Source organism: Nicotiana tabacum, chromosome 13 (assembly GCF_000715075.1).
Source record: "Nicotiana tabacum cultivar K326 chromosome 13, ASM71507v2, whole genome shotgun sequence".
Taxonomy (NCBI): Eukaryota; Viridiplantae; Streptophyta; class Magnoliopsida; order Solanales; family Solanaceae; genus Nicotiana; species Nicotiana tabacum.
This window is the reverse complement of record NC_134092.1, coordinates 48,840,851-48,912,939: the sequence shown is the minus strand read 5'-3', so window position 1 is coordinate 48,912,939 and position 72,089 is coordinate 48,840,851. Positions and strand designations below refer to the sequence as shown.

General features: G+C 37.5%; 1 protein-coding gene and 1 long non-coding RNA gene across 2 annotated transcripts; both read left to right on the top strand.

The window, feature by feature from the left end:
- Positions 1-21,293: 21,293 nt before the first annotated feature.
- On the top strand, positions 21,294-22,766 carry LOC142168115 (uncharacterized). The gene is made up of 2 exons (XM_075228775.1): positions 21,294-21,368; positions 22,341-22,766. The coding sequence occupies exons 1-2, from the start codon at positions 21,294-21,296 to the stop codon at positions 22,764-22,766; spliced, it is 501 nt and encodes a 166-aa protein (XP_075084876.1).
- Positions 22,767-36,168: 13,402 nt separating this feature from the next.
- LOC107797471 (uncharacterized) lies at positions 36,169-50,857 on the top strand. The gene is made up of 3 exons (XR_001650697.2): positions 36,169-38,060; positions 44,526-44,587; positions 50,593-50,857. It is a non-coding gene; the product is annotated as an uncharacterized LOC107797471 (long non-coding RNA).
- The last annotated feature ends 21,232 nt before the right edge of the window (positions 50,858-72,089 follow it).

Sequence of the window (72,089 nt, the reverse complement as noted above, 5' to 3'; positions counted from 1 at the left end):
GGATTTGGAGGTTCCTAGGTCGATTTGGTGAATGTTGGAAATTGGAAGGTTTGAAGGGTTCATAGGGTTGACCGAGAGTTGACTTTGAAGCTATCGGGTTCGGATTGTTATTTCAGAAGTTGGAATAGGTTGGTTATGTCATTTGGAACTGGTGTGCAAAATTTTGGGATATTCCACATTGGTTAGACATAGTTTGGCATGTGTTTTGAAAGTTGGAAGTTGATTAGTTCATTAAGCTTGAATTGAGGTGCAATTTGTAGCTTAGATATTTATATGTGTGATTTGAGACCTCGAGTAGGACCGTGAGGTTGAAGAATATTACACCAGCAGATACTCAGTGGAGAGGTCAAGCGAAGAAGGAAGCAACTGGGGAGATCAAGCATGATATTGTGAGCAGATATCCTCACCTTTTTATATCTCAGGCATAATTCTAAACTCGCTCGGGGATGAAGATTTATTTAAAAGGGGGAGAATGTAATGACTCAACCGATTATTTTGTGTATCTGAGCCAGGTTCCCCTATTTGATGCTTCTTGTGTGTGTATTTGTTATTATGTAACTTGTGGGAATAGTTGGTTTGGTTTTGGAATGGTTTTTGAATGAATTGGAACACTTTGTTCCATGGTTGAAACCTTAAATTACAAGAGTTGACTAAGGTTTATCTTTTGTGTAAACAGATTCAGATTCGTGTTTTGACGGTTTCAATTGGTTCGTGTGGTAATTTTGGACTTAGGCGTATGTACGGATTTGGAGGTTCCTAGGTCGATTTGGCGAATGTTGGAAATTGGAAGGTTTGAAGGGTTCATAGGGTTGACCGAGAGTTGACGTTGAAGCTATCGGGGTCGGATTATTGTTTCAGAAGTTGGAATAGGTTGGTTATGTCATTTGGAACTGGTGTGCAAAATTTTGGGATATTCCACATTGGTTAGACATAGTTTGGCATGTGTTTTGAAAGTTGGAAGTTGATTAGTTCATTAAGCTTGAATTGAGGTGCGATTTATTGCTTTGATATTTATATGTGTGATTTGAGACCTCGAGTAGGTCTGTGTCATGTTATGGGACTGCTTCTTATGATTAGATGGGGTCGCAAGGGGCTCGAGAGTGTTTCAGATAGATTTCGGGTCATTTGAATTTTGTTGGACTATTGAAGATTTACTTGTGTCTAGTGTGCTTCGGGATAGCGGAGCAGGTCTCGCAATCGTGAAGCCTTATTTTGGGGTAGTTGTATTTTTCACTTCGAGTTTGCGATACGAGTATCGCGTTCACGAAACTTTGTGAGCAGTGGCCTTCGTGTTCGCGGCCAAGGCATCGCGTTCGCGTAGAAAGAACGCAGGCTGGGGTTGTCAGGCATTTTGCTTTCGCATTCGTGGGAGGGTGACATCATTCGCGTAGGCTGGTAGAGCTTTATTTGTCGCGTTCGTGGATAAGGCACCGCGTTCGCGAAGGGTTTTTTCAGGTTAGGGCACATTGTGCTTTGCTAGCGCATTCGCAAAGGGTATAACTGGGCCGATATTATACGTTGTCATTTTCAGGACTTTGAGCTCATTTTATCATATTTTGACATTGGTAGTTCGAATTAGGGCGATATTTGAGGCGATTTTCAACCACTTGGATTGGGTAAGTGTTCTTGACTCGGATTTTATTATTATTCATGATTCTATCTTTGATTTTTGCATTTGATTGGTGAATCTAAGAGAGAAAATTTGGAGTTTTGGTAAAACATTTCTAAAGTGAAAAATTGAGATTTTGAACTCCGATTTGGAGTCGGTTTAGATGAAACTTGTATATTTGGACTAGTATTCAAAATGGTAGTCGGGATTTGTTACTTTTGTCGGGTTCTGAGAAGTGGGCCCGGGTTGAATTTTCAGAATTCGTTTAAGATTGGAGCTTTATTACTTGGAATTGATTTCTACAATCGTGTTTGATGTTATTTAGTTGTTTTTACTAGATTCAAGTCGTTTGGGGGTCAATTCATGTGTGAAGGGCTTTTTGGAGTATTGATTCACGCACATTTAGGTAAGTAACATGTCTAGATTTGGTGTGAGGGTATTTTTCCCGATGGCTATGATATTTGAGATACATTGGTGGTGACGCACGTGCTAGGTGACATGCATATGAGCATACACCGAGGTTATTCATGATCCAGTTAGACCTTAGGTTTTTATGTGGCTTGTTTTGCTATCATGTCTTTTTATATATGTGTTTTCTTTACTTGCATGAATACTTTATCTATTATTCATGCTAGAAATCATGTCTAGACTATGTGCTTATCTATTGAGACAAAGTAGGCTATTCTTGCTATTTTGAGCTATTTGCTTTAATTGTATTTGTACTCTTAGTCATGATGCTATATTCGTGTATTATATAACTGTCTATGTGCCTTCTTTATATGCTATCTCAGATGCTATTGATGCCTTTATATGTGTGACTTGGCTTAAGTTGGGTACTATGAGATGTGAATATTTGAAAATTGAGCGGTTGATGACTGAGCTTGGGGCTATAGAGCGGAAGTGGTATTAATTATGAGGTGATGTGTATGTCAGGCCCCACATTGGGCTAAGTGGTATTGATTATGAAGGGATGCATGCGCCAGGCCCTATGTTAGGCTATGTGATATTGATCGTTGACTTAGATCCAATCAGCGATTGGGCAAGGAGCCACCCTTCCAGAGTGGGGAATTAACCGTGGGCGCAGGCACAAGGTCATATATGTGCTTGGGTGAGGGACTTGTGTCATACACCCGTACAATGCTGAGTGTTGTTGTTATTAAGTGTGAGGGACAAAAGGCATTATTCCAGGCACTACACATGTGATGTGATATGACATACTTAATGATTTAACTGTGATATGGTTGATTCTAGCATACATACTTGTCATGCAGGCGCCAGGATATATTAATTGCCTCATGCATATTGCTATTGTATGTCCCTTTTTAATGTGTTTGACATGAAATCACATGTTAAGTTAACGAAACCATGCTTAGATGACTTCTGTGAAAGAATTTATGCCTTAACTTCTATTCTTGAAAAGCATGCCTATATTCCTTCTATTTGTGAAAAGGTTGAATTTCATATTGCTTGAGCTTCTTGTCTTTACCGTTATCATTCTGTTATTTTTGAAAATCTTTTCTGAGCTCGTCATTGTATTTAAACCGAGATTAGTCTTGTTACTTATTGAGTACATTGGGTCAGTTGTTCTCATACTACACTCAGCACTTCAATTGCAGATCCAGGTACATCCGAGAGAGGTGATAGCTAGTGAGTTGCATCAATACCGGTTTCTTGGAGATTTTGAGGTACTTGTTGATTCTATTCGAAGGCCTTGAAGTTCCCTCTCCCTTTGTTTATGCTACAATTGTTCTATCTTTTAGATAGTTATGTATTTTGGATCAGATTATGTACCTAAAAATTCTATAGCGCCCATGTACTCAGCGACACCAGGTCGTGGTATGGTTTTAGTTGTATTATTGCTATTGGCTTCCATTATTTATGGTTATTCAGATGTTGAGACTATTTAGTTCTGTCATTTGAGTTTATTTCTATTATCTGAATGTCGGCTTACCTATCAAGTAGTGTAAGGCGTCGTTACGACTTTGGTGGGATTTGGGGTCGTGACAATTAATCCATAGTCATACACTTATTTTATTTGCTCCATGATTTTTAGTTATATGGCTTAATTGACTCATGTTTAATAATATGATTACACCGTGAATGCTTAAGTAGTTTAATGAACCATTTTGACAAATTGATTTACATTACTTGCCATAGTCATCTTCTAGCCGTATGAGTCTTTATCTATATTCTTGTTATTATTGTCCGGTGCTTCCTTATTATATTGTTTTATACACACATGCATGAGTAGAGAGTTTTTTATTGAGAATTGTTTATGATTTTGGCACTACTGACAGTTTGAGCAGAAATTGATTATTTGTTATTTATCATTAATGTAAACTGATCAACGCTTGGATATGGATCTGTCCTTTCAGAGTTAGGTAATTACCTATGTTACCTTGGTCCTTGTGAGCGTAGGCACCTGATATTTTGGTACTTGTTTTGACCTAAGTCAGGCACATGGACTTGTGTTGTGCGTTGTTGAGAAAGGCATCATGAGCAAGCATATATATTTTTGACGATTACAGTGATTTGACATAAATGTTATTTTGTTGCTACCATGCTGGACTCTGTATATTATTATGCTTTCACCTAATTATTGGACTATTAGTGAGTGTTGATGTCGACCCTTCGCCACTACTTCTTCGAGGTTAAACTTGATACTTACTAGGTATCGTGGTTGTTTACTCATACTACACTTTTATACATTTTTTTGCAGGTTCTGAGGTTGATATTTGTGGTGTACATCCGGTTGAGCAGGAGATCTAGAGGAGACTTCATGGTGAGATGATCTACTTGACTGATCTACAACACATTGAGTCCCCCTCCCTACTTATCTATTCAATCTATCTACTTTGTTCAGACATACATTATTGTCCAGTTTACATTCTCACTCTTGTTAGATGCTTGTGATAGTTGTGACATCGGGTTTTGGGTGTTGTACACAGTTGTGGTCGTGTTTATACCTTATCTCCGATATTTATTTCTATGACATTAGTTTTTAGATTATTTTCTATTTTTTATGATATCGCCATTTTGTTAAGATTTGAATAGTCTGCTTTAATTATGATTGATTGAGTGTTGGCTTGCCTAGTGAACGAGTTAGGTACGCTCATGAACTTTTGTTTGATTTTGTATCATGATAAGTTGGTGTCATAGAACTAGGGTCTAATGGTCTCATAAATCACAAGCAGGCCTAGTAGAGTCTTGTGGATCTGTACAGAGACGTCAGTATCTATCTGTGAGAGGCTATAGGGCTTTAAGAAAAATTTTCCTTCTTGATTCCTCATCATGTGATGATTGTTATGTTGAATCTAAATCATTCTCTTCTATTCTATCACAAATAGTGAGAACGCGCACATCTACATCAGCAGGTATTGGAGAGGCAGCAACACCGGCCATAGTCGGGAGAGGTAGGACCCAGGGTAGGGCCAAGGCTCTAGCTAGGGACCGTATGGTCACTGCTAGAGGTCGAGCAACTACCGAAGCCCTTTACCAAACCAGGGCAGTTGCAGGGGACCCACGTGTGGATCAGGTGGAGGATTAGATCTTGTATGAGCATATTGAGGCTCCATTGTATGCCCAGCATCCAGAGAGTTTTTTTGCAACACCAGTATTTCATGAGGTCGTGGATAAGATGGTCAACTTCATAGATGCATTGACTCAGGATGGAATGGTTTTAGTGGTCCCAGCCACATCTAAGCCTAGGGGGAGCTCAAACCCTTATCACTTGTACTCCGGAGCAGCCTATTGGAGCTAGACACGAGATTTTGCCTGTCATGTCTGCTGATAAGCATAAGACATTAGAGAGGTTTTAGAGGTTGTTTCCACCATATTTCGAATGCGGTTCTTTAGTGGATGCCCAATACTTTCTAGACAGATATCAACAGATGCTTTGCAACATGGGCTTGGTATAGTCTAACGAATTGGACTTCAATACTTTTCAGTTTAGGGAAGTCACTAGGAGATAGTGGCATACATATGAGCTGGGCAGGCTAGCAGGTTCAACTCCCATCACTTGGACTTAGTTTTCTCATCGATTTCTTGAGAGGTACATCCCACTTACCAGGAGGGATGAGTTGAGGGGCCTGTTTGAGCATCTTTAACAAGATCGTATGAGGCGAGATTCAGAGAATTGTCTCGTCATGCAACTTTCTTGATCCCCCTAGAGGCAGAGAAGGTCAGGCAGTTTATTGAGGGATTGACCTATGTCCTTAAGGTTACTATGGCTCAAGATTCAGAGATGGGGACTACTTTCAACTAGGACGTAGAGATAGCTCAGAGGATTAAGCATATACGCAGTCAGGGAAGAAAGGGCATGATAGGCACAAAAGGCCTCGTCGTTTCTGGTAGTTTCAGTGGATACCTCATTTGGGGGTAGAGGTCAGATTAGTAGAGGCCGCCATGGTAGGCCAGCTTATTTTACACAGTATGGACCTCGTGGTGCAGTGCTTCGATCATCTTTCATCAATGCAGTTCCATCATATTTCATTGCTCTTCCAGCGAGTTCATACCATGTTCTGTCTGTTGATATTCAGTCAAAAAATACATATATTTAACCATTATTGCCTCAAATTCTAGTACTTTTAATCATCTTTTGAGAATTAATTATATTATTTTATGTTTTATATTATATTTTAATTATGTAGGAATAAAGCGGTGTAAATATGAAGAAATTTGGAGAAAAATTAAATTAAACACGGAAGAAAAAAGAAGGAAACTAAAGAATAAAAGTAAGAAGACAAAGGGGGGACACCCTTTGTTGTTTGTCCCCACAAGCGGAAAACAAGAAGAAAAAAGGAATATAATCCAAAACAAAATAATTGAAAGAGACCGGATTTGAGCGTAAAAAGTTCATTTCCTCCAGCGCTAGGCCAGCGCATCGCGCTAGTCTGGACGCGTCGTCGCGGAATTTTTTCTATTTTAACCGGTACAAGATTATTTCGGCCCTATGTGGTCTCAACTCATATAAAAGGAGTCATAAACCTAATTTGAAAGGGATCTAACATATTTTTAAGAGGAGAACACGTCACTTTGGAGGTAAGAACATAAATCACGCTTGGAGGAGGCTTCTAACTAGTTTTTCTTCTCTTCTCTTCCTTTAACTTTATAGTTTATTAGTATTAGAGTTGTGGGTGCTACATGAACTTTCTAGTTTGAAACTTGAATTACTCTTATTATTTTATCATATTGGTTTATTTATTCAATCTTGCGCTTAATTATTTGATTCCTTGATCACCAATTGAATACTATCTATAAATCTAGGATTGAACTCGGGGGAGGGAATTCTAGATTGCATATAAGATTGAGTAGATCAATATCTTGAACTCGAGCATAGGGAACGAATTTGCGGTTCGGATAGGGATATACCTAATCGCCTTGCTTGGTTATTATACGAGAAATATTAATGCATTTTTTTAATCCAAATTTCATAGGAATATAGGCGTTAGGCTAGCTTTAATAGGCGAGTAGTATTTCAGGAGAATTCTACGAGTAATTTAACATTGTCACTCAATAAATCAGATAAATTAATCAAACAATTTAAGTGAAAGACTCAACGGGATTGCTAGCTAGCCCATAGCTCCGGAACGTTTTCTCCCATTGAATTCATCCCTAAGATTGCAGACTTGTTTCCGTTAATTTCTTAGTTTACTACTCTAGGTTAGTTGTAGTTAAATAATCTCACATTAGAAAATCGCTTGAATAGATTAATTGTCTTAGTTTAATTTATTAAATAGTTAATCACAAGTCCATGTGGGTACGATATCTGGACTTATAATCCTATATTACTTGTACGACCATGTACTCTTGTGTGTGCATTTGGGAGAAACAAGTTTTCGGCGACGTTGCTAGGGACCTAGAAATTAACTATTTTACTAGATTAGATTTTACTTTTTTCTATTCAAGTTTTTAATTTTAGTTGAGTCTAGTTAGTATTACATTTTTTACATGGCATCTTTCAACAAAAAGTGGTGGAATGGTAAGTATTCATATTTTTTTTATCCTTGTCCTTATTATAAAGGACCCCACTTGAGGCAACAGTGTAAAAATATTTCCAGGACTGAGTTGTGTGCACCATCTCAATCCTGTACTATTTGTGGTGAAAATTGGAATAATTGTCCCAAGTGTTGTTATCCTACTCCAATCTTTTCTTATGCTAATTCTAACTGTGCTTGTGAGTTTGACAAGAGTAAAGAATTGGATGATGTGAAATATGATGTTCGCATTCTTGATATGTATGGAAATTTATTAGAGGAATATGGAGGTCTCCGTGAAAAATTTACTAATGAGATGAGACACTTTATTGACGGAAGAGCTGAACTTAGACAAGAGGTCGACCAATTTGTCCTTTCTATTCGCGACTTTGATGCAGATTTAAGTGCAAAAATTGATATATGTAATGCCCAACAATTTAGTGATAAGTTGTGTGAAGCTGAAAAAGATTTTCAAGGCCATATTGAGGGGCTAAAATGAGAATACCAAGAATTAGACCATGATCTTGTTGCTGATGTCGAGGTTGAAGGAGTATATATTATTAAGGATATAAAAAATAACGTAGTTTTGAAGTTGGGGCGTGTTGGTCCTCATTCTAAATATTTTCTACATTATGTTTGGATGGAGACATGAAAATTGAGATTTTTGGAAAGATGTACAGATGAAGAACAAGACCCTTACATTCTAAAATTTGCCACATCAAAAAGACAAAACAACATACCTCACTTAAGAGCCAAGAAGTGCAAGATATGATATCTATTGCTTGAATCTTTTATTTTCACACCACCGCCCCAGTAACGTGAAAGAAAAATTAATGCAAAATTGGGGACGCAATTCATATCCTCAAAGTGAAAGGGAAAAGTGGTGAAGTCGGGGTAAGTCGTGCCACGACTATAAATAAGGTGTTTGTTGGGAGGCAACTCAATTCTATTATTTTTTGTTTTTGTTATTTTTATTTAATTATTTTATTGTGTTATCTTTGTAGTGTTGTTTTTGTATTTTTGTAGGAGTAGGAGCATGGAGTCAAAGCTAACAGGAAGTATGCAAAAACGAGCAGGTGGTTGGAACTAAGTGTGAGGTACCCACACAAAGACCCATCCTTGGGAGAAGTTTACGTATCCCGTGACCAGCTAATGCTTCAGCCTTTGGCCTATCAGAGAGTTTCTTTTACCCTCTTTTTATTTATTGGATGTACTGAGGGCGATGCATAATTTTAAGTATCGGGTGAGGAGATTGTCTAGGTAATGTTTTGTGCTATCTTAGCTTAGTTGTAGTACTTTGTTTTAGTGCAGTGGATTTCCTAATTTATAATAAAAAAAATTAACGAAAAAGATAAGAAATTTTAGAAATTTAGACTTTTCCCGACGATCGATATTGTGGACAACTTTCTTGAGTGATTAAAGTCCAATGAGAACAAAATAAAAAAATAAAAGATTTTCTTTTTCTTTCTAGTTAGTTTTAGTTAGGTAATAATCCCCCTTGATTTTTCTTTGTGCATCGGTTCTTTTCCAGGAGATAGAACTTGAACCGAGTAAACTTTTTTCATTTTTAGGATTGGATTATTTTTTTTAGCAGTAGTAAAAGTGGGAGAAGAAAAATCTCTGTGAGTTATTTGATACTAGCACATTTAGGCTTGAGCTTGAGTAGTATTTTTATGTGAGTGCTTGAGTTAGTTTAGAATAGCAGACTTTCTGACACCTAAGATCAGGGTTGTGACTCTGTATATAGTAGGGGTGGGCATTCGGTACTTCGGTTCAGTATTTAAAAATTTCGGTCCGGTATTTCGGTATTCGGTTTATCAATTGTGTATATCAAATACCGTACCAAAGTAGTTCAGTACGGTTCGGTATTTCTTACTTTGGTTTGGTACAGTTTCGATTTGATACATCAACAGAATAGATGATATAGATGGAATGGACAATGGACTGGACACTTGGACACCATGTGCTAAGCTAGTTGCTTCGTGCTAAAAGAATTTATGTTTGATATGATATTTGGAAGAAATAGAGTAACAACAAAAGTGCAAAACCAATATTCCAAGCATCGGCCATCTATGATCTAACAAGCATCAACAAAAATCAGCCAACTAACGAAAGTAACAGAGCATACAAGACAGTGCATCTTCCTCATCTCCTTCCCTCAATTATGATAAAATACTACAAATCCCATCTTCCTATGGTAAAAGTAAGGAAGAGTTAGGGCGAAGGACCTTAAACCTCAGACCATGTGCAAACAAGCAGTCGTCGAGGAGAGGAGTCGTCGTCGCCGAGGTCGTGAAGCTATTGTAGTCGTGACTCATGAATCAGCAATAGCCAAGCAAAGTTGAAATTTTTTAGAGAAGTCTAGGTTAGAAAATAGAAAGGGAAAGGGGGTAAGAGCAGATATTGCCCGTAAGTCTGTCTCTGAGGAATTAGGGAATTAGGGGTCTTAGGGTGTGGGCTTAGTCTTATTGGGTTGGACAATAAAAATAGTTGGGCTTGGACTAAAATATTTCGGTATTTCGGTATATCGAAATACCAAAATATCAAAAATCCAATACCGTATATTGTACCGAACTACCGCAATTTCTATACCGAAATACCGAAAAAGTCGAAACAAAAATACCAAATTAATTAAGTTCGGAATTCGGTTTTTCGGATTTTATGCCCACTCCTAGTATATAGCTTATTCTCATCCTGTCGTTTGCTATGATCTTGTCTGTCTTAAAGTGGGGTGAGGATTTATTAGATATATTCTTGGGTCTTAGGGTGTGGGCTTAGTCTTATTGGGCTGGACAATACAAATAAAGTTCGGCTTGGACTAAAATATTTCGGTATTTCGGTATACCGAAATATCAAAAATTCAATATCGTATATTATACCGAACTACTGAAATACAATAATTTCTGTACCGAAATATACTGAAATACCGAAAAAATCGAAGCCGAAATATCAAATTAAATTGGTTCGAAATTCGGTTTTTCAGATTTATGCCCACCCCTAGTATATAGCTTATTCTTATCCTGTCGTTCGCTATGATCTTATCTGTCATAAATTGAAATTTATCCATCTTGATTGATGCTTGTGCCATGTGGGGTGAGGATTTCTTACATTTATTCCATATTTTGCATCTAGTCTAGAACTTGCCCTACATGTTATTGAAGCGAAATAAAATTGTTGCTCTGTTTAGAAGATGATAATAGGCTTTCTTTGATATGTCTTATGAATTTTAGCCTTTTCAGATATTATACCACTAGTTAGACCTTTGAACCTGTAGCCTTTTGTTTGGAAGCCGTATTTTTGCCTTGATTCTTTTGTTGAATCCCTAGTTTTGCACCCTGCTTCCTTGAGCACAGTTTCTTACACCGTGATATTAATTGATAAATTTGAAAAAATAGATGATTAAGTAAAAAATGGTGACTAGCGATAGCTGAAAGTGATGAACAGGCCCTCTTGAAAAGAATGTGATAGAAAAAAAAAGAGAATGAAAATAAATTTCTTTGAAAAAAATAAGATGAAATGGTCTTGATATCAGGGAAATACTTGTGAAACAATTGATGAAGAGAGGGGTGAATATTAAAATTAAGAGATGTAAATAATGGGTGATGAAGTCTAAAAGTACAAAATGCCTAGGGAAATGCATTTCACTATTATATAGTTCTCCTAGCCATCCCCTAGCAAACATTACAACCCGTTAAAGTCCTATTTGATTCTATTCGAGCATACGTAATTAGTAGAGATGTACATAATGGGCAAGCTTATGGTTCTTTGTGCATACATGTGAATTAGTTTTTGAGTGCGAGAGTTGTTCTTTGATTCTAAATCCTTAAATTATATTCATTCTTTGATTTGAGTGTATGGACTATTTATTCTTCTGAGGACACTTGTTTCATGATAGATAAGTGATGTTATTAGTTGTAACGATCCGACCGTTTGTTTTGAGAATTAATGTCTCGTTCGACGGCATAAGGTCTCGAGAAGCTTCGTATTTGTTATGACTTACGTGTGTGGTCGAGTTCGGTTTTCATATGATTTGGGATCAATTTGGAAGAAGGATTCTTGTTTTAGAAGCTTAAGCGGTAAGAGTTGACCGGAGTTTTGACTTTTGTGTAGACGACACCGAAACGGTGTTTTGATAATTCCAATAGCTTCGTATGGTTATTTTGGACTTAGGCATGTGTCCGTATTTGGATTTCGAGGTCCGCATGGTAATTTGAAGCATTTCGTCAAAAATTGGAAAGTTGAAGTTTTGGAAGGTTGAGAGGTTTGATCGAGAGTTGACTTTGGGAATATCGGGGTTGAAATGCAATTTTGAGAGTTGGATTAGATCCGTTATGTCATTTGAAACTTGCATGCAAAATTTGACGTCATTTCGGATTGATTTAGTGTGTTTCGACACGAGTTTTGGAAGTTGGAAGATTTGAAAGTTCATAAATTCAATTCGTGGTGCGATTTGTAGTTTCGGCATTGTTTGATGTGATTAGAGGCTTCGACTAATTTTGTATCATGTTTTAGGAGGTGTTAGTGTATTTGGTTGAGGTCCCAGGGGACCTCGGGTGTGTTTCGGATGGTTTACGGGCTATTTCTTCATGCTTTAGAGTTGTTGGTTTCTGGTGTGGCTGTTGCTCTTCGCGATCGCGAAGATGAAGCTGCAATCGCGAAGTGATTCTACTAGTCTTTGATTTTTGTTTTCCTTAGCATACTACTAATTGTTTTCCTATACGATGCATGTTTTGCTCAGTTCTATGTAGCTAATCTTGTTGTGTTGGTCGTTTTCAAACTTTATTGTTGCTTTTATTACACTGTACATTTCGTGGTGATCGTTTCTTATGTGTCATTCATTGTCTCTACTCCTATTTGTTGGCTGGAATTATGGTAGAACACTTGCACAAGCATACATGTAGTTAAATCACCCATATCGATTTTAAAAGGTGAATCTTGACGTCATTAACCATTATATGTACTCTTGTCTACTTGCCTTCTGTGTGAGGAATGTTCTATTGGCATGTGAGTTGTCCGTGCGGATATGAGTTATAATGTGGGCACAAGATGCCAAGTGATTAGGGTTCAAGAATTGGGGCCCGTGAGCTATGATTATGAGGTTCGGTACTTCGTGGAAATGCTTGAACAAATCTTGTGTGACAGCAGTTGTTCTTATTGAGTTGTTGCTGGTTTTTCCTTTATTTTGATTTTACCGGACTTATACTGTGTCCAGCTTACTCTACGGCATTATTACCTGACTTCTCCCTGTTAAATATTGTTGTTATTGGTGTCTCGTTGCAAGTATTGTTTGGTATTCATTATACTGCTTACTTGTATATTAAGATTGGTTTTCCCTGTTAGTTCACCTTCACACTTGTTCGGGTTATTTAGTCCGGTAGTTGTCTTGACTGTCCCTCGTCACTACTCTACCGAGGTTAGTCTTGATACTTACTGGGTACCGCTGTGATGTACTCATACTATGCTTCTGAATATTTTTGTGCAGATCCAGGTGCCACGATTGTTGCTGATTATTAGCCGGCTGGTCGAGTTGTGGAGACTCAAGGTAAACCTGTCATCGCATTTGCAGGCCTTGAAGTCACCTTTTGATATTTCATTAATTGTAAGTTGTGTATAAAGATTTCTATTTCATATTTATCAGTTGATGGTTGAATTCCTCGATTTATTTCGTAAGTATTAGGCTTACCTAGTCTTAGAGACTAGGTTCCGTCACGACATCCTACGAAGGAAAATTGGGGTCATGATATTAGCTTTATTTAACAGAGTAGGTGAGCGAGCATAAATTTGGTAAGTTAGAGTCCCTCTCTGAGGTTAGGAGGTTAGAAATTTGTTATTTGTTTGTGACTTGTATATCTTGCACGATGATCAAGAAGTGTATATATCATAGTTTGAGTTGCTATATGGCCTAAGTGTTAGTATAAACCAAAGCGGTGGTGTTTCTAGGCTTGATTTATTGAGAGTGGTTTTAATGCTTACTCGAGGACGAGCAGGAGTTTAAGTGTGGGGTGGTGATGTTCTGTCAAAAAATACATATATTTAACCATTATTGCCTCAAATTCTAGTATTATTAATCATCTTTTGAGTATTAATTATATTATTTTATGCTTAAGATTATATTTTAATTGTGTAGAAATAAAGCGGTGTAAAGATGAAGAAATTTGGAGTAAAATTAAATAAAACGGGAAAGAAAAAAAAAAAGAAAACTAAAAGAATAAAAGTAAGAAGACAAAGGGGGACACCCTTTGGTGTTTGTCCCCCCAAGTGGAAGACAAGAAGAAAAAAGGAATACAATCCAAAACAAAATAATTGAAAGAGAACGGATTTGAGCGTAAAACGTTCACTGCCTCCATCGCTAGGCCAGCCCCTCACGCCGGTCTGGACGGGTAACTGCGGGATTTTTCCTATTTTGCCCGGGATAAGATTATTTCGACCCTACACGGTCTCAACTCGTACAAAAGGAGTCCTAAACCTAATTTGGAGGGGATCTAACATATTTTTTGGAGGAGAACATGCCACTTTGGAGGGGAGAATATGAACCGCGCTTGGAGGATGCTTCTAACTAGTTTTTCTTCTCTTCTCTTCCTTTAACTTTATAGTTTATTAGTTATGGAGTTGTGGGGTGCTACATGAATATTGTAGTTTGAAACTTGAATTGCTCTTATTTTTTTATCATATTAGTTTATTTATTCAATCTTGCACTTAATTATTTGATTCCTTGATCACCAATTGAATACTATCTACGAATCTAGGATTGAACTCATGAGAGGGAATTCTAGATTGCATTTAAGACTGAATAGAGAAAGATCTTAAACTCGAGCATCGGGAACAGATTTTGCAGTTCGGATAGGGATATACCTAATCGCCTTGCTTGGTTATTATACGAAAATTATTAATGCGTTTTTGTTAATCCTAATTTCATAGGAATATAAGCGTTAGATTAGCTTGAATAGGCGAGTAGTACTTCAGGAGAATACTATGAGTAATTTAACACTGCCAATCAATAAACCAGATAAATTAATCAGACAATTTAAGTGAAGACTCAACAGGATTGTTAGTTAACCCATAACTACTCTAGATAAGTTGTAGTTAAATAATCTCACATTAAAAAAATCGTTCGAATAGATTAATTGTCTTAGTTTAATTTAGTAAATAATTAATTATAAGTCCATGTGGGTACGATAACTGGACTTATAATAACGACCATGTACACTTGTGTGTGCATTTGGGAGCACCAAGTTTTCGACGTCGTTGCTTGGGACTTAGAAATTAACTATTTTACTAGATTAGATTTTTACTTTTTTCTATTCAAGTTTTAAATGTTAGTTTAGTCTAGTTAGTATTACATTTTTTTACATGGCGTTTTTGAACGAAATGTGGTGGAATGGTAAGTATTCTTATTATTTTTATCCTTGTCCTTATTATAAAGGACCCCACTTGTAGCAACAATGTAAAAATATTCCCAGGACCGAGTTATGTGCACCATCTCAATCATGTACTATTTGTGATGAAAATTAGAATAATTGTCCTATGTGTTATTATCCTACACCAATCTTTTCTTATGTTGATTCTAATAATGATTGTGAGTTTGACAAGAGTAACGAATTGGATAATGTGGAACACGATGTTCGCATTCTTGATATGCACGGAAATTTATTAGAGGAATATGGAGGTCTCCGTGAGAAATTCACAAATGATACAAGACACTTTATTGACGGAAGAGCTGAACTTAGACAAGAGGTCGACTAATTTGGCCTTTCTATTCGCGACTTTGATGCAGATTTGAGTCCAAAATTTGATGCGTGTAATGCCCAACAATTTAATGATAAGTTGTGTGAAGTTGAAAAAAATCTTCAAGGCCATATTGAGGGGCTAAAACAAGAATACCAATAATTAGACCATGCTCTTGTTGATGATGCCGAGGTTGAGGGAGTATATATTATTGAGGATATTTAAAATAACACAGTTTTAAAGTTGGGGCGTGTTGGTCCTCATTCTAAATATTTTCTACATTATGTTTGGATGGAGACATGAAAATCGAGCTTTTTGGAAAGATGTACAGATGAAGAATAAGACCCTTACATTCTAAAATTTGCCACATCAAAAAGACAAAATGACATACCTCACTTAAGGGCCAAGAAGTGCATGATGTGATATATATTGCTTGGTTCTTTTATTTTCACACCACCGCCCCAGGAACGTGAAAGAAAAATTATTGCATAATTGGGGACGTAATTCATATCCTCAAAGTGAAAGGGAAAAGTGGTGAAGTTGGGGTAAGTCATGCCACGACAATAAAAAAGGTGCTTGTTGGGAGGCAACCCAATTCTATTATTTATTTTTTTGTTATTTTTGTTTAATTTTTTTGTTGTGTTATCTTTGCAGTGTTGTTTTTGTATTTTTGTAGGAGTAGGAGCTTGGAGTCAAAGCTAACAGAAAGTATGCAAAAACTAGCAAGTGGTTGGAACTAAGTGTGAGGTACCCACACAAAGGTCCATCCTTGAGAGAAGTCTACGTATCCCGTGACCAGTTAATGCTTCGGCCTTTGACCTACCAGGGAGTTTCTTTTACCCTCTAGTTATTTATTGAATGTATTGAGGGCGATGCATAATTTTAAGTGTCGAGTGTGGAGATTGTCTAGGTAATGTTTTGTGCCATCTTAGCTTAGTTGTAGTACTTTGTCTTAGTGTAGTGGATTTTCTAATTTAAAATTAAAAAATAAAAATTAAACGAAAAAGAAATTTTTTTAAGAAATTTCAGATTTTTCCCGACGATCGATTTTGTGTACAGCTTTCTTAAGGGATTAAATTCCAATGAGAAAAAAATAAAAAATAAAGGATTTTCTTTTTCTTTCTAGTTACTTTTAGTTAGGTAATAATCCCCCTTGATTTTTTTTTGTGCATCAATTCTTTTATAGGAGATATAACTTGAACCGAGTAAAGTTTTTTCATTTTTAGAATTGGATTATTTCTTTTAGTAGTAGTAAAAGAGGGAGAAGAAAATCATTTGTGACTTGTTTGGTACTAGCACATTTTGGCCTAAGCTTGAGTAGTGCTTTTCTTTGAGTGCTTGAGTTAATTTAGAATAGCAGACTTTCAGACACCTAAGCTCAGGGTTGTGACTCTGTATATAGCTTATGCTTATTTTGCCGTTCGCTATGATCTTGTCTGTCTTAGAGTAGAATTGATCCATATTGATTGATACTTGTGCCATGTGGGGTGAGGATTTCTTACATATATTCCATATTTTTCTTCTAGTCTAAAACTTGCCCTGCATGTTATTGAAGCAAAATAAAAGTGTTGCTCTGTTTAGAAGATGATAATAGGCTTTCTTTGATATGTCTAATAAATTTTATTCTTTTGAGATATTATACCACTAGTTAGCCCTTTGAGCTTGTAGCCTTTTGTTTGGAAGCCGTATTTTTGCCTTGATTCTTTTGTTGAATCCCTAGTTTTGCACCTTGCTTCCTTGAGCATTGTTCCTTAAACTGTGATATTAATGGATAAATTTGAAGAAATGGATGATTAAGTGAAAAATGGTGATCAACGATAGCTGAAAAGTGATAAAAAACCCCTCTTGAAAAGAATGTGATAGAAAAACAAAATAGAATAAAAACAAATTGCTTTGAAAAAAAGAAGATGAAATGGTCTTGATATGAGTAAAATACTTGTGAAACAATTGATGAAGATAGGGTGAAAAATAAAATTAAGAGATGAAAATAATGGGTGATGAAGTCTAAAAGTGCAAAGTCATGTCACTATTATATAGTTCTCCTACCCAACCCCTAGCCAAAATTACAACCCGTTAAAGTCCTATTTGATTCTATTCGGGCATACTTAATTAGTAGAGATGTACATAATGCGCAAGCCTATGGGTTTTTGTGCATATATGTGAATTCGTTTGTGAGTGTGAGAGTTGTTCTTTGATGCTAAGTCCTTAAATTATATTCATTCTTTGATTTGAGTGTATGGACTATTTATTCTTGTGAGGACACTTGTTTCATGATAGAAAGGTGATGTTATTAGCTTTATTTAACAAAGTAGGTGAGCGAGCATAAATTTGGTAAGTTAGAGTCCCTTTCTGAGGTTAGGAGGTTAGAAGTTTGTTGTTTGTTTGTGACTTGTATATCTTGCAGGATGATCAGGAAGTGTATATCGGATGGTTTGAGTTGCTAAATGGCGTAATTGTTAGTATCAACGAAAGTGGTGGTATTTCTAGGCTTGATTTATTAAGAGTGGTTTTAAAGCTTACTCGAGGATGAACAAGAGTTGAAGTGTGGGGTGGTGACGTTCTGTCAAAAGATGTATATATTTAACCATTATTGCCTCAAATTCTAGTACTTTTAATCATCATTTGAGTATTAATTATATTATTTTATGCTTAAAATTATATTTTAATTGTATAGGAATAAAGCGGTATAAATATGAAGAAATTTAGAGCAAAATTAAATAAAACGCGGAAGAAAAAAAAGGAAACTAAAAGAATAAAAGTAAGAAGACAAAGTAGGCAGACCTTTGGTATTTGTCCCCCCAAGTGGAAGACAAAAAGAAAAAAGGAATACAATCCAAAACAAAATAATTGAAAGAGAACAAATTTGAGCGTAAAAAGTTCAATCTCTCCAGCGCTAGGCCAGTGCCTCACGCCGGTCTAGATGCATCGCTGCGGCATTTTTCGTATTTTGCCCGGGATAAGGTTATTTAGACCCTACACCGTCTCAACTCCTATAAAAAGAGTCCTAAACCTAATTTGGAGGGGATCTAACATATTTTTGGGAGGAGAACACGCCATTTTGGAGGGGAGAACATAAACTGCGCTTCTCTTCCTTTAACTTTGTAGTTTATTAGTTCTAGAGTTGTGGGGTGATACATGAATATTGTAGTTTGAAACTTGAATTGATCTTATTATTTTATCATATTAGTTTATTTATTCAATCTTGCACTTAATTATTTGATTCCTTGATCACCAATTGAATACTATCTACGAATCTAGGATTGAACTCGGGAGAGGGAATTCTATATTACATATAAGATTGAATAGAGCAAGATCTTGAACTCGAGCATCGGTAACGGATTTGCGGTTAGGATAGGGATATACCTAATCACATTGCTTGGTTATTATATGAGAATTATTATTGCATTCTTGTTAATCCCAATTCCATAGGAATTTAGGCGTTAGGTTAGCTTAAATAGGCGATTAAAACTTCAGGAGAATACTACGAGTAATATTAATCCTACCAATCAATAAACCAGATAAATTTAGTAGACAATTTAAGTAAAAGACTCAATGGAATTTTTAGCTAACCCATACCTCAGGAATATTTTCTCTCATTGAATCCATCCCTAAGATTAAAGACTTGTTTCCGTTAATTTTTTAGTTTGCTACTCTAAATTAGTTGTAGTTAAATAATCTCACTTTAGAAAATTGTTTGAATAGATTAATTATCTTAGTTTAATTTATTAAATAGTTAATCACAAGTCCATGTGGGTACGATATCTGGACTTACAATCCTATATTACTTGTACGACCACGTATACTTGCGTGTGCGTTTTGGGAAACATATGTTCAGGGTTCTTTCTATGGGTATTCGGGTCTTAAAGTGTAGTATTAGTCTCAGCATCTTCTTTTATCTAGGGGTTGTTATGAGTGTGGGAAGTTCGTTCATGTGAGGAAGTATTGCCCCATACTTGGTAGAGGCGCAGCTCATCAGTGTTCTCAGTGAGTGGTTCCTGCGCCAGAGGCATCATCCCTTGCCCGGTCAGCTAGAGGGAATATAGTGAGAGGTCTCCCTAGAGGGGGAGGTCATGTTGGTGGAGCGTCGACCAGTGGCATTCCAACCCGTTCCTATGCTTTTCCGGTTAAACCGAGGAAGTGGCCTCAGATGTAGGGATCACGGGTATAGTTTCTATTTGTCACAGAGATGCTTCTGTGATGTTTGGTTTCGGGGTCTACTTATTCTTATGTGTCATCGTACTTTTCCCCTTATTTGGATATGCCTCGTTCTTCTCTTGATATTCATGTTCGTGTGTCTATGCCCTTTGATAATTCTATTATGGTGGATCATGTATATCGGTCTTGTGTAATTACTATTGGGGGTTATGAGACTAGGGTTAATCTTCTGTAGCTTAATATGGTTAATTATGTGGTGATTTTGCATATGGATTGGTTATCCCCATACCATGCAACTCTTGATTGTCATACTAAGACCATGACGTTGGCTATGTCGAGATTGCCAAGGTCGAAATGGAGGGTTCTCTTAGTCACACTCCTACTAGAGAGATTTCATTTATGAAGGCTCAATGGATTGTTAAGAAGGGGTGTTTGACGTATCCAACCTTTGTTAGAGATGTTAGTGCAGATACATCTATTGTAGATTCAGTTCCTGTAGTGAGGGAGTTTTCGTATGTGATTCCGACAAACCTACCGGGCATGCCACCCGATAGGGATATTGATTTTGGTATTGGGTTGGTGACGAGCACTCAGTCCATATCTATTCCACCATATTGTATGGCTCCAGCTGAGTTGAAGGAATTGAAGGAGTAGTTGTAGGAGTTGTTGGATAAGGGTTTCATTAGGACAAGTGTTTCTCGTTAGGGTGCACTAGTGTTGTTCCTAAAGAAGAAAGATGGATTCATAAATTTGTAATGATTACAGAAAACTGAAAAATGTTACTATCAAGAACAAGTATCCATTTCCTTATATAGATAATTTGCTTGATCAACTTCACGGTGCTAGGATGTTCTTGAAGATTCATATTGAGATCGGTTTATCATCAGTTGAAGATTAGGGCTTCAGACATCACTATGATGGCTTTAGGACTCGTTATTGGCATTATGAGTTCTTAGTGATGTATTTTGGTATGACTAATGCCTAACAACTTTCATGCATTTGATGAATAGTATGTTCCATGCTTATTTGGATTATTTTGTTATTGTGTCCATTAATGATATCTTGGTGTATTCCTGTTGTGCTGAGGAGCACAGACAATATTTGAGCATTGTGCTTCAGATTCTGAGGAAGAAGAAATTGTATGCTAAGTTCTCCAAGTGTTAGTTTTGGTTGGACTCGATGGCATTTTTAGGTCACGTGGTGTCTAGTGATGGGATCAAGTTGGATCCAAATAAGATTAAGGCAGTTTAGATTAGACCTAGACCTTCTACCGCTACATAGATTAGGTGTTTCTTGGGTTTGACTGGTTACTATCATCGCTTTGTGGAAGATTTCTCATCTATTATAACTTCTTTGACTAAGTTGACTCAGAAGGGCACTCCGTGCAGGTGGTCTTACGAGTGTGAGGACAGATTTCAAAAGCTAAGACTGATTTGACTATGTCTCTAGTTTTGGTATTATCTTCAGGATTGGGGATGTATACCATCTATTATGATGCTTTGTGCGTTAGCCTTGGTTATATGTTAATACAGGATGGTAGGGTGATTACCTATACATCGTGCCAGTTGAAGCCCCATGAGAAGAATTATCCGGTTCATGATTTGGAGCTATAAGCTATTTTTCACACGTTCAAGATTTGTAGGCACTACTTATATGGTTTGTCTTGCGAGGTATACACTGATCATCGAAGGCTTGAGCGTCGGCTAAAGAAAATTGAATTTGAGGCAACATAGGTGGTTAGAGTTATAAAGTACTATGATATGACTATCTTGTATCATCTGGGGAAGGCTAATGTGGTAGCAGATGCCTCGAGTAGAAAGGCAGAGAGTATGGGGAGTTTGGCATTTACTCCAGCTGTAGAGAGGCCTTTAGCTATGGATGTTAAGGCTTTAGACAATATATTGGTGAGATTTGCTATTTCTAAGCCTAGTCAAATTCATCCTTTTGTTATTGCGTAGTCATCCTTGTTTGAGCACATTAAGGCTCACTAGTATGATGATCCCCATTTTCTTGTCCTTACGGATACGATGTTGCAAGTTGGTGCTAAGGAGGTGGCTATTGGTGATTATTGTGTATCGCAACTTTAGGGTAGGATTTGTGTTTCTAATGTTGATGGCTTGAGGGAGTTGATTCTTGAAGAGGCTCATAGTTCATGGAATGCTATTCACCTAGGTGCTACGAAGAAGTATCATGACTTGAAGAAGCATAATTGGTGGCAGAGGATGAAGAAGGACATTGTTGGGAATGTATCGCGGTGTTTGAATTATCAGCAGGTTAAGTGTGAGAATCAGAAACTAGGTGGTTTTGACCCGGAGATTGGTTATACCGAAGTGGAAGTAGGAGAATTAATACAAATTTTGTTGTAGAATTGCCATGGACATTGAGGAGATTTTACGTTGTCTAAGTCATTGTGGAGAGACTGACAAAGTCTTATCATTCCGGTCATGACCTCTTACACATCAGAGAAATTGGCTCAGATCTACATCAGAGAGATTGTCCGTCTCCATGGTGCACCTATTTTTATCATATAGGATCGGGGCACTGAGTTTACGACGCACCTTGGTAGAGCTGTTTAATAGAGTCGGGCACATTGGTAGAGTTGAGCACTACATTTCACCATCATATGGATAGGCATTCCGAGCGGAACATTCAATTCCTGGAGGATATATTAAGGGACTGTGTTATTGATTTTGGAGGCCAGTGGGATCAATTTTTACCATTATCGAAGTTTTCTTATATCTATAGCTACTAGACTAGTATCACAATGGCTCTATATGAGGAATTGTATGGGAGGCGGTGTCGTTCTCTATTGGTTGGTTTGAGCCTGGAGAGACTTGGTTATTGGGCACATATTTGTTTTGTGATGCTTGGAGAAGGTGAAGTTGATTGAGGAGTGCCTTTGTACAACACAGTCAAGGCCGAAGAGTTATGCTAATAGGAAGGTTCATGATATGGCTTTTTTGGAGGATGGGAAGGTTCTTCCTAGAGTTTCGCCTATGAAGGGCATGATGAGATTTTTGAGAAGATCAAGTCGAGTTCTCAGTATATTGGTCCTTTTTGATGTTTTGGAGTTAGTTCGTGAGGTGTCTTACAAACTTGCTTTGCCACCGAGCTTGTCGGGAGTTCATCTTCGGTTTCACGTTTACATGCTTCGGAAGTATTATGAAGATCATTCATATGTGTTGGATTTCAGTTCAGTGCGGTTGGATGAGAATCTGGCTTATGAAGAAGAGTCGGTGGCCATTTTGAATAGGCAAGGTCGGAAGCTGAGGTCGAAATATATTGGATTAGTGAAGGTTTAGTGGTGAGGTCAACAGGTCGATAAAGTGACTTCCGAGACCGAGCATGATATGCATAGCATATTTCCTCATCTTTTTCACATTTCAGGTGAGCTTATAAACCATTCGAGGATGAACATTTGTTTAAGAAGGGGTGAATGTAATACCCGTCGGTTGTTTTGTGTATTTTAGCCATGTTCCCTTATTGGATGCGTCCCGTATATGTGTTTGTTATTTGTGACTTGCGGGGTCGGTTGGTTTGGCTTCGGAAAGGTTTGACATGGAATTGAGACACTTAGTCTCATTTTGGGAGCATAATTTGTAAGAGTTGACCAAGATTTGAATTTTGAGAAAATGGTCTCAGATTGGTAATTTTGATGGTTCAGATAGATTCGTATGGTTATTTTGGACATAGGCGTATGTTCGGATTTGGAATTTGAGGTTCCTAGAGGTTTTGGCTCTATTTAGCGAAAGTTGACAATTTGAAAGTTTGGAGAATTTATAGGTTTGACCGGGAGTTGAATTTTATTTTATCAGCATCCAGCTCATGTTCCGATACTTTGGTTGTGATCTGGAATGTAAAAGTGTGACTCGGACGTGTTCAGCAAAGTTGAAATGTTTGAAACTTAAGAGAAAAATTTTGATTACCTATTCTTGATTTTGATATTATTCGTGGTGTTTTGTACCCTTGGATTAATTTGGATTACGTATACGGACTTGTTGGTATCATCGGAAGGGGTCTCGGGGGGATCAGGTGTGTTTTGGGGTGGTTTCAAATAATTTCCATGAGTTTTGGAGCATCAAATTTTGCTGTTGTCAAGTGTCCATCGCGTTCGCGAGGGGTGTCTACCATTCGCGATGAATGATTTGGGCTGAGGCTTTTTTTCTTTTCCTTCGCATGTTAGGTTTTGCGTTCGCGGAGTCTTGAAAATGGGTGGTCATCATGTTCGTGTTGTGTGGTCTCTTTCACGAAGCGTGTGAGTCAGGAGGAGGTTTGGCCTTCACGTTAGCGAAGCGGGGCTCACGTTCGTGAAGGCTTAGCGGGTTTATACATCGCGTTCGTGAGAGGTTCTTCGCGTTTGCGAAGGAGGATTCTGGGCGAGGCTGGTTTGTGCTTCGCAAACGTGAGGCTTTGGCGTTGTGCATGAATGGTAGTGCAGGGCAGACCACTTAAGAGACTTATTTTAGGATTTTACACATTCTCTATTATTTTGAACGCTTAGACTTCGAGAGGCGGAGATCTTGAAGAGCAAATTAACAACTACATTGGAGGTAAGGAATTTTCACTTTGATTTGTCTTTATATCATGATTCAACATGAATATCTACATCTAAAACTTGGAATTTCATAGTGAAAAATTGGTTTTTGTATACAGCTTAAGAGGGTGAATTTTTGGGATTTGAGGGTCGATTTGGACTTGGTTTTGAAATCTAATTACATATGTGGATTCGTCAGGTTATGGGTACTCGATATCTACCTCTTGATTTTTGTTTTAGTTATGTGGGCCCGAGTTGACTTTTGTTGACTTGTTGGAGTAAAGACTAAAGCTTTATTATTTGGAATTGATTCCTATGGATTTGTTTTATTGATTTATTTTTGAGTATATTCAAGTCGTTTGGAGTTGGATTTTGACGATTAGGCGATCGTTGATTGATTTAAGCTTACTAGGTGGAGGTAAGTCTCTTGTCTATCCTTGTAAGAGAGAATTCTTCCCATAGTTGATCTATTTACTATTTCTTGCTCGATTTAGGAGCCACATATTGCAAGGTGATAAGTGTATATGTGTGGCGAGGTTTTTACCCTAATCGGTATTGTTGACTTGAATTATGCTTTGTTTGGATTATGTGAGTTATTATGCATGCTTCAATTGATTCTATGACTACGTGATAATTCATAAATATGATTTAGGAGCATGTTGATGTTATGACTTCTTGATTTGGGCATAATGGCTTGTTTTTCCATGTTAAGCTTTACTATCAATCTATAGTCATATACATATTTTATTTGCTCCATGATTTGATGGTTATATTACTTAATTGGCTCATGCTAAATAATATGACTAGACTATGCATGCGTAAATAGCTTAATGAGCCGTCGTGACAAATTGATTTACATGATTAGCCATAGCCATCTTCTCACCATATGATCCTTTATCAGCATTCTTGTTGTTATTGTCTAATGCTTCCTTATTATATTGTTTCATGCACATATGTATGAGCGAAGAGTTTTTTATTGAGGAAAGTTGATGATTTTGGCACTACAGACACTTTGAGTGGACATTGATTATTGGTTATTAATCATTAATGTAATATGAACAACGCTTGGATATAGATTCATCTCTCTAAAGTCAGGTGATTACCTATGTTATTGTATGCCCTATGAGCGTATGAACTCGGGATTTTAGTGCTTCTTTGGATACGTAGCCTGTGTCAGGCACACGGTTTTGTTTTCTGAGTTGTTGAAAAGGATTCCTGAGCATGCATATATATGTTTTGACCCATATAGTGATTGAAATAAATGTTGTTGTCATGTATTATGTCTTAATGTGAAAATTACGGTATTTATATATTAATTAATCTCCTTATTTGTAAAGCATGCCTAAAATCTATATGAACTATACTTCTTGAGCTTTTGCACTCATTTGTTTATACCATACTTTACTCTATATATTATTATCCTTTCACCTAATTATTGGACTGTTAGTCAGTATTGATGTCAACTCCTCGCCACTACTTATTCGAGGCTAGACTTGATACTTATTGGGTACCGTGATTTTGTACTTATACTATACTTTCGCACAACTTTGTGCATGTTTTGAGGTTTGTAATGGTGGTGTACGTCCAGCTAAGTAGGAGATTTAGAGGAGACTTTGTGGTGAGCCGTTCTACTTGACCAATCCACAGCACATTAAGTCTCCCTCAATACTTATCTATTCAGTCTATCTACTTCTTTCAGACAAACATTGTTATTCAGTTTACATTCTCACTCTTGTTTGATGCTTGTGATAGTGTGACACCGGATTTTGGCATTGTAGATGGTTGTGGTCGTGTTTATACCATGTCTCAGATATTTATATCTATGACATTAGTTTTGAGATATGTTTTCTTATGATATCATAATTTTTCTTATAATTATAATAGTCCGCTTTAATTAGGATTGGCTGAGTGTTGGCTTGACTAGCGAGTGAGTTAAATGCCATCACGACCCTTAGTAGGATTTTGGGTCGTGACAAAATCATAGTAATCTGAAATAACATTTTATCATAAAGAGGCATATTCTCACAAATAATCAATAAGCTAAAGAAAGACATAATAATAAAGGTGTGGGTGTGTGCATGTCATGTGAAGCATGACTACGTCTAAATCAAGTATAACAAAAATTTCACGAATAGCCGATCTTGGCCAATTAAGAGGTCGAAATTCTAAATATGGTCACTAGCATGAAAGACAAGTTCACTTAGTCATAAAACTGATTAAAACATGAATCGTAGAAGGCACACAACCAAACAAGGCATAATAAAAGCTTAAAGTCTAATCCGGTGATGAATCATACTTAGCACCCATATATACGCTAGTCATCGTGCATATACATTGCTTCTCACATATTCCAATTAAGAAAATAAGATCATATCCTAAGGGTTATTCCCTCGCAATAAGGTTAGTCAAGATACTTACCTTAAAAGTCAAACCAACCCTCCAAAATCACCTTTCCGTTAGAAATTACATCCAACTGTATCGAATCTAGACAAATAATACTTAAGAATGTTAAACAACATAATATGAATCAATTCCAAACAATAAATCTTCAAACAAAAAGTCAGCAAAAGTCAACCCCATCCCACCTGGTCAAAATCGGACTTTAGGGGTAGATCATGTTTACCCATAACCCCACAAATCAAAATATTTTAGATTTCAAATCCAAATCAAAATCATAGTTCAAAACCTCAATTTTAACTCTCTTAAGTTATAGGCAAAACCCCTAATTTTCACTCCAAAATTCAAGGTTTTAGGTGTTAATAATCCATGTACATTCTTGGAATAAAATCACAAATGAGTAAAAATGTCACGACCCGAAATTCCACCCTTGGGACCGTGATGGCGCCTAATATTGCACTTGCTAGGCAAGACAACGTTAGCTAGATTATCTAGCCAATTTTAACAATTCAAAATGAAACATAAATAAAGATAAGCCGAAATAGTCTGAAATGGAATAATAAAATACATACGACGATATCTAAACATCTCCCAGAATCAAGAGTCAAGAATACATAAGCAACTAGAGTACTACGGATATGGTCTGAAGCAAATACCACTATTTGAGACTAGATAAACAGTAGAATAGATAAGGAAGGGGACTTCAGGGCTACGGGTGTTGTGCAGCTATACCTCAAGTCTCTGAATGTAGGTGAATCCGAGCAGAACACTACTAGACACCACTGGGATCAACAATAATATCTGCACAAGAAGTGCAGAAGTGTAGCGTGAGTACAACTGACCTAATGTACTCTGTAAGTGTCGAGCCTAACCTCGATGAGATAGTGACGAGGCTATGACAAGACACCTACTTGAAACTTGTACAGATATATACATAGAGCAACAAAATAACAGGTAGAGAAATTAAAACACTAATTGGGAGAGGACATGCGAAAGGGAAACTATCAAAGAATGACAAGTGCGAAATCACCAAATAACATCTTCCGAAAATAAGCAACAATGTAACCGTGTAAATCACCATCCGAAAATCAAATAAGGCAATGAAATAAAAATGGCACGGCATTAGCCTTCTCGCTTTTACTCTCGTCCTCACCATGTAATGTCGCTTTTACTCTCGTCCTCACCATGTAATGTCATAAATAAAATGGCACGGCATCACCCTTCATGCTTTTACTCTCAACCTCCCATTATATGATAAATGATGATAAGTAATAAAATGCACGGCATCACCCTTCGTGATTTAATGCTCACAACCTCTCAATAGATAATAATAAATGCAAAAAAAGCACGGCAACACCCTTCGTGCATTTCGCTCTTTCTCGCGAAACAACAATACAAATCCTAGATAACAATGCAAGGCGGGAAGCAATTTCACTTCAATTATAGTGCCACGATATCAAACTCAACTTTCAAAATTTCCAACATCGTTAAAATAAACAATAAATACAAGAAGAATAATTAAGGAAGTAATAATCTATCTTAAGCATGGAAAACATAGTCAATGGAACACCCTAGTACAAAGAAATAATTTTCATTCGCATGCTTTAAACCCAATAACAACGTATATATACTCGTCACCTCACATATACATTGTCCCAACACATAATATACATAGCAAATAGACCAACAAGTCCTAATCTCTCAAGTCAAGGTTAACCACGGCACTTACCTCACTCTGTAACCAAATCAATGCTCAACCGCAGTGTTTCCTCTAGAATTAGCCTCCAAAACAATCAAATCTAGCCAAATATAGTTCAAATAAATCAAAATAGGCTTTAGAAACTACCCACGAGTGAAAAAGATTCAATCTTTTATGATTTTAGAAAAAGTCAACAAAAGTCAACCCTTGGCCCGCTTGGTCAAAACCCGAGATTCAGACCAAAACCCAATTATCCATTCACCCCGAGCCCGGCTATGTAATTAGTTTTGAAATCTGACCTCAATTTGAGGTCTAAATCTTAATTTCTCCAATTTTTTCCTAAATCCCTAATTTCTACCGTGAAAAGACATATTAAAGGCTAAAATCAATGGGTGTTTATGAAAATGTAATAAAAGAAGTTAAAATCTACTAACTAATGAAGTTGGGATAAAAATAACTCTTCAAAATTGCCTCTAGATCGAGCTTTAACTTGATAATGGTGTAAAATGATTCAAATACCTGGGCGTTAGCTGTTCCTCGCGTTTGCGAAGCACCTGACACATTCGCGAAGAACAGCGGCCAAAAGGCCTTTGCGTTCGTGAGCTACTCTTCGCATCCACAAAGGCTTACTCCCCCTGCCTTTGCGTTCGTGAGCCAAAGAATGCGTTCGCGAAGGGTAACAAACAGACATCCTCCCAAAACCAAATAACTCCACTAGTTCGCGAGAGAACGATCGCGTTCGCGAAGGGTAAGCTCCCCACTAATTCGTGTTCGCGACCGTATCCCTGCGTTTGCAAAGAACGATTCCGCCCCATCCCAAGTTTCCCTTTTGCGATCGTGAAGCACATCACACCAGATACCAGAAACTGCTGAAAACCAGCAATGTCCTAAGTCCGACATGGTCCATAGCCTATCCGAAACTCACCCGAGCCCTCGGGCTCCAAACAAAATATGCACACAAGTGTAATAATATCATATGAACTTACTCTTGTGATTAAAATATCAAAATAACATCTCTAACTATGAATCGTACATCAAAATGCATGAAGTTTTAAAGAAAACTCAAGAACCTATAAAATCACAACCAAGCGTCCGAATCGTATCAAACCAACTCCGATTTGCACCAAATTTTGTAGACAAGTTTCAACTAAAAAACAGACATATACTAAGTCCCGAAATTAAAATCTGAACCCGATAGCCATAAAGTCAACCTATGATCAAACCTAGAAAATTTGCAAACCTTCAAATTACTAACTTTCGGCAAAATAAGTCAAATCAACTTAGGGACTTCCGAATTCAATTCTGGTCATATGCCCAAGTCCAAAATCACGATACGGACCCACTGATAGTCAAAATACCGATCTGAGGTCATTTATACAAAATTTTGACCATAGTCAACTCAAGTTATTTTTAAAGCCAAAATTTAAGTTTTCTTCAAGTTTTTACATAAAAATGTCCCAAAAAAAGACATGGACCACGCACGCAAATTGAGAAATATTAAATGGAGCTAATAGAGATCTCGAAACACGAAAATAAGGGCTAGTACTCAAAATAACCTATCGGGTCATCATAAAAAATCACTTATGTCACGGCCCAACCTCGGGGAGCGCGACGGGCGCTCAACCGAGTGAACCCGGTCGAGCAAGCCTATTAAACCTTTCCTACCCGACTCATTCATAATCCAAAATGGATCGCATCACCATTTGTAAAACAGGGGAGAGATCAGTTATATAAATATATAAACGTTGCTAGTTCATTTTTTCTTATATACATTATGCCATAGTTGAGTTTCCAAAATACAACTCGATCCAACAACCACCCCAACATATATACATGACCCACATAAACGTCTACGGAGCCTCTAAGGGTACAAAAGAGCAACATGACAATGCCGGCAACAAGGCCCCGGCTATACCTCAAAATATGAAAACTTATACAAAAGAAGGACTACATGACCCCTGGGAGAAATGGGGCTCACCAAGACTGTTGTGAGGAGAGATGGTCAGAGCACCACTATCTGCGATGGAACCACCTACATCCATTCAAAGATGTAGCGGCCCCGACAAAATGGACATTAGTAGTGTCGAATAGTACTAGTATGTAAGGCAAACACCAATCTTAGTAGAATGAACAGTGAAACAAAGAGAAGGCAGTCATAATAATTAATAAGTACTTCATAGAAATACAAAGAAACACCAAGTAAGGATCACATAGTTTCCAATTCAATCTTTCCATCTTTTTAGATTAATAATCTTTAGTTCTAAAGCCACAACTCACAATGCCACCGCGTTTTTATACGGAGTCCGATCTCGGCCCGACCGGCTAAGCCATCTCAAGTGAGACATATCTATATCCATATCCACCATGTAAATCAATAATTTCAACACAAATGCCACCATGTTTATAGCATGGCATCCGATCTTGGCCCGACCGGCTAAGCCATCTCACTTGAGACATAACCTATTTCAATTGTTCACTCAATTCACATCTCTTTCCCATGTTTCATTTCTTGGCACAAACAGCCTCATTTATTAAATAGTTCTTGGCACTTGGGCATATTTTACAATTCAAGTCTTTCCCTTTTTATTCGTTCAAGTAACATCATCATTCATGTCGATAAGCACCATCACACAAGACATTGCACACATAAGGGAAGGAGCTTGGATATCATAATTACGTTCTCAAATAGCATGATGACACAGTGAATATCTAGAACAATTAGGGAGCATGAATCTTTCAATCCAACACACTAAGGCAAACTATTCTAATATGATCAAGTCGGAACTCACACCAATTTTTAGGACACAAAGAGTTCGATTCTAAGAAGAAAAGAGTTAGCCATACATACCTCAATTGCGCTTCTTTAGACTCTACAATTATCAGGAACCCTTAGCAAACTCAATCTATTTTAGCCATACACAAATTGAACCCAAAATTAGGAAAACGTTCATAGTTCTAGCTCACTTTTTCCCACACTCTTTATCACACATGCATGCAAGATAAACCACCCTCTTTCCCATGAAGTATCACCCTAGTACCCCATTATAGCTATGTTTGAAATTAAGAGCTGGGGTGATGAAGCCTTACCTTTTAGGATGAAGAATTTGGTGCTCTACTTGAATATTTTCAAAGCTTTGAGTGATGGTTGAAGATCAATTTGATGAAAAATTAGGCCTCCCCCTCTAGAACCCTCTCTCTCACTCTAGAAATATCATAAATGAGCTTCAAAATAGACTAAATGGGTGTTTTAACGTAATGGGGGTCGGGTTTTAAATTAAGAAAAAGGGTGCCCCGACACATGTATGTGGTCGCATATGCGACCACATAATGGTTATGCGGTCTGCAAAGTGACCGCAAAAATGGCCCTCAGGGGCTTAAACTTTCGGCCCAGATATGCGACCAGTATGCGGTCCGCATACATGTTTTGTGGTCGCATAATGCACCGCAGAACTCCCTCCGCAGAAACCCAAGAGGAATTATGCGTCCAATATGCGGTCTGCATAGTGATTATACGGTCGCATAATCGACCGCAAAACTAACCTCAGATTGGCCAAACTTTCTGCTTCACTCTGCGGCCATTATGCGGTCTGCAAAGTGATTATGCGGCCGCATAATGGGCCGCAGAAACGCATTCTTCTGCTAAACATTTTCCTCTAAGTCCGTAGGGTACTTTTCAATCCAAAAAATCCGAACCGCGGTACTATAGTAATGCAGGAATCTATCTTGGCACCACAAAACCCCGAGTTTTTGGTTAATATTTTTACGGGTCCTTACAACTTAACCTTTATTCTTGTATGAAAATTTCCTTGAAAAATCATCTTTTACGAAGTCTAGGGTTCAAAATATGAGAGAATGAGCAAAAATCCCGAAATCCTTACTTAAATGTACTGGCTAGGGGTACCTTTCCCGTATACGGCCCAAGCCTCATATTCACGAAGCACAAGTCTATGCTAGCCCATAAACCTCATTCGCAATTTCATAAGAACCCTTGCAATCGAAACCTCTCTTGCCACAACTATATGAACGCGATAACATCCGCGCGAACGCGATGCCTTCCCTCACAGCCTGCTCTGCGAACGCAACCTTCCTCTCGCGAATGCTTAGCCTATCACCCAACTCCCAGCTCCTTCATCGTAAACGCGACTGCCCCATCCCAAATATGAAAAAAAACTCCCCACTTTTCTAAATGCAACCCTCCACGATCACGAGACCATCTCTATGTTCGCGAAGCGCACCAGACACCGACAAAATCTACAAAACCAAACATGCTATAGATGGTCCGAAACTCACCCGAGCTCCCCGGGACCCCATCCAACCATACCAACAAGTCTTTAAAAACTATCCAAACGTATCCAAAGCCTCTATATATGTATGAGATCATTGCATCTTAGAATCAAAGATCAAGCCACATGTCGAACTTCTCTTAAGTTCAAAAACTTTTAAACATCCAACCAAGCGTCTGATTCGTGGCTAAATATTTCGTATCACAAACCAAATTTTGCACACAAGTTCTAGTTAACAAAACAAACCTATTCCAAATCCCGAAATCATAATTCGATTCGGATAACACAAATTCAAATATCGATCAAATTTAAGAACTCTCTAATTCATCAAATTGCCAATTTTGGCAAATAGAGTCAATATCTTCTAGGAACATCCAAAACCAAATCTGAGCATATGCCTTAGTCTAAAATTACGATACGAACCTATTGAAACCATCAAATCACCAATCTGAGGTCGTTCACATAAAGGTCAAATCATGCCCAACTCTTCCTAGTTAAGGTATTCAAAATAAAACTAAGTGTTCCAAATCATTTACGAACCCCATAAAAACCAAACCACCCATTTCTGCAAGTCACAAAACATCAAACATGCATACGAGAATCATCAAATGGAGGAGCAAGTTTCTAATACTCAAAACAAATGGTCGGATCATTACATTTTTCACCTCTTAAACATACAATCATCCTTGAACGAATTTAGAAATGTACCTGAACTGCTAAAAAGATGTGGATATGTGCTCTACATATCTGACTCGGCCTCCTATGTAGTTTCCTCCTCGGTTGGCCTCTCCAAAGCACTTTCACCAACGCGATCTCCTTAGACCTAAGCTTCTAAACCTATTTATCAAAAAAAGCCAACAGTTCTTCTTCATAAGCTAGATTCTCATCCAACTGCACCATCCTGATGTCCAGGACATGCGACTTATCTCCATGGTACTTCCAGAGCATAGAACCATGAAATACTAGATACTCCTGAAAAACTAGGAGGCAAAGCAGGTCTATAAGAACCTCGTCAACTCTCTCCAACACCTCAAATGAACCAATAAACCTCGGGCTAAATTTTTCTTTTTTCTCAAAACTAATCATGCTCTTCATATGGAAAACTCTAAGAAGAACCTTCTCACCTTCCATAAATGCCACATCGTCAACCTTCTTGTCTGCATAACTCTTCCCGCCTGGACTGAGCTCTGCGAAGCCTCTCAAGAATGAAGTTCACCTTCTACAAAGCATCACATACCAAATTTGTATCCAACCTAGCCTCAGTAGGCTCAAACCAACCAACCAGAGAGCAACATTGCCTACTATATAAGGCCTCACAAAGAGCCATCTGAATACTGGACTGGTAGCTATTGTTGTAAGCAAACACCGCCAACAATAGGAATTGATACCCATGGCCTCCAAAATCAATAATGCATGCCTTTAACACATCCTCAAGGATATGAATTGTCCGCTCGGATTGTCCATCCATCTGCGAGTGAAATGCAGTGCTAAGCTGCACTTGTGTGCCCAACTTACGCTAAACAGCCCTCTAAATGTGCGATGTGGAATAAGTGCCATGGTCTGAAATGATAGAGACAAGCACACCATGTAAGTGAACAATCTCTCTAATGTAGATCTGAGCCAACTTCTCTAAAGTGTGAAAGTCATAACCGGAATGAAATATTTCGTCTTGGTCAACCTATCAACAATGAACCAAATGACGTCAAAGTTTCTTAAACTCTATGGAAAACCTATCCTAAAGACCATAGTAATTGGCTCCCACTTTCACTCCGGTATATCAATCTTCTGAAGAACACCACCCAGTCTTTTATGCTCATACTTGACCTGGTGGAAATTCAAACACCTCGAGACATGCCCTAAAATGTCCATCTTTATTCTCCGTCACCAGTAATGCTGCTTCAAATTATGATACATCTTTGTAGCTCCTAGATGAATAGAATACCGCAAATCGTGCACCTCCTCAACTCTCTCAAACCATAAATGTTAGGAACACAAATCTGACTTTGAAGTCGCATAACACCATTATCCCTAATAACCACCTTCTTAGCACCACCTCACTGTACTCCTTAAGTGCCAACAAGTGTAGATCATCATACTGGCGAGCCTTGATACTCTAAAATAAGGACGACTATGCAACAACACAAGCAAGAACTCATTTAGGCGCAGAAGTATTCAATCTCAAAAATCTTTTGGTGAAGGCCTGAACATCCACAGCCAAAGGCCTCTCCTCAGCTGGAATAAATGCCAAACTCCCTATACTCTTTTCCTTCCTTCTCAAGGCATCCACCACCGTATTTACCTTACCCGGATGATACAAGATAGTGATATTATAGTACTTAAGCACTTTAAGCCACCTCCATTGACTCAAATTCAAATCCTTTTGCTTAAACAAATGCTGAAGACCCCATCAAAAAGGTAATGACACAATCACAAAGTAGTTTTTTTTCCTCATCTGAATTAAAGATTCAATATCAGCATTGTATCCTCCTAATATAGTGAAAACTTCACATATATAATACTAACTCATAGTACGTCTCAAGTAAGTCATAAAATCATCTCAAATGAAATAAAATTTGACTTCCATACAATTTTCTTTAGAAATATCTTTCAACACATATTAAAATTTTCTTTTCTTTTGGTATCTTCCATATCCAAATACCAAAATAAAATTTTCTAAACATAGAAGCAACTATAACTTCTATAGAACTATCTCAAATTAGTAGGAAACATGTCATAACTCAACAAATTTTTCACCCAAAAGACTATGATACTAAAAGCAAAATAATTTTTAGAGCCAGAAGTACTACATATTTTTTTATCTTCCAATACAAATTTTTGTAAGTCATCAATATTATAATTTAAATAAATATTTTTCCTTTTTTCCCTTATGATTAGGCTAATAATTTTTGGTAATACATTCCCGACCCCCACACTTTCAAAATTTCAGGTTAAGGGGGTAATCTTTTCATAACTCATAAGGAATTTTACCAATTCTCATAAGGAATTATATTTTATAAATGAAAGCTAATAATATAGTTTCACCCCGAATATTATCAAATAATTAGCAAGCATGCAATTGATGATTTATTTGAAAAGTCTTATTCCTTTTTTTTAGCTACACCATTAGATTTATAAGAATATGAAGGTCTTATCAAATGATTAATTTTAACCACATCTTGTTAATATATCTATTATATTTTCGGTATGTAATCGAAAGAACCAAAAGAAGCAACATATGTGTTTATGAACATGACTCACACTGTATTTCATGTTCATTCACTTGCAAAAAGCTTTGCAGAATCTACTCTTCATGATTCTTATTACATAAATATATATAAATCATTGTTGAGTTGAATCATCTAATTTATCTTAATCTATAAAATTCTATTTATCAAGAATACTATTGTAAGCATATAATTTTTGTCATGTTTAATATTACTCCCAAAATTACATCAATGTAGCCTCTTTTAGTCATTTTTAATTTTATAAGATTTTTAAGAATTGTTTTCTATTTTGCTCTGCATAATTGCATTTTTGCATTCTAGATTTCATTTTATTTGCATTAATATTTACGAAAAACTAATAACAAAAAATTGTACTTGTCGTCCTTTATTTGTTGCATTTTTGGGTTTTAGTTTGCATATTTAAAATGGCTAATTAAAATAATTTAGAATTGTTGTGGCCAATTGCTTGGTAATTAGGTGGATAGGCTAAAACTACAAAAATAATTTTTATTTGAGGTCAAGTCAAATGTGACTTTATGTGTAATATGAAAGCGGGAGGGGGTTACCATTTGGGTGTGTTAAACCAGTCCGGGCCGCATAAATTCTATGGGCAAATCTATGTCCAATCTCCCAGACCAGGTCAGTCATGACCATGAGAGAGTCACATGACGCGTTGGACTCTGGAACGGCGTTGTTCCTGCTTCTTCTAAAAAAACGACCCCTCTTCATCATTTCCTCAAAACACCTAAATCGGCACCTTTTAATCATCTTAATTCCCTTGTTCTCTCAACCTTCTACCGTATCCTCCATCGACAACCACCGAAAATCGCGTTTGCCACCGTCGGAGGTGGTCCTAAAAGCCTTAAAATCAACACCATAGCTCTATTATCTCGTCCTCTTTCCAAATTTGTCGTCCAAACATGCCAATTTTGAGCCAAACACTGCAATTTAGACCCAAAATAGTAAAGGTAGTACATTTTTAACCTTTTTATCAAATTACCCTCGACCAAGCTGATAGCATCCTAAGAAGCTCAAATCTATTCAAGGGAAAGGATGAAGCTTTGGAATCTCAAAGAGGGCCTTTAACAAGATGTCAAGCTAACGAGTTGCAAAATAAGGTCATTAGACTTCAAGTGCAAATAAAGAAGTTATTAATTGGGAGGAAGAGCTCAAGGATAAATGATATGAATTGACTAGGTATTAGAATTATTTTATGACCCAAATTTATGTCCAAGAAGAGGAGGATTGGATTCCAAGAGACATCCTTTGAAGAAGGTCCTAGTCAGTCCACTTTTGGACCAATTTAGCACCTAAAATGTGTCCAAACTTGCAGTCCATGAAGTCCTACATAAACCCACATTTTTATAACATAAAAAGAACTTATTTGATGTCCAAGAAGGGTACATAGGCGTGCTAGATGTTGAGTGCAAGTTGGTGCCAAGTTGCTTGCAAATTTCCTTCAAGATTTTCAAGATTCTATCCAAGATTGGGTTGGGACTTATTTCGATATATTTTGGGACTATATTTATTGTTTTCCTAGTTAGTTAATATTATGTTTTCGTTTTTCTAAGATTGTTGAAATTACTTTCCAAGAATGACTTGGTTTTTGCTTCCTAATATTTTTCTTTTCCTAAGGTACTTGGACTTGTTGTCCAAAGTAGTTTAAAAATTTATTTTCTTGTTATTTTAGCCTTAATTTCGTGACCCCTCCTACTTATATACGGGGTGTCTTCTTTATTTTTGGACATCGATTATGATAGATTATTATTAATAAAAATTGTAAGATTTTTCTTGCACTCTTATGTGTGGCTACTCTTGAATTTATTCTTTAACCTTCAAGACTTAACTTAAGGTGGTAAGCCCTATTCGAACTCTTAGATCACTTCTAGGTATTCAAGAAAGGTGATAAGTTTAGGCTTATTGTTGTTATTGTTATTCTAAAGGGTCTGGTTTCACAATCTATCTCTTGTTTTTAATTCTCTCTCAAAGACGATTAGTTCTTCGTTAGCTAATTGTTGTTGTTAGGATTCAACTTCAAGCATATATTTATTGAATTCAAGAAACTCTTTCTTAAATTCAATCTCTCTTTAATTTTTGTCTTTTTTTTGTTTCTTTATTTTCTTTTAGTTTCCACACGTTTCTTGATTTTCTTTAGAAGTTCTTGGACCCTATCGTGTTGTTATCACAAGCATGTCTTTCTCCTAACTCTTGCATTAATCGATCCATCTTTCAAAGATCTATCGATTGAGGTCACTCATGTCTACCAATCCCGGCCACTCAGTTGACCACCGTTGACAAGTTGGAATCCATGAAGCCTTCTCCTCTTTGTCTTTTTGGCTTATAGTAGTCATTCGTCCACTCTTCCACAGATTAATGGTTAAGATTGAATCAGTGGGAGAGTGACAGATAATCACTGCCGGCCATAATTTGATCTTTTCTGGTCACTGCGTCTTCACCAGGTAATATACTACCTCCTCTCTTCTAATTTTTCTTTTCTTTCATATTTTCACCTAACTAAATTACATGCTTAGTTTCAAATAATTCTCCTTTAGATAATATCATAATTTGCTACCGAGTGTCTATGAATTTGGTTTAATTCTTCTTAATAGTATGTTAGCTTGGGTAATTTACATAAAAGTTTGGTCAAATGACTGTTAATTTAAGTTTAAGTATGAACAAAATTATATATACTAGCAGTCAGTGTCATTCAATGTGTTTCGGTCGTTATAATCTAGTCTAATTAATTGCATGTTAGGTTGTTTCAATCGTTATTTGGAGTTGGACGTTAGTTTCATGTTTGTTTTGATTTTGTTTGGTATTTATTTCGCCAATTGGTTCTGTCATTGTGGTAGAGGATCCTGGTATTGACCCATTACATATTGAGAAATTTTCATAAACCATTATTGTTTAGTGTCTATTAACTTCCTATAGCTACCATATACATAATTATTTTCTATAGCTACTATTCAGTTGCTACGGTAGTGTATTCACATGTATTCGCGCTGTTATATTCATGAATACAACAACAAAAAGCGCCTAAAATCAGGGCAGTCCAGCTGTACGCACATGTATCCACATGTATTCACACTGCTGTATTCATGAATACAGCAGTAAAAAGCACCTAAAATCAGGGCAGTCCAGCTGTACGCGCATGTATTCACATGTATTCGCGCCATGTATTCATGAATACAACAGCAAAAAGCGCCTAAAATCAGGGCAGTCCAGCTGTACGGGTATGTATTCACATGTATTCGCGATGAATACAACTGTACGCGCATATATTCTCGTCATGTATTCATGAATACAGTAACGACAATCCCTTAAAAATAGGTGTGTCTAACTGTCTAAGAGAGAGGAAAAATATAAATAGCATATTTCATAATTCAATTGTAATATATACCATAAAATACTTATTTTGATATAAAATATAAAAGGTAATTATAAAAAATAATATTTTAAAATAATTTTATTTTATAATAAATAGAGCGTATACTTTTGCTATAGGCTTAAAATATTTGATAAGGTCTAGGACAACTGATTCACTTCAGCAAGGTCCAGACCCATTGTTTTTGGAATCAGATATGTTAAATTAGAATGGGGGGCAGGGGGGAGTAACCGAAGATGGTAAAAGAGGAAAGGTTCCAGAGAATGTAAAATGAGATGAAAATAGATAAGTTAGAAGGATAAAGCGGCATTTGAGGGAACTCAACAAAGAGAATCTTGAGGAAGTTTCTAGGAAGCTAAGACTGGGATAATTTCATTGGTTGAAAATAGAGGAACCAACAGGGAGTAGGATAGAATAAGTAGGAAACCTACTATTATACACCCTAAGTTTTAGTTAAAAAAGAATCACTCATTTTCTTATTTGAAAATAATTTATCTTGTAATAATTTATAATCACACAAAATATATGTGTCTCATTTTATACCACAAATTCAAAAGTTTTCTCTCTTTTCTTAAATTTCGTACCCAGTCAAATGAGTTCACGTGTGCCTCATTTTATACCACAAATTTAAAATTCTTTTCTCTTTTCTTAAATTTCGTGGCCAGTCAAATGAGTTCACGTCAATTGAAAGGGTATGATTATTATAAATAGCCCTTTTATCTTTCACTCTAGGTTCATATTGAGCAGCCTCCTATCAAGTGTTCAATCAATAAGAAATTCAGAGAGTCCGTTAGCTCAAAATATCACCTTAGACTGTTGGGTGAAGTTTGCTTAAAAGAGGACTTTTCTTTTTGGGTTTTTCAAGCACTTAAACCACTGATTTTCTAGGTATTCAAGAGTTTAATCTGAGGTTTATATAGCCGATTTCTTGTTGATGAGATCCATCCTTTAATTTTCATCTACTATTGTCTCTTCTGTTGTAAAGGGTACTATTTCGACGTTGCAATTCTGCCTTTAGATATGAATGTAATTTCTACCATGATTAATGTATTGTTATTCGAGCTTGAAGTATGCTTTTCTTACGATTGATCATGCTGCACTTAACTTGATATTATGATCTTCAGTGAAGTGATTCATGCTTCTTAGTTGCTCTTGTTGTAATAACTAGAATTTTGTTGTGCTAAAGGTTCTTTTTGTCACTGTTAATGCTAAATAATTGGCTGAAGTTACTAGTTAGTAGATCTGACCTTACATTAGCTGGATCTGTTTGGTTTATGCTGGAAATTGCATTTTCTACTGAGTAGTTCTAAGATTGTTCAATGTTTAAATTCCTCATTTCTACTTGAAAAGCCAGTAGGTATCAGATTCATGTTGATGTGGGAATTTGACAAAACGAGCGATGAATCCCTTGATGAGAATGTAAAAGTGGTGAGTTGTGTTAAAAACATATCTAGTAGATCTAATATTTAGCATGAAGGCCGTTTTCTAGAAAATTTATAATTAAATCCAGACTCGTGGCTACAAAGTGATAGATAAATATTTAAGTCATATTAGTTTATGCTAAACATGTAAATTGATATTGAAAGATAGTTAACAAGGACCAACTCTATATTTCGCTTTCACTAGTTAATGCTCAAAGACTCGACAGTTGTGAGCACGATTGGGCTTGGCAAGACCTGCTCTGCCAGGCCCACACCCATTACCATCACTATCGTACTACGAAGAGTAGGCTTTACTTAAGCCCAACTCATAAGCCTTTAATTGGTATATGTAATAAATGCGACCACATGTTCCTCCTATTTTATCACTTCATTTTCGTTTAAAATATGACAATAAGGAACTAACATTAGTATCATCACAGGGACAATGTAAAGACTCGACCGGTCGTTTTGTGTATTTGAGCCCCGTTTTTCCCTATTTGATTCTTTACTTATGTTTAATTGTGATAATGTGACTTACGGGGTGATTAGTTTTAGTTTCAGGGAAGTTTTGGATTGAATTGGGATACTTAATCTCTTGGTTGAAAGCTTAAGTTGTATGAGTTGACTGGAGTTTGACTTTTGTACTTCGGAATGGTATTTTGATGGTGCCAATAGCTTCTTATGGTGTTTTTAGACTTAGGAGTATGTCCGAATTTGGATTTGGAGGATCCTAGGTCATTTTGGCTTGAATTGACGAAAGCTGAAAGGTTGAAGATTTAAAAGGTTAATAGGTTTGAGGGAGAATTGACGTTGTTGATATCGGGTTCGAATTTTGGTTCAGAGAGTTAAAATATGTCCGTTGTTTCATTTGGAACTTACATGCAGAATTTGAGGTTAATTTGAATCGATTGATGAGTTTCGCTTGAGTTTTGAAAATTGAAAGTTCATTAGGGTTGAATTGAGGTGCGATTCATTTTTCAATATTTTTGTGTGATTTGACGTTATGAGTAGGTTCGTGTTATATTTTGAAATTGGTTGTTGTGATTGGATCGGATCCCGAGGCCATGGGTGTGTTTCGGATTTTTTTCGGATCATTTTTTGGACTTAGAGGCATTGCTGAAGGTTTAAGATTACTAGTGCTTTCGCACCTGCGAATGGATGGCCGTTGGTGCGGGTCAACTAATGCGGACATGGAGCCGCAAAAGCGAAGCTAGGAAGGTTGGGCTGAGTCCGTAGGTGCAGACATATGACCGCAGATGTGGTGTTGGTTGAGCTCAGGGGTTTTTCTGTATAAGCGGAAGGGCTTGCACATAAGCGAGACGATACCTACAATGTGAGACCATAGAAGCGGGTCCGTAGGTGTGAGGGTGAGGCTGTGGAAGGTCGGGTGTTGAGAGGGGATCACAATATGTTCCTCTTACCACAGAAGCGGCACCGCAGAAGCGGTTAAGTGACCACAGATGCAGAGTCACTAGCAAATTTTTATATTCGAAGGTATTGGTCATTTTTCATTTAAAATAACCCAACCGATCATTTTGAGATTTTAACGTTCTATTCGATGATTTGAGACATTGAGTATCTTCATATGATATATTATTACATGATTTTATAGTCGGTTTTGATTTTCAAGTTGTTCGGGATTGATTTAGAAGAATAACTCTTTATTTGGAAGCTTTAAGTTGGAAGAGTTGGCCAAGGCTTGACTTTTGGGTAAACGGACTCGGAATCGGGTATTGATTATTTCGATAAGTTCATATGATTTGGACTTGTGCGTATGTTCAGATTGGGTTTCAGAGGTTCCTAGAAGAATTCGACAGTATTTGATGAAAGTTTGGAATTTGAATAACTTAAGAGTTTATAAGTTTGACTAAGAGTTAACTTTTTTGTTATTGGACTCCAATTCGTATTTCGTGACTTTGGATATGTCTATATAGTTAAATTGAACTTATGTGTAGAGTTTGGAAGTAATATGAAGTGTATAAGTATGATTTAGACACTCTTTTGAAAGAAAGAAGATTTAATAACTTAAGAGAATTTCTATTCGGCTGGAGCCTCGATTCTTTGTTGTAATGTTCTCGTGGGTGTTTTGAAGATTTGGATAAGTTTGAATATTATATTTATAGTTGTTGGTATGATTGAATGAGGTCCCGAGATGCTTCGATGTATTTTAGATCATTGATTGAGAAACTAGTTAAGTTAAGGATTTGGAGTTTGACCATGGTTAAGATGACCTCTTTTCGGTGTTTTGAGTGCGCGAGTAGGTTCTTAGCATGTTTTATGATTGAAATGCAGATATGATTTTTTTCCAGGAGGATCCGAAAGGGTTTTGGGTGCTAAAACGAAGATTTTCTTATTGCTCATTTTTTACTGGTGTAAATAATTACAAAAATACCATTTATGTCCCTGAAATTTTAAACTTCCTTTAAAACTTCAAAACATTATATCTCCCTCATTTTAAGGCCAAATTGGGCGATTCAAAAGGCTATATTAGGTGTAATCTTGAAAGGATCATGTTGGGATTATGAAACGTGAGCTTCAGGATCATCTAGGATCTTATTCGGGATGGGACAACTACTGCGTTTTTACTTCTTTTGAAATTTAGTTACTTTTTCTCACAAGGTTTTGCAGCTCGATTTTTGGTGATATTTGAGGGGATTTTCAATACTTGGATTAGGGTAAGTAGTTTTGACTCAAATTTATTTATATTTCATGATTCCAACCTTGAATTTTGCGATTGATTGCTGAATTATATTGAAGAAATTGGAGATTTTAGTAAAAACCTTTGTAAAATATAAATTAATGATTTGAAGGTCGATTCGAGGTCGGAATTGAATAAAATTAGTATGATTGGACTCGTACCGTATTGGGTATTTGGAATTTGTAAGTTTTGTCAGGCTCCAGGATGCAAGCCCGGGTTTGACGTTTTGCGTTGAATTTTTTATTTTAGTTAAAAATTAAAATTTTATTATTCGGAATCATTTCATATAGCTTTTATTCATGATATTAAGTTATTTTGGCTAGATTCAAGCTGTCTGGAGGTTGTTTCACATGGAAAGGGCTTCTTAGAGTATTGATTTAGCTTCTTAAGATAAATATCTTGCCTAACTTTGTGTGAGGGAAATACCCCTTAGGTGATAGTCCTAATTGTTGATTTCTATGATGTGGTAAGTGTAGTGTGTATGATATGATGAGCATGTATATGGGTACTATGTGTGGTTTTGACCGGAATAGACCGTAGGCTATTGATATGCTTTAATGTCATAATGAACTTTATATGAAACTTGTGAGATCACTTTATGACTATTTGATCATGATTATTTCATTGAATTAGCCATAGTCATGATTTATTTATTGAACATCCCCCTGCTTCTATGATTATTTGTTATGTCCTCGTGCACAGTTATTGAAAGTTGTAAACTTATACTTTGATGAAACTTGGGTACCATTGTTGTGATATTGTGACACTTGGCATTATTGTTTTTGTGGTACCGTGACACTTGTGGACATGCTTAGTGGATTGACTGGGGGTGTCGGCACGAGGTTTTAGCCGTGCCATTTTTTCTATTATTGTACGCGAGGAGCAAAATAAGGGTGGCGTCATCTCGGGTTGCCCACGTGGCAAAATAAGGATGGCTATATGCGCATGTGTCTAAATAAGGGTGGCATATCATTTTTGTGTGCACATGCGACATAATAAGGGTGGCCTTTTGATGATATTATGTGATATTTCTGGGTGTCTTCTTGTTGTTATGATTGTGTTGAGACGGGGTTGATATTTCATTCTCATAATTGTTTTTTAAATCTTACTTTTTGCACTTACCTGAGTTAATGGATGTATTTGACATTTCATCACATGCCTTACCTCTATTTGATGTTTTTGGGATCAAAGATGGGCTTATTATTCTGAGTTGTTATCACATACTCTAAAGGGGTTGTTGTTACTGTTTTACATTATATTCTTATTTTGAACTTTTTATATATTCATTACACATGTTATTTGTATAGTTAGTATCAAATGACTTGAACCTCGTCACTACTCCACCGAGGTTAGTCTTGATACTTGCTAGGTACCAATTTTGGTGTACTCATACTACGCTTCTGCAAAATATTTTTTGCAGATCCAGGTGTTGGAGGTAGAGGACCCAAGCTGTGGAAGCTTCTTTGATCGCAAGGATTTAAGGTAGATCTTCTTATTTTGTCGTAGTTTCTTGGAGTCCTTTCCCTACATTTACACTGTCAATTCTCTATCCGAACAATATTATATTTTTGAGATATTTTCATGTATTCAATTAGAGATCGAGACTCTGTACTACCTCATCTTAGGGATTTGTTGTGATTATCACCATATTGGCTTGTATCACCTTTATTTCCGTATTTATATTAAACTCTGCTTCATAATATCATGTCTTATTAGTTTAACTGTCATAAGTGATCAACTTACCTAGTTTTAGAGACTAGGTGACATCACGATACTTAAAGTTGGATTTTGTGTCGTGACAAGTTGGTATCGAAGCTCTGGGTTCATAGGTTCTACGAGTTATGAGCAAGTGTCTTGTAGAGTCTTGTGGATCAGTATGATAATGCCCATACCTATCATCGAGAGGCTTTAAGGCATGTAGGAAACTTCCCATCTGTCCTTCTTTATCGTGTGACATTAATTCAGTTTGAAGCGTGTCTTGTTGAATTCCTTCCATTCACTCGTACGTTATGTTGAGCATTCGGTATCGACTGTACATCGATGGCTTGTGATGTCATGGATGAGGTGCGAGATGTGTTCTTCGTGTTGTGAAGATAGGCCAGTCTGGAGGACTTGAGGCCAGGTTTAGATCGTAGTTTGGACTCAGTAGTTTCAGTTGTGTGAGTATGTGCTTTCAGACTCATATGTTCGGTAGTGCCCTAAGAGTGGGATTAATGGCCCGGTGAGTGGTTGGATAGCTATATGATGAGTATGATGTGACTGTGAAGTGTGTTTAGATGGTCTAGATGTGACGAGGAAAGTTTTTTCTTGGGATGCCAAAGGATTATGAATTATTGATTTCTGTCTTGATGTGTTGCACAATCTCGAGTTTTGAGCGTGTTGAGGGAATCTTTCACGTTGTTCATTTATGGAATGAAATAGGTTCTTATGTCTTGTTGACGAGTTTAGACTCGGGAAGATTAAGTGATTGCATTGTGGTTGTGACCATGATAGGGCATATAGAGATGCTAGTTTGAGGCTAAGCGGGTGGGTTATCTCCTGAGGGATGTTCTGAGGTTGTGTGATCCCTATGAGGTTTCTGTGAAGAGTTTTTTCTTTTTACAAGTGGGATGCGTATGGGCTGCAATTTGAGTTTGGATCTCTTGAGGAAGGTTGCACGACTGTCACGAGGATGGATATGCGGTTAGCATGTGATTTGAGGTGTTTTACGATTAGAGCCACATGAGAATATGAAGGATTTAGTTTATCTATAGTATGGGATTATAGTAGTGATGGAATAAGGGTATTGTGGGTTGTCGGGTATAATGTTTTATGGCTTAGTGCCAAGTGGGGGGAGTCTACTATCGACAATCAGATTACATAGTCATGCGTTATATTAGTTTTGGTCTGAGAAATAATTGTGGATCGGTTATGACTTGAAGAGGTTGGTTTCAAGGATGACTCGAGTAAGAAAATTTCTGGATGCATGATGTATTACACTTTATAGGTATATGGAAATCTTGGAATATTCGAATTGTCATTCGTGGTAGATGTAGTGTGCATGGAGTAGGGATTCACTCGGTTTCTTAAAGATGGGGGTTACTTCTTGCGGTGTTTGTGTGCTAATGGAGTACCAGTCGTTCGGCTCGTATTGGCAGTGCATTGGGGGATTTGAGCAGAGTGGATGACTCTCGAGAAGGTTCTAATGAGTTCAAGGTTCGTATGTGGTATTTGTGGATTTCTCGGATTTGTATATGGCTAAGATCTGAGATTTGAATTGGATGGTGCTAAGACACGCAGTATTCATGTATCATTAGTGATTCTACATTTTGGTATTAGAGAGGTTAAAGAAACAACTTCAGAGTCACAAAATATCTCTTAAGAGTAGGTATCTCGGTTGTGGCATCATTGGGTGCTTCAGAGGGAACAAAGTGGTTTATGGGCTTTCGGATGATGTGGTTCAAGCTAGGATCTCTTGTGGTGAGCTTTTGTAGTGTATTGGCAAGGAGAAATGTTAACTCGAAGGTCAATTGAGGAGAATTCTAATAAATAGGTTAGCTTGGTGGTGGTTTGGGTCAGCATAGTAATAAAGGTGATTGATTCCTTTAGTGTGGTGAGGTTGTACCGGCGTTTTATGGCAATACTATTGTGTTTGGCATCCTGCATGGCTTGGTTGAGTTTGGGGAATTCAATTCTGATATCTTGATTATGTGCGGACGGGTTTCGAAGAGTTCTTGATAGTGCCGACCACAGCTTGGGACATATGTCTTCTACCGGCATGAGAAGTATGTTGCATGTTGTGGTTTCTCATCTGGATGAGGTCAAGTAGAAGGTATGTTAAGAGGTTGACGGCTGATTGTATGTGCTATGAATAGGTTATTGTGGTCTCTTCGGAGGTTGTCTACCCATTTCAAGAGAATCAAAATTGATCTGGAGGCTACTGGTAGGTCTACTGAGAATGTGTATTCTGTATCGGATCAGGTTTGTTTACTAAGCACACTTATTGTTGGGGGTGTTTCAACGACTGGAGTTGACCTTATTCATGTCCAAATATGTTCTATGTGCGACACTCTCATGCTATGATGGGTTGCGAGACTACTTGACTATTCACACACATGATGTCGTTCTGTTTGGGCATTGCAGTGAGACTCGAGCGAGATGGATCCTGGGGTGTTAAATTGTTTATTGCGTCTTAGTCGTGTTTTCCTATCGTTCGTATATTGTGCTATATGTTTATCTATGGTTATGGTCATGCACTTTACGCGTTTACTGTTGATACACATGTGGTTGTTTATTGTGAGCGTTATGGCTAGATGGGGTTTCCATGTGGATCAGTATGTTTGGATCGGGCTATGTGCTGCAACAGAGTTATGATAGGACATGATTCTTCATGCTTACTTCGTGTGCCTTGCTTCTTCCTTGTGAGATGAGTTTATAACATTGTTCTTTGTAGTGGTAGTTGTTGGACTTGTCGGGTGGTTCTCTCATTTGGTTCTCTTTCCATCTTTAGCTATATTCGCGTTATTGCTTGTTAGGTACAAATAATATCGTATGTGACTAGGTGGCATTTGGTGTGGCTCGTCAGTCGAATAGCTTATATTGAGTGAGTGATTATGAGTTTCTACATGTTTCTTACATCATTAGCAGTGTTGTGAAGGTTTGGAATAAGGTTATATTTAATATGAGGTATGTTACTAGTACCGGGTTTGGTAATGGGCAGCTATTATGGTCAGAGATATTGTTACAGACATATAAGCGATGGGTTACGTCGTGTGGTTATATCTCAGGAACATATTTATGATTTGCTATAGCTTGTTGAGATTGATATAATATGTATATGCGAGAATCAAATCGTATTAGGAATTTCGAATGTTGGAATTTAGGTCTATAGTTGATATATTAAGGTCGAAGAAAGAATCTTCAGTTAGGTTGTGTTGACTGGCTTATATAGTTTGAGGTGATGTGGGATCACTCATGGGTATGTGTATGGCAAGGTTATACAGTAATTTGATGGCTTTGGAATGACTCTTGGCACGTTCGAGGACAAATGTATGTTTAAGTGGGGGAGAATGTAACGACTCGACCGGTCGTTTTGAGCTTTAGCATTTCATTCGGTCATTTGAGATTTTGAGTAGTTTTATGTGATGTATTATTACATGAGTGTATAGTCAGTTTTGGTTTTCGAGATTGATTTGGAAGCTTTAAGTTGGAAGAGTTGACCAAGGTTTGACTTTTCTTGGAAGCGGGTTTTGATTGTTCCGATAGGTTCGTATGATGATTTTGGACTTGTACGCATGTTCGATTTGGTGTTTCGGAGGTTCCTAGAAGAATTCGACACTATTTATCGAAGTTGGCAATTTAAAAAACTTAAGAGTACATAAGTTTGACCAAGAGTTGACTTTGATGTTATTGGACTCCAATTGGTGTTTTGAGACTTTGGATAGGTCTATATAGTTGAATTGAACTTGTGTGAAAAAATTGGAAGTAATCCTAAGTGTTTAATTGTGATTCAAATACTCTTTTGAAAGAATGAAGATTTAACAACTTAAGAGAAATTCTATTCGGTTTGAGCCTCGATTCTTTGTTGTGATGTTCCTGTGGGTGTTTCGAGGCTTTGGATATGATTGAATAATTTATTTGTACTTGTTGGTATGATTGGATGGGGTCCCTAGGGGCTCGGGTGTGTTTTAGATCATTGGTTGAGAAACTAGTTAAATTAAGGATTTGGAGTTTGACCACGGTCAATATCGGGTCAAGATGACCTCTTTTCGGTGCTTTAGTGCACGAGCATGTTTGTAGCGTATTGTATGATTGAAATGCATATATAGTTTATGTATGGGAGGTTCCGAATGAGTTTTGGGTGCTAAAACAAAGATTTTCTTATAGTTTATTTTTTTTTTCTGGTGTAAATAATTACGAAAATATCATTTATGTCCTTGAAATTTTCAAACTTCCATCAAAACTTCAAAACATCATATATCCCTCATTTTTACTTATTCAGAATTTAGTAACTTTTTCTCACAAGGTTTTGGAACTCGGGTTTGGGCGATTTTGGAGGAAATTTTCACTACTTGGATTAGGTTAAGTATTTTTGACTCGGATCTTCTTATATTTCATGATTCCAACCTTGAATTTAGTGATTGATTGATGAATTGAATTGAAAAAATTGGGAATTTTAGTAAAAACTTTTCTAAATCATAAATTGATGATTTGAAGGCTGATTTGAGGCCGGAATTGGATGAAATTAATATGGTTTGACTCGTATCGGAATGGATTTTCAAAATTTATGAAGTTTATCGGGTTCCGGGGTGCGGCCCCAAGGTTGACCTTTTGAGTTGACTTTTTGATTTTAGTTAAAAATCGAAGTTTATTATTCAGAATCGTTTCCTATGGCTTTAATTATTAATTTAGTTTGGCTAGTTTTGAGCTGTCTAGAGATTTGTTTCACGCGAGAATGGCTTCTTAGAGTATTGTTTTATCTTCTTTGAGGTAAGTATCTTTCCTAACCTTGTGTCAGAGAAATACCCCTTAGGGGCTAGTCCTAATTGTTTATTTCTATGATGTGGTAAGTGACGTGTATATTATATGACGATCATGTATACGGGTGCTATATGTGGTTTTGACCAGAATAGAGGGTAGGCTATTAATATACCTTAATGTGATAATGAATTTTATATGAAACTTGTGAGATCACTTTATGACTATTTGATCATGATCATTTTATTGACATATCCATAGTCATGCTTTATTTATTGAACTCCCCTCCGCTTCTATGATTATTTGTTATGTCCTCGTGCACGGTTGTTGAAAGTTGTAAACTTATACTTTGATGAAACTTTGGTACCATTGTTGTGATATTGTGGCACTTGGCATTATTATTTTTGTGGTACTGTGGCACTTGTGGACATGTTGAGTGGATTGATTGGGGGTGTCAGCACGTGGTTTATGGCCATGTGATTTTGTCTTTTGTTGTACGCGTGCGGAAATATATGGGTGGCATTATCCCGGGCTATTGATTTGGTGAAATAAAGGTGGCGATATGCGCATGTGGCGAAATAAGGGTGGTATATCATTTTTATGTGCACATGTGGCGTAATAATGGTGGAATTTTGATGATGTAATTTGATATTTCAGGGTGTCTTTTTGTTGTTGTGATTGTGTCGAGACCGAGTTGATATTTCATTCTCATAATTGTTTTTGAAAGCTTACATTTTTCACTTACTGTATTTGACATTTCATCACATGCCTTACCTCTGTTTGATATTTTTTGGATCAAAGATGGGCTTATTATTCTGAGTTGTTATCGCATGCTCTAAAGTGGTTATTGTTACCATTTTCCATTAGATTCTTGTTATCAGTTTTCTTTGATATATTCATTGCACATGGTATTTGTCTAGTGGGAATCAAACGACTTGAACCTCGTCACTACTCCACCGAGGTTAGTCTTGATACTTACTGATACCGATTGTGGTGTACTCATACTACGCTTTTGCACATTTTTTGTATAGATCCAGGTGTTAGAGGTAGCAGACCCAGACTGTGAGAGCTTTTTTGATTGCAAGGATTGAAGGTAGTGCTGCTTAGTTCATCGCAGCCCCTTAGAGTCCTTTCCCTATATTTATACTCTCAATTATCTATCCGAACAATATTGTATTTTTGAGACATTTTCATGTATTCAGTTAGAGCTCGTGACTCTGTACTACCTAGTCTTAGGGATTTATTATGATTATTGTCGTGTTGGTTTATAACACCTTTATTTTCGCATTTATATTAAAATATGCTTCATAATATTATGTCTTATTGGTTTAACTATCGTAAGTGATCGTCTTACCTAGTTTTAAAGAGTAGGTGCCATCACGATCCTTAAGGTCGGATTTTGGGTCGTGACATCATTATTTGGAGTTGTGGATAATAATTGGAGGTGATTTTTGAAGGGCTTTTCATCACAATTAAAGGGTTAAGTGATCCTTGATTTTGATGCTAGATATTGATTACCCATGGATTTTTACATCTAGTTTATGTGAATTAATGATGGAATTGGGGATTTTTTACTATGGTTTTGGAGAGTGAAAATTGATGATTTGAGGGTCGATTTGAGGTTGGATTTGGGTGAAATACACATATTTGGACTAGTATCGGAATGGGTATTCGAGATTTAAGATTTTGGTCGAGTTTTGGGGTATGGGCCCGAAGTCGACTTTTTGAGTTGACTTTTTGATTTTTGTCCAAGATCGAAGCTTCATCGTTTGGGGTTGTTTTATATAGCTTCTACTGATATTATTAAGTTATATTGTCTAGATTAGAGTCATCCGAAGGTTGATTCACACCTGAAAGGCTTTCTAGAGTACTGATTTGGCTTATTTGAGGTAAGTATCTTGCCTAACATTATGCGGGAAATGCCCTTTAGCTGCTAGACCTAATTTGTTGATTTTCATGATGTGAAAGTGACATGTACATGAGGTGATGAGAGTGTATACGTGTACTAAGTGTGGTTTTAACGGTTATAGACCACATGCTATTTATATGCCTTAATATGATAATAACCTTGTTATGAAACATGTTGAGACCACTTTATGACTACTTAATCTTGATCATTACATTGACTTAGCCTTAGTCATGCTTTGTTTCTTGAACACCCCTCCGCTTTTATAATTATTGTTATGTCCTTGTGCACTGTTTTTGACAGTTGTGGACTTATATTGTAATGACCCGACCAGTCGTTTTGAGCTTTAACATTTCATTCGATGGTTTGAGGTCTTGAGTAGCTTCATATTATGTATTATGACATGTGTTCATGGTCAGTTTCGGTTTTTAGGATTGATTTGGAAGAATGATTCTCATTTTAAAAACTTTAAGTTGGAATAGTTGATCAAGTTTGACTTTTTATGTATTTGATCACAGATCAGAGTTTTGATGGCTTCGTTAGGTCCGGATGGTTCATTTGAACTTAAGTGTATGCCTAGAATTGGATTCAGAGGTTCCTACATTGATTTGGTACTTTTTGGTGAAAGTTAACAATTAGAAGGTTTAGAATTTTCTCAAGTTTGATCATGGTTCGAATTTATGGCTATCGGGTTCAGATTTTGATTTCATGACTTGGAATAGGTCCGTTTTTTTATTTGTTACTTGTCTGAAAAATTTTGTGTCATACCAAGTTGGTTTGATAAGAATCGGACGCATGGTTATGTTTCTAGCAATTCTTGAAGTTTATTATAATTTTCATATGTTTTGGTGTCCGATTCGTGGTTCTGAATGTTATCTTGGTGTTTTGATCATACGAGCGAGTTCATTTGATTTTTATGCACTTACATGGATGTTTGGTGAGGAGCCCCAGGGGCTCGGCTGAGTTTCGAACACGTTCCAGAGAATTTTGTGCAAGGCTCAATTTTTGCTGGTGTGCTATCCTCGCATTTGCGAGTAAGTGGTCGCATTTGAGACAACCGTATTTGTGAGATCCTTATCACCTTTGCAAAGTGGAATGGGGGTTGGGGAGTTCGCATTTGCGATGAGCACCTGTGCAGGGGGGTTACTGAATTTGCGACATTTCTGTCGCTTTTGCGAAGGTGCCTGTGTTCGCGTTTGTGAACAATATGTCGCTTTTGCAACGTTTTCATAATTTCTCAGTGGTCGCATTTGTGATCCCTTTTTCGCAATTACGAGGGTCGCAAATGCGACATCTGCAACTGGTTATATGTGGTGTATTTTCGGATTTAGTCTTATTTGATCACTTTTCTAGCTCTAGACTTGGTGGGAGGCTATTTTTAGGAGAGAATTTCATACACAATCATCGGGTAAGTAATTTTAATTCAATTTTGATTATATATCCTGATTATTTATGATATTTAACAGATTTGAGAGTCGAATTGGACTGGGATTTGAAACCAAACACATATTTAGACTCGTAGGGCTATGAGTAGTCCAGATCCACCCTTCGACTTGGGTTTTGACCAGACGGGCCCCGGGTTAACTTTTGGAGAAATTGTGTAAAACTCTTAACTTTATTAATTGAAATTGGTTTCTCTTGTACTATTTGTTGTTATTAACTTGATTTTGGTTAGATTTGAGCCGAGCAGGGGTGAATTTTAGAGGAAAAGCATTTTTTAAGTATTCATTGAGGGCTTTTAAAGTAAGTATCTTACCTAACCTTGTGTCTGGGAAACTTTCCTATAGGATTTGGCCTAATTGTATTATTTGTACTATGTAATTGACGTGTACATAAGGTGACGAGTGTGTACACGGGCGTATATGTGCTGGTTATGATCAAAATCGACTCGAGATTGCTCTTATTGTCGTGTTTCGACTGTGAGATCTCTTCACTACATGTTTCCTATTGTGGATGATTACTTGCATTCATATTCCATGTTAGAGATCATGTTTTAGGATTTTATTTCCCTAATTGGCCAAGTTGGGTGTTTGAGAAATTGCTGCTATATTGGTTAGCAAATTTCATGTAATATGATGAACACCCATCCGCTTTTCCTTATTTATTGTCCTTGCACTGTGATGGTAGACTTCTATGTTGATGTCTTGAGGACAATTATTGATATGTTGTGATTTTGGCACATGTGGACTTGTTGAGCGGATTGTCGGGGTGTTTGCACGAGATTTTTGTGGTGCTATTATTATTATTGATATTGCACATGCAGCGAGACAAAGTGGGCTATATATATATCGGGTTTGTGCATGTGGAGAGACAAGGTAGGATAAATGGTGATGCGCATGTGGCGAGACAAGACATGCATTTACTTTATTATTGCGCATGCAGCGAGACAAGGGGCTATGTGGGGATGATATGTGATGGCCTAGGGACATAATATTGATGATAATCGTGTGGTGGTAGGGCATCCTTGTGTGTGTAATGCATATTATGTGATTTGTTGTGTTGTTTCCAATGTGCTACTTGGTGTCTCTGATAATACTTGTTGATTTGAGCTGTGATAGTACACTTTGATATGCATAAACAATAACATGTAATGTATACCAGTCCAGGAGTATGAAACTTGATGTTCATTGATCATGTACATATATTCTTTTATATCTTCTTTCTCTACGATAAGTTGGACTGGTAGTCTATGAGCACGCTGGGCGAATTTTCATATTGAGAGTGTGACCATGCCAACGCGGATTGTGATATTGGCACATAAGTTGTCCGTGCAGCACATATGTTGTTCGTGTGGTTATGATTGATAATGTGGGAACGAGGTGCCATGTGCATATGATTCGTGATTTGGGCCTCGTGATTTTTGTGATTATGAGGTGTGATAGCTCGGGGTGATTAGAACTGGCCATGTTTTCCCTTGTATTTTATATGTGCTTTGCCATTTATTTACTTTTCTTATCTGTTGTTAGCTTTATATTGATGTTCTGCACAGGTTATTTGATTAGTGGGTGTCTTGACATGAACCTCGTCACTACTCCATAGAGGTTAGTCTTGATACTTACTGGCTACCATTTTGGTGTAGTCATACTACGCTTCTGTACATTTTTGTGCAGATCCAGGTACCTCAGAGCAAGCTGGGCATTAGCGAGTTGTTTATCAAAGTTGTTATGGAGACTTAAAGGTATACCTGCATGTCCACTCGCATGCCTCGAAGTCACCTTCCATTGTTCTTTGCTACCGTCTACCTTATTTCCAGATAGTGTTGTATTTAGAGATTTTTTGTGTACTCTCAGTAGAGCTTATGACTCCGTACTACCGATTTTAGAAATGTATAACTATTGTTCATTTTCACTTATGTTAGTATTTATATTTAATAGTTAAATGGTTTAAACCTGTTAATAGCTCAGCATGTGTTAGGCTTACCTAGTCCTAGAGACTAGGTGCCATCACAATCCTTAAGGTGGGATTTTGGGTCGTGACAAGTTGGTATACACATGTGTTGCGAGTTATAAGCAAGTGTAGTAGAGTCTTGAGGATCGGTACAGAGACTTCTGTAGTTATTTTCGAGAGGCTACAAAACTCTTAGGAAAATTTCACTTTTATCGTTCCTATCGTGCAGATTTATTTCTTTTGGAGTTTGACCCTTTGTCCTTCTATTCTCTCACAAATGGTGAGGACACGAGCTGCAGTTACTGACGATGTTGCCCCCAGGGCCAGTATTTCTAGAGACCGAGGTAGAGGTTGAGGTAGAGGCCGAGGAGGAGCACGTGCTACAGCTAGGGCACCTGCCCAAGCAGTAGCTGAGGAGCCACATATAGCTCCGGTCGGGGAGTAGGCACATGAGTTGTATGTTTCTACCCTTGGAATTTAGGAGACTTTGGGGCGTGAGTTGTCCGTGCGGTTGTGATTGATAATGTGGGCACAAGGTGCCATGTGTATATGATTCATGATTTGGGGATTGTGATTTGTGATTATGAGGTGTGGTACTTCAGGGTGATTTTTGTTGTAAATCGTGTGTCTGAACGGTTTGATGATTAGAACTTTCATTGTTTTCCCTTAATTGTTTTCACTTGTATTTTATTTGTGCTTTGATTATTTTGCCGTTTTATCACATGATTACCCGTCATTGCCATTTATTTACTTTGCTTATCCGTTGTTAGCTTTATATTGATGTTCTTCACATGTTATTTGATTAGTGGGTATCTTGACTTGAACCTCGTCACTACTCCACAGAGGTTAGTCTTGATACTTACTGGATACCATTTTGGTGTACTCATACTACGCTTCTACACATTTCTGTGCAGATCTATGTACCTTAGAGCGAGCTGGGTGTTAGCGAGGTGTTTATTAGAGTTGTTGTGGAGACTTAAAGGTATACCTGCATGTCCACTTGCAGGCCTCGGAGTCACCTTCCATTGTTCTTTGCTACTGTCTACCTTATTTCCAAATAGTGTTGTATTTAGAGATTTCTTGTGTACTCTCAGTAGAGCTTATGACTCCGTACTGCCCATTCTCTAAATGTATAACTATTGTTCATTTTCAGTTATGTTAGGTCATTTACTATTTATATTTAATAGTTAAATGATTTAAATCTGTTAATAGCTCAGCATGTGTTAGGCTTACCTAGTCATAGGGACTAGGTAGCATCACGATCCTTAATGTGGGATTTTGGGTCGTGACATATATCTTGATGAAACTTTGGTATCATTGTTTGTGATATTATGGCACTTTGGTATTATGTTTTGTGATATTGTGGCACTTGGTATCATTGTTTTTGTGGTATTATGGCACTTATGGACATGTTAAGCATATTGATTGGGGGTGTCAGCACAAGGTCTTTGCCGTGTGATTGTGTCTTTTGTTGTGTGCGTGGGATGAAATAAGGGTTGCGATATCTCATGCTACCCACATGGAGAAATAACGGTGCCTATATGCGCATGTGGCGAAATAAGGGAGGTATATCGTCATTATGTGCACATGTGACGAAATAAGGGTGGTATTGTTGATTATGTCATGTGATACTTCGGGATGTCAATTTTCTTGTTGTTGTGACTGTGTTTGAAAGGATAGACATTTTTTATTACATAATTATTTCTGAAAGTTTTCGTTTTACATCTATTTGATTTAATGGTTGTATGTGACGTGTTATCACATGCCTCACCTCTATTTGATGTTTTGAGATTGGATTTACTACACTTTGTTGTTATTCATGTTCTAAAGAGATTGTTGTTGCTGTTTTTCGATATATTTCTATTGTCAATTTCTTTGACATAATCATTGCCCAGGTTATTTGTCTAGTGAGTATCATATGACTTGAACTTCATCACTACTCCGCCGAGGTTAGTCTTGATACTTATTGGGTACCGATTTTTGTGTACTCAACTATGCTTCTGCATATTTTTTGTGCAGATCAAGGTGTTAGAGGTAGCAGACCCAAGTTGTGAGAGCTTCTTTGATCGCCATGATTCAATATAGCATGTCATTAATTTATTAAGTTATAGGCATCTCTAAAAGCTTCCCAGTAGTACAATAGACATTACAACTGTTTTCAATTAGTGGAAGCTCACATTTTGCTTCGAATAATTTCAAACCTTCTCTTGAACAGTTTTCCGGTAATATGTGAAAATTCAAGCCACTTCATTAGATTGATTTGTAATTTTAGTGTTACTAATCCCAACACAAAAAAGAGATAGAGTGCTAAGCTATAATTAGCGACTTATTAATAATAACTATGTCGCACCTTTTCAAAAAAAAAAAAAATCCCATTTCCATAATCATGGCCTCACAATAACCTTAAACGTAAATAATCATAACATCGCTACTTGCTTTTAGGAACGCTTAAATAATAATTTCATAGTTGGTACGACTTCCATAGCATAGTTGTGATACTTCACTTCAAAATTCAAGTGCGCATTTACGCGACTTGATCCTTCAACTTCGAACAATAATAAAAGTGTTGTTGAATAATGGGTATGTATGCGTGAGCGTGACGTGATTTTCGATACGTACAAATAACAAATACGCGATAATGTGACTTGTTCAAGATAAATTCTATAACCATTTAGATGTGTAATTAAAAGTGGTATAAAAGAGAAAAAATGCAAAAATCCATAAAACATGTAATAATCTGCATAAATTAAGCCAAGTGTAATTTTCAAAAGCGACCGTGCTAAAACCACGAAACTCTGGGAGTGCCTTAAACTTTCTCCCCTATTAACAAAATTTCTTACTCGGTCTATTATGTCCGCGGACTATATCTGGAGTCAAATTATTCCTAGACTAGGGATTAAATAAAATTGGTGACGTAAAACACTACAACAATAATTCCAAGTGGCGACTCCTTAAATAATAAAGATTCAATCTTTTTTTAAATAATATCACTTTAATTGAAAAAACACCTTTCCTTTCCACAATCCCCGGAGAAAAGAAGATATGACAACTCTGGCGACTCTATTGGATCAAACCCATAATCTCTAGTTCAGGGTTAAGAATTCGAGCATGGAGTGCATATTTGGCTTTTTATGAATTATCTGATATTATATGTTTTGGCCTAACATGCTAATGGCCGCTCATGTACTGCTTTGATACTCTATGAAGTGTATATAAATTGTTTGCGTAATACATCGACAACCCCTTAAAGTTGTCCCTACTTTTCACTTACACACTTTATCCTAAGTCTGTTCCATTTAAACACTTTAAATAGGTCTTTATTGTGTCATTTAAACATAATGCGCTGACATGGAAAGGCAAGTGTTTCTCACATTTTTCAAGCGCGAGAAATTATCCCAAAAAACAAACTCTATATATTTTTTGCCGGAAAACAAATAGCTTCTGCCGGAAAATTTTCTAGTGCACTTATCTTTTAATTTTATAGTATTGATCACATGATTATTACCGTATACTCCTTTAGATCTGGGTATACTACTACCAACACCTTTAAATCTGGCCACTACTATAAACTTCTCATTTTTCTTCTCGTTTTTAGATCCGATTGCTGCAATTCTAGCCAGAAGATTCAACATCGGCAGGTGCTTCTCAGCGGCCACCTTTTTTTGTTGAGAAAAATAGAAAAATAACTTTTTATTTCTAAAGAAAGGAAGAGCGATTATAATTTATTAGGCAGGAAGCTTAGAAGCTTCGAGATCTGCAACTTGTTTAGTCAAATTCTAGTCACTATCATCAAGAGCCATTTGAATCGGCGATGACCCAAGTCATCAACGATGGCCAGCATAATTTTCCTCATTCCCAAGCTCCTTTCGTCAATTGTGTTGTTGGGGTCACAATTGAAGGTCTCGAAGATAGAATTGTAGAGGTGGGTGAGTTCCTCCGGCGATGCTGCAACGTCGACGCCGAAATGAGCCTCTATGTGGCGGAGAGACTCGAATGCTTTATGAAGCTCGGATTGGGATAAAACGTCGTCGTTGTTGAGGTCCAAATCGGTGAATCCCTTATCGATTGCCTTTGCAAAAGCTGCTTCGTCATTCACGAATTGTTGATCTGTCTTATGGTCACCACTCCCATTTTGTGTGTGTTTAGCTTCACGTTTTTCTTTTCCTTTTTTCAAAACTTTTTCATAATTCCATGTGTCCCTATTTTGTTCGTCAAGCTAGCGTGTGAATTACACGAAACTGTTGGGTTTGGCTGCCTTTTAATTTTATGTCTAAATGACACAGTAAAGACCTACTTAAAGTGTTTAAATGGAATAGACTTAAAATAAAGTGTGTAAGTGAAATGTCTGAATAACTTTAAGGGGATGTGGATGTATTATGCCTAAATTGTTGTGCTACCAGCTTCTCTCTAAGTCTTCTACATCTACTGGGGGCGCACGAACGCGTGACCCTTTTCTTTTAGAAATGTCTACCCATATATTTAGGATAGGGATCAAATCAGTTACAACATAGCCTATTACTTCCTGCTACGTTGCCCCCCTTCCCGGCTCAAGGTATCTAAACACCTCACCCATTAGCATCTTAAACCTATAAAAACAAGCTTCATGTCGGATCCCTAGTAGGAACTTTTGTTGCATCACGTGCATTTGACTTTGGGACTCAGCAGAGGTGTTGGGTCTGTCCATAACAGCTGTACTCCAATTTAAATACCGTCCTATTTTATCCAACGTGCTATTTGTGCATTGTTTGTTTGGCTTGCATGTTGACTGGTTTCTGGAATAGAAAAAATTAAGAAAGACCAAGAATGAGAAAATAAAAGAGTGAATTCACCTGGTTTCCTTAAAATTCCAGTTTTTGAAAATCCAAGATTGTGTCAAAATTTTACTCAAAAGATATTGCAAAATAAGCCTGAATTTCTAAAAAATATATTTATCCTCTTATTTTGAAAATTGACCAAACTACGCGGGTCTGATTCTCACTGACCGTGAGATACGTAGGAAAATTTCATTAGGTTCGGCCCCACCTTTTGCAAAAATGACCAAAAAATAAGAAATGTGGCAAAAAGTTTCAAATAAAAGTCATGTCGCACTTTTTTCGTCATCCCCGAGCCGTTCTCTGCTGAAAAAGCCTTGAAACATTCTCTAGAGAGGCTGGAAGATTGCCTTTTTAAATAGTCGTAGTCAACTCTCACGAGTCCTTTCTCCTCATATACTCAAAACTTGTGTAGCTTGGCGAACACAACCCTAAAATCATCCCTTGAAGCGCTGAAGGGTCGTGTTTGTGAAAGCATCCACCTTTTACTTTCCGCACAAAAATCTCAATGTTTGAAAAATTAATTCTTCCACATTTATTTCCTAAAATAACATCGAATTTGAATATTTTTGTCCTTCATATGTGGAGAATGAGAATTATCCATAACCTACCTTTGTCGGCTCTAGAAAGGGTCCCACTAGGACTTCACCTATGATGGGGATGATTCGAGTAAAGAGAGGGTATTGGGCCACCAAGTATTTGGGATCACTTACCGATTTTATGAGGATTAAGCCCAGAGCTGACCTGATAGAAGCCTTGGTATCATTCTGGGACCCGGTCCACAATGTATTTCACTTTTCCTACTGTCGCGACCCCAAATTTCCATCTTAGGATGTCGTGATGGCACCTATTCTCTAAGACTAGGTAAGCCTAACACAAAATGAGAATATAACAGAAATAACGAATAAAATATTAAATTAAACTGATAACTAACACCATAATGCTAAAATGGTACAATAGTGATACAAATCCCAAAATAGGTGGAACTGAGTCATAAGCTCTACTGAAATATACTAAGAATCGCTAATACAACATTGTTTGATAAGAAGATAAATGGTAGTAAAGGAAATAACAAAAGGTGACTCTGAGGCCTGCGAGTGTCAGGCAAGTATATCTTGAAATCTCCTCAATATCAGGGTCAAATCACTGGCATCCGATACGAGCAAAAATACTCGTGTCAGCACAAAAATGTGCAGAAGCATAGCATGAGTACACCACAACAGTACTCATTAAGTATTAAGCCTAATCTTGGTAGAGTACTGACGTGGCCTGACACCGACTAGACATAGAAAACTTGAAAAAAATATTAATGTAATCTAATAACGGAAAGTAAAGAAATAATTGACAACAAACAAAATGATGATATAAGACTAAAGGTGGAAATTTAGGAAATAAAGGATAACAAAGTATGCACATGTGATAAAAACAACATGTGATCAAATACAGTCAAAATACAAGTAAAAGGAATGAAGGTAAGATAATAACCATTCAAATAAGCAAGTCTTTTCACATAGAATGTACAACAAGAATCACAACTGAGGTACCACACCTCATATTCACATTTCATAAGTCATAAACACAATCTTTCTTATATCGCCGTGTGAGCCTTGCATTTATATTTTAAAAATATTTTTCCCAAAATAGCTGCACACGCTTAGCCCCCTAATCTCATCGCGTCGCTTCAAGTAATTTCCTTACTAGCAACTCGCATATAAATCCCAACTTATCTTGCCGCATGCGCATTAACCCTTATCCTTATACCACCTCATACACATCAAAATCACAACACTATAATCAACTTGCACCACATGTACCCATATGCCACAGCATTGCTAAAATCCATAATACCAGTATTACCATTACACATAGCCCACAGATCAACCATAATGTGTACAAGAATATCAATAACAACAAACTGAACGAGAAATAACTGAACAAGAAAAGGTATTCCAATAATCCACAATTTCAACCACAATCGTGTTAATAGCTTTCAACAACTATAACTTCAATAACTCAACAATGAATGTATTTCCATAAAATGGAAACTTCAAATTCTAATGTGTAGCATAAGTTTAACAATGAAAGAGATAGCATGAAATAACAACTATTATTAAATGCACGAGAATAACTCAACAATGGAAAGAATAGCATGTGACTACAACTACTAACAAATCCATATAAGAGTGACCTCGACAATGAAAACTAGAACATGTAATAACAACTTCAATTAAAGGATGTGAGAATAAACTTGACAACAAAAAATAGAACAATTAATAACGACTTAAATTAAATGCTCATAAGTAACCTAAGAGTCTAAACTGGTCAAATTTCACATATAAGCCTGTGTACACACTCGTCAATGCATGTATATGTATTTCACAAAATAGAAATAGTACAATCAAGCCCAATCCTAAGGGGTAGTTTCCGCACAAATCTAACTCTGAACGGCTTGAAAATAGCCAAAATAACTTAATCGCATAAATAAAAGCCATAAGAAGCAATTTCGGATAATAAAGATTCAATCTTTAAAGAAAATAAAAAGTTTACTCAAATAGTTAACCCCGAACCCGCGCCTTGGAACCTGACCAAACTCTCAAATTTTGAACTTTCATTCCTATACAAGACGAACAATATCAAAATCATCAAATTCCGACCTCAAATCGACCATCAAGTCCTCACTTTATGTTTTTAAAACGTTTTTATAAATATTCCCAATTTCTCCAATTAAAATCATCAATTAAATGATAAAAACAAGATGGAATCATGAATAATGGAAAAATCCGAGTCAAAACACATATCCCAATCTAAATTGGAAAACTTTCCTCTAAAATCGCCCAAAGTCAAGCTCTCTAACTCAAAATATGATAAATGAAATAAAACCCTCGTCCAAGCCATTTCTGCCTAGTGAATTTCGCTTCTGCGGACAAACAGTCGCATATGTGGAAAAGGCATTGCAGATGCGGCCTCCACTTAAGAGTCATCAATTTTTCTTCTGCGGAACAAAAATGCGCACATGCGCTTCTGCTTCTGCGGACAATGCACCTTTCCTACGGTCCCTCGCCAACTAGCCAAAATCCATTTCAGCGAATTATTTCCGCTTCTGCGGTTGTGCACCTGCGTGTCCTTGTCCTTACATGCGGACCTAGATCCCCTAGCTAAAATGCACATCTGCGGGCAATCAGCCGCTTCTGCGGCGCCGCACCTATAGCCCAAACATCGCAGGTGTGAAAGCACATGACCTCAACAGATCAGCAATTCCTCTAAGTCTCCAACACAAGCCAAAATCAATCCAGAACACTCCTGAGGCCCCCAGACCCCGTCCAAGCATACCATCAAGTCCCAAAACATAACATGAACCTACTCGAGGCCTTACATCACACAAAACTACATCAAAACTATGAATCACACACCAATTCAAGCCTAATGAACTAACAAACATTTCCAAATTCAAAACGCGCGTTGCACAAGCCTAAACAACTACGAATGACCTCAAAATTTTCATGCAAGTCTCAAATTAACCAGCGAACCTATACCAACTCCCGGAATTACAATCCGAGCTTGAAATAAATAATGTCAACCTTTGGTCAAACTTACCAGTCTTCCAAATCTTCAACTTTCACCAAAAGAACCAAACCAACCTACGGACCCCCGAATCAACATCCAGACATACCCCTAAGTCCAAAATCATATACAAAGCAATTGGAATCATCAAAACTCCATTATGAAGTCGTCTACATACAAGTCAAATTCTTATCAACTCTTACAATTAAGGCCTTCAACCAAGGGACTAAATGTCCCAAATCAATCCAAAACTCACCCGAAACCAATCAATCACCCCGACAAGTCGCGTAGCCATAAATACACATATGCAAAACATCAAATAGGGGAATCAGGGATAAAATAATTAAAACGATCGGCCGAGTCGTTACATTCTCCCCTTCTTAAACAAACTTTCATCCTTGAACGAGTGTAAAGACATAATTGAAGTGCCGAAGAGGTGAGGATAACGGCTACACATATCATGCTCAGTCTCCCAAGTCGCTTCCTCGATCGGTTGACCCCTCTATTGAACCTTCATTGAAGCAATGTTATTTAACCTCAACTTCCGAACCTGCTTGTCCAAGATAGCCATCGCCTCCTCAACATAAGTCATATCCTTGTCCAATTGGACTAAGCTGAAATCTAATACGTGTGACGGATCACCATAATACTTCTAGAGCATGCAAACATGGAACACTGGGTGAACTGCCGATAAGATGGGTGGCAATGTAGGTTTGTAGTCCACCTCACCAACTCTCTCAAGGATCTCAAAAGGACCAATATACCTAGCGCTCAACTTTCCCTTCTTTCTGAACCTCATCACACCCTTCATAAGTGAGACCTAGAGCAAAACCCTCTCTCCAACCAGGGAGCGCGACCGGGGCTCAACCGAGAGAACCCGGCCGAGCAAGCCTATTAGACTTACTTCTACCCAAACTCATCCATGAATAAAGAGGAGATGTACTCCACTAATCAATCACTGAAAAGATTTTATTAACAACTTCCTTTTCATTCCCATTAGTAGCTTCATTCATAATTTCCAAAACATTACGAGTTTATAGAATTAATGAAAAACATAATTTCCAAGTACCAACATTTCTAGTTCAATTCCCAATATCAACCATAACCCACAACCTGTCTACGGAGCCTCTAAATACATCGTCACTAATCTCATCATTACAGACATTATACTATTAAGAGTGGTATTTGGACATGAGCTGCATATATTTAAATCATAACACACAGAAGTACCTTTCAAATCATAATCATTTAACTATACACTCAAGTGGGAACATTTTATTTCCTTAACACTTTTGCCCCTCCATGTGGTCTCCTCGACTTACAGACTTCGCCATATCACATTAACAGAGACAATCTCAACTCTTGGACTTTTCTAACAAGTATAGCAAATAGTTGCTCCTACAATCCCATTATCCCTTATCTTCACCTTATTAGACATTGACAAATGAAACATCGGGTACATAGAGAACAATAATAGGGAAGCATCATACTCATAGTTTAGCCTATTTCCTTTCAAAATTCCATAAGGTCTAATGTGACTTCACATACTTTACCTTTATTAACAATTCACATAGAACCCTCATGCAGAAATATTGAGAATAACCCATTCACTTTCTTCAACTCTAAATCTCCACGCCGAACACCCAAACTAAACCTTTGGCAACCTCCAACAATTTCTCTAAGAAGTGCTAGCTTGACTATGACCATAAAATTTCCTATCCCATATATTTGATCACGGGATGGTGCTTCTTGTTTGACATGCCTAAACCTACAATACTCGATAGATTTGCTACAAACAGGAACAACGAGGTTTGAGATTTTGTTGGAAATATTCAAGAATCCATTAACGTGCTGAGCATGGCATTTTAGGAGGTTATATCCTAAGAGATATGAAGGTCACTACCAATAGCGCTGACATGTAGATTCATTGTGGTGACACCATCGGTTCAACAAATGAGTCATAGAGTTGCCTAGTAGGCATAGATAATGTAGGGATCAGGTTCATAATTAGGAGATTTAAATAAATGAGTCATTTTAGACATGTGACATATGGGAGGCATGGTCTGGAGGATAAAGACATTAGCGTCAGTTATTCTTGGAATACTATGAGCCACGAAAAGGACAATAACAATTGTTTCATTCCATACGTGCCTTGTTTGGAAATAGTAGACCTCAAAGAGAGATAGCACTTATGTGACACCAGTCGGCTCTTGGAATGTAGGGAAAATCAGTTTAACTCGAAATGAGGATATTCTAGCACCCTGAATATGATATGGGTTTCAAGATACACAAAGTTGCATTACACTCTTAACAGTAACTAGCACAAGGAATCTATGCCACAAGCTTACGAGGATGAAAAGAAGTTGAACACTTGTGAGATTATTATCATTCCCACAGCTTAACCTTTGCCAATATTTGATCCTATGTGAGGACTAGAGATACAATGAGTTTGTCTTTCAATTCAATATGCTCATCATAAGGCCGCTTAACTTTCAATCTCACACAAGTGGAATCATGTAGCTAGGACATCTTAATGTTGGGATGAAATCATGTATTAGTTAGAGAGAATGAATAATTTGCCGTGAGCTAGACATGTTTTTGCCATAACAACTCTCAAGTTGCCATATCAGGCCAATTCACAGGCAACCACAATACTGGGAACAAGGTGAGTTAATCACTGAGGCATGATCTAGGTGGATATGAAAGTCATACTGAGATGGGTAAACAACAAGACCTCCCTATGACGAATTTGTGATAAATCTCAAGTTGCTCAGAAACTTTATGCGGATAAGTGGCCCCTTTCAATTGGCAAGTACGCACATGATAGGTGCTAAGATATACTCTCATGTTACTAGACAATGAAAAGGATTCGTGATACTATTCATAAAGGAGTAGAATAATTGTTCCAACCATAGAAGTCACATATACCAGAGAGGAAAATAGTGAGTCAAGAAGGATCTCAACACTAGACTGCTTTCCATTGGATATGATACCGCATAGGTAAATATTATGGTGATGCATGTATAGGCACAAATGAGTAGATGTTATCCATTTGAATCAAAAGGTTCTGTACGAAATTCATCAGGTATTGTCCCTTGTTGAGAATTTAGGGAAGTTGTGGGAAGTATTAACCTAGGGCTATAACGCAATTCAAGGAACCCATTATAGAAATCAATTTCTCAAGAGGTTGTAAATATAAGGAATTATGATAAAGAGGCTTCACGAATACTGTGCCTCGTTTTAAGAGTAGATACATAGAACGACTCATAAAGTTGTTTCGGTTCTATCCCAACTTCCACAGTAACATAAGAGGTGACATATGACAAAGTGAAACCGGGATCAATAAGAACATACACATCATGAGATCGGACAGTCAATATACCTGTAACCGCATCTAGAGAAGCCTCAAACTTTTGACATCTCCTCATAGCATAAAACCTGTTGGGCCCTCCCGAGCTCTGAATACCACCCCTAGCTGTTCCACGCCCTGCAGGAGTTATAGTGCCTCTAGCTGGGGGAGGCGTTGTGGATGTAGTAGCTACAGAACTGGCTGGCTGTGCCATACCCTTACCCGTGATCTGGCGAGACAAATAACAATCTCTTTGAAAGTGGCCCGTCATACCACACTTGTAGCATACTTTTGTACCATAGTGACACACTCCTGGATGGCATCTCCCACACTTCACACAACGGGGATGAGGTCCGCTGAACTGACTCGTCTCACTGACCTGATATTTACCCTTTTTGCATACATCATAAGCATACCCCTTATCCTTCCTCCAAGCTTCCAATGCGGGATTAACAAATCCAGCACCGGATTGCTGTGTGGGCCTTTGGAATTTCCCAAAGATACCACCTCTTACGCGTTGCTGAGCATACTCATAACACGATGCCAAATGTTCCTTCCCGCATGACGGACATAACTGGATGGGTGTAACCAACCTAGGGCATTTGTTCTTCTTGTGCCCCCTCTTTCCACAGCCATAACATATTTCAAGGGTCATCCAATATGTTCCCAAGTGTCGCTTCTTGCAAATCACACAATCTGATTAATTAGCACCAACAACCCTCTTTCGTTTCTTAGATTCTCTCACCACATGATTCGATGGTGCGGTGACAGTGGTGGGAATAAGGACACTTCCCTTAGCAACAAGTTCTTCCAACCCCTCCACGGCTCGACGCATTCTCCCAACAAACTCTTGTGATCTCCTCCAGATTCAATGAAGTGGTCATTCCTTCCTCATTGTTTTTAACTCGTGGATTACTCATCTGAAAAATATCATGAGACATAATGAGGAAATTAGCTTCCTATCTTGAGCTCTATCGCACGATCTGGAGTATCAAACAAGTGTGAAATTCCTAAATGTCCAAGTAGCCTCCTCATTATAGATGTGGTCGACAACAAACCGATAAGAAGGACTCTACTAAACACGACTCCGTGACATCCTAGGACACTTTAAAACCTTAGGCTCTGATACCAAGTTTGTCACGCCTAAACTCAGGGAGCGCGACCTGCGCTCAACCGAGAGAACCTGGCCGAGCAAGCCTATTAGACTTACTTCTACCCAAACTCATCCATGAATAAAGAGGAAATGTACTCCATTAATCAATCACTGAAAAGATTTTATTAACAACTTCATTTTCATTCCCATTAGTAGCTTCATTCATAATTTCTAAAACATTACGAGTTTATAGAATTAATGAAAAACATAATTTACGAGTACCAACATTTCTAGTTCAATTCCCAACATCAACCATAACCCACAACCTATCTACAAAGCTTCTAAATATAATGGAAGAGTAATATGGAAATGCCGGCAACAAGGCCCCGGCTATACCTCAAAACACTGTACATGAGAAATAAAAGATACATGACCCCGAAATGAAGTGGGGCTCACCAAATAAGCTGAAAAGAGTGTACTGCTATTACTGATCAATGCCGCCTGCTGAAGAACCACCTGCATCCATTAAAGATGCAGCGCCCCCGGAAAAAAGGGACGTTAGTACTGTTGAATAGCAGTAGTATGTATGGCTAAAAATCCTCTTTCAAAATAGAATGCCCATATAAGAAAAGGCAACACATAGGAACAACAAGTCACAATCAACAATATCCAAACGTCCAGTTAAAACATAATAATTTTCAAAATACAAACTTCATATATAATTTTTGTTGGGAGATCATTAGCACCGATATACCACCGTCTTTGTTAGCACGGAGTCCGATCACGACCGATCGGCTGGGCTATCTCCCCACGAACAATGTGGTTTGACATGTGATGCGAAAGAAAGTTGTTACCAAGAGTAGTACCACCATATGCGCAATATGGCATCTGATCTCCACCCGATTAGCTAGGCCGCCTTCCCACATATGCCGTGCGGGTTGACTTTTCCAATCCACAAAGGTTCCAGTTTCATCCTAATTAAGGGGAATAATAACACAATCCACCCCTACACCGGCACGTGTAGTTTCAGGTGTGGGCCTTATGACCCACCCTTCCTCGGTATTGCTAATTATGCTCCTAAAAATAGTTTTGATTTGATTTGCAAACAGAAACATCATAAATACAATTGTACTCACCTCAACCTCTTTCACATTGTATGAATTCTCATTAGTATTTCCAGTCATTCACAATGACAATATTTCCTTGGCTCATTAGGCCATTCACAAGATTCTTTATTCCTGGCACAATGGCCGTATTTCATATTCCACACTTTCACCTCTTTCAATTTCAAAGATCACCATCAAGTATCAACATATAGGATATTTTAAAAATCATATACTTCAAATCCATTTGAAATGGAAACTTCAAACACAAATGGTTTCTTCCCAAAGAATGAAGCATACCAACCAACAATAGAAATACACATGAAAAATCATAAACAGTCAATACACCATTTACTCTTGCAATACTCTCCCCCAGAAATGACAATGTACAATTTCAACACATGAGTATATAGAACTTGAATCACACTGGATATATTTATAAATCAAAGCATTTGTTAAAGCAACCACTAATGGGCATGAATTTAGTACAAAAGCTTTTAGACAATTCTATCTTTCATTGAATCACGACTCAAAGCCATAACCTTTTAATACGTAACCCATACTTTGAAACTTACAGAAACATTATGGAATTCAATTCCAAGAGAGAAAGTTTAGCCAACATACCTCAATCGCACTTCTTTAGACTCTACAATTATCCGGAACCCTTAGCAACCTCAATTTATTTTAGCAATATACAAATTGAACCCAAAATTAGGAAAACGTTCATGGTTCTAGTTCACTTTTTATTTTTCCCACACTCTTTATCACATGCACGCAAGATGAACCACCCTCATATCCATGAAGTATCACACTAATACCCCATTATAGCTATGTTTGAAATTAAGAGCTGGGGTGATGAAGACTTACCTTTTAGGGCGAAGAATTTTGATGCTCTACTTGAATATTTCCAAGGCTTTGAGTGATGGTTGAAGATCCATTGATGAAAATTAGACCCTCCCTATAGAACCCTCTCTCTCTCACACTAGAAATATCAGAAATGAGCTTTAAAATAGACTAAAGGGGTGTTTTAACGGAATGGGGGTCGAGTTTTAAATTAAGAAAATGGGTACCCCGACACAGGTCTGCGGTCGCATATGCGACCGCATAATGGTTATGCGGTCCGCAAAGTGACCGCAGAAATGGACCTCAGGGGCCTGAACTTTCGGCCCAGGTATGCGACCAGTATGCGGTCCGCATACTCATTTTGCGATCGTATAATGCACCGCAGAACTCCCTCCGCAAAAACCCAAGAGGGATTATGCGATCGATATGCGGTCGCATAATTGACTGCAAAACGGACCTCAAGTTGGCTAAACTTACTGCTTCACTCTGCGGCCATTATGCGGTCCGCAGAGTGATTATACGGCCGCATAATGGGCCGCAGAAATACGTTCTTCTACGAAACATTTTCCTCTCAGTCCGTAGGGTAATGCTCGCCGCGAAGAATTTCTACTAATATAACGCAGGGATCTATCTTGGCACCATGAAACCCCGAGTTTTTTTTTTGGTTTAATTTTTTATGGGTCCTTACAAAAACCCTCTCTCCCACCATAAATTCTACATCACGAGCCCTTCGATCGGCATAACTCTTCTGCCTAGACTGTGTAGTACGAAGTCGATCCTATATCAACATGACTTACTCCAAGGCATCCTGAACCAAATCAGTGCCCAATAACCTAGCCTCTCCTGACTCAAACCAACCATTTGTAGAACGACACCGCCTCCCATATAAGGCCTCATAAGGAGCCATCTGAATACTTGATTGGTAGCTGTTGTTGTAGGTGAACTCTGCAAGTTGTAGGAACTGATCCCATGAACCCCTGAAATCCATAAAACAAGCAGGTAGCATATCCTCTAGGATCTAAATGGTGCGCTTGGACTTCTCATCTGTCTGAGGATGATATTTTGTGCTCAGGTCGACCAGTGTGCTTAAATCACGCTGCACGATCTCCAGAAATGTGATGTGAACCGCGTGCCTCGATTGGAGATGATAGACACTAGCACATCATGAAGACGAACAATCTCACGGATATAGATCTGAGCCAACTGCTCTGAAGAGTAGGTAGTCACAACCGGAATGAAATGTGCAGACTTGGTCAGTCTATCTACAATAACCCACACCGCGTCAAATTTCTTCAAGGTCAGTAGGAGTCCAACCACGAAATCGATGGTGATACTCTCCCACTTCCACTCTTGAATCTCAAGTCTCTGAAGCAAACCACCTGGTCTTTAATGCTCATATTTCACCTGCTGGAATTTCAAATACCGTGCCACATACTCCACTATGTTTTTCTTCATTCTTCTCCACCAGTAGTGCTGTCTCAAATCCTAATACATATTAGTGGCACCCAGATGAATTTAATACCGCAAATTCTAGGCCTCATCTAGAATCAACTCAAAAAACCCATCCACATTGGATATATACATCCCCTGCATCCTCAACACCCCATCATCGCCAATAAAAATCTCCTTGGCATCACCGTGCTGCACCTTGTCTTTAAGGACAAACAAATGGGGGTCAACATACAGATGCACCTTGATGTGCTCATACAAAGGAGACCGAGAAACCACACAAGCAAGAACCCGGCTAGGCTCCGAAACATCCAATCTCACGAATAGATTGGCCAAAGCCTAAATATCCAATGCTCTAGGTCTCTAACAACCTGAAATATATGCAAGGCTACCCATACTCTCAGCCTTCCTACTCAAGGAATCGGCCACAACATTGGCCTTCCCGGGATGATATGGAATGGTGATATCATAGTCTTTTAATAGCTCTAACCACCTTCGCTCCCTCAAGTTCAAACCCTTTTGCCTAAACAAGTGTTGTAGACTCCGATGATCTGTACATACCTCATAAGACATGCCGTAGATATAGTGCCTCCAAATTGACGAGCGCAAAACACTATTTTAATTTATGCTCACTAGTCAAAGATAGTATCGTATAATATCGTATCGATATGGATTGGAGTTAAATAATATTTTCGTAGTTTCTAGCCTGATTTCTATCCAGGAGAATCAACAATTGAGATTTATATGATTAATAACTAAAATTAACTAAGAGTCAAAAGCTATTGACTAATGACAATCACAACAAGGAACAAGCAAAGAAGGTTATCAATGGGAGAAGACAGGGTTTTGATGGGATAGTTGCAAGTTAATTATTGGGATCTAACTCTAGACAATTCACTTCTAATGTTTAAGTGAGTTTGTCGAATTTACTCAATTATTAGTTCAAACGTTCAGCAAAACTCCTCTCTCGATTAAGTCTTAACCTCGCAAGATGAACCAATTTAAGCACGTGAAGATATGCAAGAA

Excerpts from the sequence above, each read along its gene's own strand:
- LOC142168115 (XM_075228775.1), top strand. The coding sequence starts at position 21,294 with ATGGGGAGTTTGGCATTTACTCCAGCTGTAGAGAGGCCTTTAGCTATG. Across the intron at positions 21,369-22,340 it reads AGGCTTTAGACAATATATTG|GTGAAGTTGATTGAGGAGTG; the intron begins GTGAGATTTGCT and ends TGCTTGGAGAAG.